The 72,089-nt window shown below is 36.2% G+C and overlaps 3 protein-coding genes and 1 non-coding gene across 8 annotated transcripts; 1 reads left to right on the forward strand and 3 right to left on the reverse strand.

Annotated features, from left to right (window-relative positions):
• Positions 1 to 13,989: 13,989 nt before the first annotated feature.
• LOC112803410 (protein TPX2) lies at positions 13,990 to 19,927 on the reverse strand. 2 transcript variants are annotated; one of them, XM_025846908.3, is made up of 17 exons: positions 19,161 to 19,927; positions 18,771 to 18,935; positions 18,565 to 18,630; positions 17,896 to 18,037; positions 17,466 to 17,571; positions 17,085 to 17,135; positions 16,676 to 16,773; positions 16,503 to 16,578; positions 16,354 to 16,416; positions 16,104 to 16,190; positions 15,830 to 15,888; positions 15,656 to 15,734; positions 15,431 to 15,499; positions 15,264 to 15,326; positions 15,008 to 15,085; positions 14,589 to 14,677; positions 13,990 to 14,394 (listed from the first exon to the last, which is right to left on the reverse strand). In XM_025846908.3, the coding sequence occupies exons 1-17, from the start codon at positions 19,417 to 19,419 to the stop codon at positions 14,376 to 14,378; spliced, it is 1,569 nt and encodes a 522-aa protein (XP_025702693.1). In that variant the 5' UTR covers positions 19,420 to 19,927; the 3' UTR covers positions 13,990 to 14,375. The 2 variants fall into 2 exon arrangements, with proteins under 2 accessions (XP_025702693.1, XP_025702699.1); XM_025846914.3 differs by lacking the exon at positions 15,008 to 15,085 and having other exon boundaries at positions 19,161 to 19,816.
• An 18,915-nt stretch (positions 19,928 to 38,842) lies between these two features.
• On the reverse strand, positions 38,843 to 38,950 carry LOC112711743 (small nucleolar RNA R71). The gene has a single exon (XR_003157591.1). It is a non-coding gene; the product is annotated as a small nucleolar RNA R71 (small nucleolar RNA).
• Positions 38,951 to 62,959: 24,009 nt separating this feature from the next.
• Positions 62,960 to 66,558, forward strand: LOC112803425 (uncharacterized). 4 transcript variants are annotated; one of them, XM_025846923.3, is made up of 11 exons: positions 62,960 to 63,271; positions 63,504 to 63,746; positions 63,878 to 63,961; positions 64,148 to 64,278; positions 64,369 to 64,466; positions 65,019 to 65,107; positions 65,192 to 65,300; positions 65,406 to 65,560; positions 65,647 to 65,717; positions 65,930 to 66,044; positions 66,177 to 66,558. In XM_025846923.3, exons 2-11 carry the CDS (start codon positions 63,510 to 63,512, stop codon positions 66,345 to 66,347), a joined length of 1,260 nt encoding a protein of 419 aa, XP_025702708.1. In that variant the 5' UTR covers positions 62,960 to 63,271; positions 63,504 to 63,509; the 3' UTR covers positions 66,348 to 66,558. The 4 variants fall into 4 exon arrangements, with proteins under 4 accessions (XP_025702708.1, XP_025702713.1, XP_072054294.1 ...); XM_025846928.3 differs by having other exon boundaries at positions 62,979 to 63,271; positions 63,483 to 63,746; XM_072198193.1 differs by having other exon boundaries at positions 62,979 to 63,271; positions 63,483 to 63,746; positions 64,231 to 64,278.
• Positions 66,559 to 66,687: 129 nt separating this feature from the next.
• Positions 66,688 to 68,159, reverse strand: LOC112803453 (uncharacterized). Its single transcript, XM_025846951.3, has 2 exons — positions 67,248 to 68,159; positions 66,688 to 67,150 (listed from the first exon to the last, which is right to left on the reverse strand). The coding sequence occupies exons 1-2, from the start codon at positions 67,716 to 67,718 to the stop codon at positions 66,983 to 66,985; spliced, it is 639 nt and encodes a 212-aa protein (XP_025702736.1). The 5' UTR covers positions 67,719 to 68,159; the 3' UTR covers positions 66,688 to 66,982.
• Positions 68,160 to 72,089: the final 3,930 nt, after the last annotated feature.

Below are 72,089 nucleotides of genomic sequence, written 5' to 3' on the forward strand. Positions count from 1 at the left end.
TTTTATAGTGAAGTTTATGAATGTTAAAATTGTTGGCTCTTGCAAGAATAGTGAAAAAGAGAAATGTTATTGATAATCTGAAAAATCATAAAATTGATTCTTAAAGCAAGAAAAAGTAGTGAAAAAGCAAAAGCTTGCGAAAAAAAAGAGAAAAAAATGGTGAAAAATATAAGGAAAAAAAAGAAAGAAAAAGAAAAAGCAAGTAGAAAAAGCCAATAGCCCTTTAAACTAAAAGACAAGGGTAAAAAGGACCCAAGGCTTTGAGCATTAATGGATAAGAGGGCCCAAAAGAATAAAATCCTGGCCTAAGCGGCTAAATCAAGTTGTCCCTAACCATGTGCTTGTGGCATGAAGGTCCAAGTTAAAAGCTTGAGACTGAGTGGTTAAAGTTGTGATCCAAAGCAAAAAGAGTGTGCTTAAGAACTCTGGACACCTCTAACTGGGAACTTTAGCAAAGCTGAGTCACAATCTAAAAAGGTTCACCCAGTTATGTGTCTGTGCATTTATGTATTCGGTAGTAATAATGGAAAACAAAATGCTTATGGCCACGGCCAAGACTCATAAAGTAGCTGTGTTCAAGAATCAACATACTAAACTAGGAGAATCAATAACACTATCTGAATTCTGAGTTCCTATAGATGCCAATTATTCTGAACTTCAAAGGATAAAGTGAGATGCCAAAACTGTTCAGAGGCCAAAAGCTACTAGTCCCGCTCATCTAATTGAAACTAAGCTTCACTGATGTTTTGGAATTTATTGTATATTCTCTTCTTTTTATCCTATTCTATTTTTAGTTGCTTGGGGACAAGCAACAATTTAAATTTGGTGTTGTGATGAGCAGATAATTTATACGCTTTTTGGCATTGTTTTCATATAATTTTTAGTATGTTTTAGTTACTTTTTAGTATGATTTTATTAGTTTTTATGCAAAAATCACATTTTTGGACTTTACTATGAGTTTGTGTGTTTTTCTGTGATTTTAGGTATTTTCTGGCTGAAATTGAGGGATCTGAGCAAAAATCTTATTCAAAGGCTGAAAAAGGATTGCAGATGCTATTGGATTCTGACCCTCCTGCACTCGAAATGAAATTTCTGGAGCTACAGAAGCCCAATTGGAGCGCTCTTAATTGCGTTAGAAAGTAGACATCTTGGGCTTTCCAGAAATGTATAATAGTCCATACTTTTCCCGAGATTTGATAGCACAAATTGGCATTCAAACGCCAGCTTTTTAACCTTTTTCTGGCGTTAAACGCCAGAACTGGCATAAAAGGTTGAGTTAAACACCCAAACTGGCACCAAAGCTGGCGTTTAACGCCAGGAATAGTTTATGCATGTGAAAGCTTCAATGCTCAGTCCAAACACACACCAAGTGGGCCCCAGAAGTGGATTTCTGCACTATCTATCTTAGTTTACCCATTTTCTGTAAACCTAGGTTACTAGTTTAGTATAAAAACTACTTTTAGAGATTCATTTTGTACCTCATGACATTTTACATCTGAATTTGTATCTTCTACGGAATGAGTCTCTAAACTCCATGGTTGGGGGTGAGGAGCTCTGCTGTGTCTTGATGGATTAATGCAATTATTTCTGTTTTCTATTCAATCACGCTTGTTTCTATTCTAAGATATTCATTCGCACTTCAACATGATGAATGTGATGACCCGTGACACTCATCACTATTCTCAACTCATGAACGTGTGCCTGACAACCACTTCTGTTCTACCTTAGATTGAGTGTGTATCTCTTGGGTTCCTGGTTCACGAGTTTGAGTGCCTCTCCTGATAACAGAGCGGTCAATTCCGTGAAACCAGAGTCTTCGTGGTATAAGCTAGAACCAATTGACAGCACTCTTGAGATCCGGAAAGTTTAAACCTTGTCTATGGTATTTCGTGTAGGATCTCAGAAGGGGTGACTGTGACGAGCTTCAAACTCACGAATGTTGGGTGCAATGACAGTGTGCAAAAGGATCAATGGATCCTATTCCAGCACGAGTGAGAACCGACAGATGATTAGCCCTACGTAACCCATAGTTGGACCATTTTCACTGAGATGACGGATGGTAGCCATTGACAACGGTGATCCACCAACACACAGCTTACCATGGAAGGAACATTGCGTGCATGAAGAAGACGACAGTAGGAAAGCAGAGATTAAGAAGACAAAGCATCTCCAAAACCTCAACCTGTTCCTCATCACTGAATCACAAGTACTTTTTATTTCATGTTATTCATTCTCCATAAATAAAAATCATTTTTATCATTAATCTCTTGATTAAAAGTTACAAGATAACCATAGCTTGCCTCAAGCCTGCAATCTCCGAGGGATCGACCCTTACTCACGTAAGGTATTACTCGGACGACCCAGTGCACTTGCTGGTTAGTGGCACCGGAGTTGTGAAACGTGTAAATCACAATTCTGTGCACCAGCAACAAAGCATCTCCAAACGCTTATCTAAAATTCCAACCAATGAATTACATAAGTATCTTTATTCTATTTTAAGTTTTATTTATCTTTTAATTATCAAAACCTCATAACCATTTGAATCCGCCTGACTGAGATTTACAGGATGACCATAGCTTGCTTCAAGCTGACAATCTCTGTGGGATCGACCCTTACTCGCGTAAGGTTTTATTACTTGGACGACCCAGTGCACTTGCTGGTTAGATGTGCGGAGTTGTGAAAAGTGTGATCACAATTCCGTGCACCATGGATACACAGGGTACTTTCAAATTCACATAGCTCCTGAGGATCAGGAGAAAACTACTTTTACTTGCCCCTTTTGAACGTTTGCATATAACAAAATGCCGTTTGGCTTATGCAACGCACTGGCAAGATTTCAAATATGCATGACAAGTGTTTTCTCGGATCTTTTGGAGGATTGCATGGAAGTCTTCATGCACGATTTCAGTGTGTATGGTAGCTCTTTTGATGCTTGTTTAGGGAACTTAGCTAGGGTACTAGAGCGATGTACCAATTCTAACCTTGTTTTGAATTTTGAAAAGTGCCACTTCATGGTGAAGCAAGGTATAGTATTGGGTCATATTGTTTCTAAAGACAGAATCTCCGTCAACCTGGCTAAGATCGATGTTATTTCGAGTTTAACTTACCCCTCCTCGGCGAGGGAGATCCGTTCCTTCCTTAGTCATGCAGGCTTTTATCGTCGGTTCATCAAAGATTTTAGCAAAGTTGCCTTACCTCTCTCCCGCCTACTGCAAAAGGATGTGGAATTTCATTTTGATGAAGATTACAAAAAAGCTTTTGACAAGTTAAAAGAAGCGCTAACCACAGCCCCTATTGTGCGAGGCCCAAATTGGAATCAACCTTTTGAGATCATGTGCGACGTCTCGAATCACGCCGTAGGTGCCACGCTAGCACAACGCGATGGTAACGCTCCTTACACTATAGCATATGCCTAAAAAACATTAGAATCGGCTCAGTCGAATTACACCACCACTAAGAAAGAGCTGTTAGCCATTGTTTTTGCACCAGACAAATTTCGACCTTATTTGCTAGGCTCTAAAGTGGTGGTGTATTCGGACCATGCCACTTGAAATATTTGCTAAAGAAGAAGGAGTTCAAGCCTAGGCTCATTAGGTGGATATTACTTTTGCAAGAATTTGACTTGGAGATCAAAGATAGAAGTGGGTCCCAAAATCTAGTGGCGGACCATTTGAGTCAGCTTGAACATTTAGCTCCAAATTCCACTCCTATCAATGACTCATTTCCCTTAGATACCTTGCAAGCAACATCCGAAAGCACCCCTTGGTTTGCCCCGATAGCTAATTACTTGGTCGCTCGCGTTTTTCTCCCACAATTTTCAAAGCATCAAAAAGATAAATTGAGAAGCGATGCTAAATAATATCTTTGTGATGATCCACATCTGTGGAGGCGTGGGGCGAATCAAGTAATTAGAAAGTGTGTGCCGGAATCTGAGTTCCAGTCTATCCTTCAATTTTGCCACTCATCTGAGAGTGGGGGTCATTTTGGCCCGCAACGAACAGCAAGGAAGGTTTTAGACTGTGGATTCTAGTTGCCTAATTTATTTAGGGATGCCAACCAATTTTGCAAATCCTGTCATCAATGCCAGAAATCTAGAAATAACTCACAAAGGGATGAGATGCCCTACAACCGATGTTTTTTTACGAAATTTTTTATGTTTGGGGCATGGATGGGGCCGTTTCCAAATTTCAATGGGTTTGTGTACATATTATTAGCAGTAGATTACGTCTCTAAATGGGTGGAAGCAATTCCTACCCGTTGCGATGACGCTAATACCGTTGCCTCATCTTTGAAAAATAACATTATTTGTAGATTTCTGTCACCACGAGCAATCGTGAGCGACCAAGAAATCCATTTTTGCAACAGAAAAATTGAGGCGTTGATGAAAAAGTATGGGGTCATGCACAAAGTTTCTACAGCCTATCACCCCCAAACCAATGGGCAAGCGGAAGTATCCAAACAGGGAGATCAAAAGAATCTTAGAGAAAGTGGTTAACCCACAGAGGAAGGACTGGAGTTCTAGATTAGGAGATGCATTATGGGCCTATAGGACCGCTTACAAGACCCCAATCAGAATGAACCCCTTCCGTATTGTTTTTGGGAGGCCTTGTCATCTTCCAATTGAAATCCAACATAGAGCCTATTGGGCGGTGAAGAATTACAATCCGGACTTAAAGGGGGCGGGAATGGAACGTAAGCTTTAATTGGAGGAATTAGAATGCCTTAGGTTGAAAGCATATGAGAATGCTCAGTTCTACAAGGAAAAAGCTAAGGCATTCCATCACCAGAATATTAGGAGGAAGAACTTCAAAATAGGTGATGAAGTGCTTGTGTACAACTCTACGTTGCGATTGATGCCCGGAAAATTAAGATCTAGATGGGACGGGCCGTTTAAAGTGGTAATTGTCAAGCCTTATGGGGTGGTGTAAGTGATTCACCCTATCAATGGAGTTAACTTCAAAGTTAATGGTCATAGGGTGAAGCTTTATCACACTCAACCCAAGAATGCCAAGGAGTTGGAGATTTTCCTCCTTCGAGAAGTTTCTAAGTGACCAATGAAGCCATGCAAGTCCAACTTAGGACTCTAAACTAAAGTGCCTGGTGGGAGACACCCCACCATGGTAACATTGTTCCAACTTTATCTCTTGTTTATAGTTTTTTGAATTATTTGCTTTCTTGTGATATAATGATTAGCTTAGGTTTGGTTTGATGATTTTGAGTTGAATAAGTTAAATTACTTGTGGACTATGAAATTGTGCTTGTTTGAATGATTTGGGGTTAGTATATTGATATGCTAAGGGTAGGAACTTTAGTTTTGAAGAGAAAAGAATTTTCTGCAACAGGGCATTTGTGCGTATGCACCAAGCTGTGTGTGCGCACAAAACTGTGTTTTTCGCCACCTGTGCGGACGCACAAGCTTGTGCATCCGCACACACCTTGATGTGCCCTCTGGTCGTAGCGCCAGCACAGCTTGTGTGTGCGCGCTGCCCTGTTTTCTCTGATCTATGTATGCGCACAGCCGCGTGCGTACGTACACGTTCCCTTTCATGCTTCATCTGTGCGGCCGCACAGACGTGTGCGCCCGCACACCAATTGCAAGCCCCACTAGTGGGAGCGAGGGAACAGCCTGTGCGCGTGAACAACCTCCCCCATTTTTGGCTTCTGTGCGTGCGCACGCACACATCATTCTGTCCTTAACCTTAAAAAAAAATCTTCCGTGCGCACAAACACTTTTGTGCGCCCGCACGCCTTAATACAACCTCTTTGGTCGCAGCAATCGCACGCTGTGTATGTTCACACCCTTCTAAGTTGTTCTTTCTGTGCGTCCGCACAAGATGCGTTCTGGGTGTTAACAGGGCAGCCTGCCCTGTTGAGAGGCAGCTCCTATTTCCCTCTTTTCCTCTTTTTTTCATTGCTGCCCTCTCTCTTTCTTCTCTGTCCAACTCCGCCAGCCACCGCGGACGACCTCTCTCTCTCTCTCTCTCTCTCTCTCTCTCTCTCTCTCTCTCTCTCTCTCTCTCTCTCTCTCTCTCTTACTTCTCTTCTCTTTTCTTTCTTTCTTTCTTTCTTTCCCTTCTCTTTTCTTTCTTCACCACCGGTGAATTTTCTCCTCCAGTGCTTTTTCTGGCAAACCCAACCGCCATGAGTTCACAGTGGCTATAAGAAGTGCCACTGTTCCTCCCTATTCTTATTCTCTTCAACCCCTATATCTCAAGTTCTTGTTCTCCTCTTCTTTTTATGTTAATATTTTTTGCAATTATTTTCATTGTCTTTCATGTTGCTTAGAGTAAATTTATTGCTTTCCTTGTTCCTTCTTTGAATTGCGAAGTGTTGTTGCTTGATTGTTGGGTTGGTTATGATCAAATTTGAGGTTAGTTGTGATGAACTTAATTGCATACCGCATGTTCGATGAAATGCCTCAATGAGCATTTTGTTTGATTCATATGACTTGGCCATCATATGCTTTCAATTTACCTTTTGTTAGGCGTATTGTATGAATTGTACAACTCTAATTGTAAATTTTGATGTTGATCAAGTTGTTTTACCAATGCATTTCCTTGCTTGTATGCTTTGAGCTCAACCACCTGCATTTTCCAAAACTTGTGTATCTTGTTAATGAGTGAATTTAGTTGCAAATGCATTGTGTTGGTAGAATCTAAGTTTCATTGTTCATCTTGAAATTTCAATTGGGTAACCACTTTACAAATGTTCAACTTTTGATGTCTTGATCAAACATCTTTTGGGTTTAAATTAAGAACATTGTACATGTGCTTACCTCTTCTTAAGGATGAACAATTGATAAAATTCCCTTTTGGGTGCTTGCTTGAAGTTGCTTGCATTTCTATGTTTTATACTTGCAACTTGAGCACTTAGTTGTGAAGCTTTGAACTTTGAGTTGCCTTAAGAGTGTGATTGCCATTGTGTCCGGCCGGTGTGTGTGTTCTAACCGCACGCACCATTGGAATATACACACTGCCCTGCTTGTGAATCACACTATTTTCAAGCTTCCAATTAAGAATTTAGATTCCTCATTGATCCTAATTTTTTGTTGTCCTAGGATCTTGAAATCTTTTTATTTTTTTAGGATGCGAAAGAAGGGTAAGAAACCGGTCACTTTACTGGTTGTGCAACCTACAAACCGGCATCCAGACCATGTTTCATGGATCGCCCGAGTGATAACCCGGATATCTTGGTCAACCAAAGAGCCAAGTTCCGATATGGCAAATTTAAGAAAAGATCAATCCATTGGGAACGGACGCTTAAGGTTCCGATCAAGTACAAAACGGTCATCCATGAAAGGATCACCTCACTTCATTGGGAGTTTCTTGAGCAAGACCCAATTGAAGTTAATGAAACCATGGCGCGAGAATTCTACGCCAATTACCGAAATTGGGAATTGGAGTCGGTATTCCTCCGGGGAAAGAGGTTGGATACTTTCAACCAAGCTCTCGAAGCTATTTTGAAGATCCCTCACATTCCGCCCGAAAAGGATGATTATTCACGGATCAAGGCGAGTGTGTCCAAGGGGAGGATGTCTTTGACCCCCATACTTGAGAGAATTAGCCGTCCCCGTGCTTCATGGGAGTATAGAAAAGGGAGAAAATATGTTCCCGCAACTATAGCTTACTCCAATTTGAATGCCGAAGCTCGTATATGGCATCAAATTGTGTGGACTACATCATTCCCAGCACCCATGCTACCCATGTGAGATTCAAGACTATTTTTCTACTTTGGGCTATCATGAAAGGAAAGAGTATATCCATTGTGCCTTTATTACGCACATCGATATGGAAACTGATTGAGAAGAAGAGCATCAACATTCCTTTTCCATCGATGGTGATGCGTTTAGCAACAGCAGCGGGGGTAGAGTGGCGTCCGATAGACATTATGTTCAAGGTTCCTAGAGGCAACAAGTTCATTCCAAGGGGAGATTTGGAGAGATCAACAAACATAACACCCTCCGAGAGGAAGACACCCACAGCACTACCATCAAGTCTACCAACTTCATCAACTGCTTTACCCTTTCTCCGTCCTCTTCCGGAATTATTACAAGATATCTTGCACGATATCCACAACATAGAACATTTGGAGCCAAAGCATTTCGAGTGGATATCGGCAAAGCTAGAAGGAAGAGACCCCGACCCAACTCCTAGAGCTTCATCTGAGCTAGCTGGGGAAGAGTATGATGCAGTTGACCAACCCACTTTTGAGTCCACCAGCTGAAGGTGGCCCCTCTTCATTCTCCCAAATCGTAAGCATGCACGGAGGACCATGCACAAACTAAGTGTAGGGGAGGATCGATGACTTCAAGGGGGTAAAAATTTCTCTTTTCAAGACACTTTGCAATGTTTCTTATAGTACTTTTCTTTATTTTTAGTAGTTTTATGTCTATTTCATCTTGTTTGGTTTGTTGTGAATATTTCTTTATCGTTTATGGATATTTGGTAGTTAATGTTTGGTTTGATATGATGCAGTTTACCATTGATTGAATTGAAGGAAAAATTGTGTTTGCCAACTTGCTTGGAGTAATTTGTTTGTAGAACATGGAAAAGAGCTAGAACAACATACCTTGTGAGATTTGAGGTTTAATAGATGGTTGCACTTTTCAACCATAATATTGCTCTTGTGTGTGATTATACTCCTTTTTATTGTGATCATTGATTTGCATGATTCTTTATGTCATGTATTTGTGTTTGGGTGCATTTAGCATGATTGAGGTTATCTTTGATGTTAAACTCACTAACCTATATGGCCAACCCTTGCATTCACCTTTGTGAACCCTTTTTGAGCCTATGAACCCCTTTTGTTCTGATGATAAGCACATTACTCCCCTTAAGTGAAAAACCATTGATGTCCCTGAATTACTATTTGATTAGCTTGGGTGGATTAGTGTGTGTATTCTAAGTGTGGGAAAATTTTGGGAAGCATTGGTGATAGAAGCATGAACTCATCGTGAAAATTTTTGGCAATTAGGTAATGCTCATGCATTTCATTAATTAAGACATATGCATTCATAGTTCAATTCTTAAAAAAAATGCTCAAAAAAACAACTTTTGCATAACAAAGTATAAAATAAAAGAGTAAATAAAGGATGCATATGCCATGTTTGAAAAGAAAATGTATGAAAGAGGTGAGATAGAAAAAGAAAATGGGTAGAAAGGTTGTATTGTTATGAGTACATAGGTGATGTAGGATTAGGTGGATACTCAAGCTAATCAAAGAACTAATTCTTTAAGTCCGCTTAACCATATTTCATCCTACCTAAACCTTAGCCCCAGTACATCCCTCTAAAGACCTCATGATATTTGTTATTCATGCATTAAATACTAGTTGATTGTTAGATGACTTGCAAATCTTTGAAAAGCATGATAAAAGGAGAATTGAGTGGTTAAACCCTAAACACTGAGCGAATTGAGTGGATACATATCCGGTGAAGGGTTCAATCGCTCAATTCTATGTTTTTACACCTCATATTGTATCTTCTTGCAAGTTGTTTACTTTGATAGTTTTGATAATTTCAAGTCAATTCTTTGGACATTGATCTTAGTGCATGAACTCTTTGCATTGGCCCTAAAGCTTTCTTGTGATGGATTAGAATTTCATGGTTTGTTTCTACCAACTCTCATCATAGTGCATATTGGCAATTAGCCTTAGGATAGTTGCATGCAATTAAGTAGTATATAGCATAAGTCATTTTCCCTTTCATATATTTCCTTTGAGTATGTTTAGCATGAGGACATGCTGGTGTTTAAGTGTGGGGAAATTGATGAATCCATATTTGATGATGATTTTTTGTTAGAATTGAATGGATTTCATCACATAAACTTGCACTTATTCCCTTGAATAGCATGCTTTTGAACTTTTCTCCCAATGTGTGCTTGATTATGAAAATATGCTCTTTTGTGCCCAATTTAATCTATTTTATTCCATTTGCCTTTTCATTCGATGCATTGATGTTGTTTGTGAGTGATTTCGGGTGTATAAGGTAGGAATGGGTTAGAGAAAATGGAAGAAGAGCATGCAAAGTGGAGGAAACATGAAGAATCAAAGGATATGAGTTTAGAGACGTGTGCGTGCGCACAACTACTTATGCGTACGCACAGCAGCCCAATCAGAGCGCGTGGATCGTTTCGAGCGCGTCGCGCGTCTATTCAAGCATCGCCTAGTGTGCGTGCGCACAGATACTTATGCGTACGCACAGGAAGGGATTTTCGCAAAGTGTGCGGACGCACACGTCTGTGCGTCCGCACAGGTGTCCGCGCATGACTTCATTAAAATAGCACGTGACTCACGATTTTGAGGATTTGGAGGCCCATTTCTGAAGTCTTTTAGCTCATATTGGAAGGGAAATGAAGACCATAACATAGCATATCATTAGTATAGTTTAGGAGTAGTGGTAAGCAGCTTTTAGTTTTAGTTTCTCTAAGTTTTCTTCATCATCTCTATTAGGGTTTATATTAGGGTTTTACATTCAAGTACCATTTCCTTTTTTTATCTTGGATTTTGCTAGTTTCCATTGTAAGTATCTCTTTGTTATTATTCTTTATAGTTACATTGTTCTTACTCTTTCTTCTAATTCAAGTTATAGTTTAATTTTACTTCTCTTTTGCAATTTCAATTTCTTGTTGATGAATTTAATGTTTGATGTTTGGTTCATGCTCTCTTGTGTTATTTTTGTTGGTTGAGATCAATTGTTGCTTTTAGTTTCAAGCATTTCCTCATTTTTCCCATGTTTAAGGTTTTTGCCCACCAAGTGTTTGACAAGATGTCAACTATGGTTTTAGGCTAAATTTTTTGTTCTTGCCTTGGAGGAAGTGAGCAATTGAGTTCCTAGAGTTGGCATGCCAACATTTAGTGTCAATTCTTGGGTTGTTAATTGTTTTTGTTCCCACTAACGCTAATTTGTTGCTAAGGCAATTAGCAAGCAATTTAGGATTTGTGGGTTAAAAATACTTATGTTCGTTTAACTTACTTTCCGATGTGAGGGTTGATCAAGTGAGACTAATCCATCATAATTGTGATAGTTGTGGTTCCAACAAGGAAAGGACCCTTAGCTCACTCCAAGCCAAGACTCTTTTTTTTATGTTTTCAATTCTTCATACATACATATGTTGATCTCTTTTGCACTTTACTTGTTTATATTACATAGTCGGTTCTTTAATTTCTTTATTAGTTCAACTCATTACAATTTTGCATGTTCTTTTATTGCTTTATATGTTCATTTCTTTATTAAAAACCCCTTGATCACTACAACCGAAATTGCACACTCATTGTTCTCAATTGTTCCTTGGGAGACGACCCGGGAGTCAAATACTCTCGGTTTTGAATTAGTTTTGAATTGTGATACATCTTTTGAATTTTCAATTTGATTGATGATCGATTGTTGGGTTTGAACTATACTTACAACGTCAATTCTATTTTAGTGTGAAAATCCAAACCTTTGCTCTTGGTCTCGTATCACAGGTTCATTTTGTTCCATAATGGGCTGCAGCTATATATTGATTTTTGACCTGCATCACTCAACCAAAATAATCAAGACTAATTGGATAATTAGCCCAATAATCTAATGTTTGTCATCATCAATTATATTAGTTAATTTTTAACTCAACGGAAACGAATATCCAAATAATAAAAAGCGGCGACCTGGGAATCGATCACCGCGAGACCAACAAAATAGATATCCAAAAATCAAAATGGATATCCTAATAAGTAAACGGTTACCCGAGGATCGATCACTCCAAGGCCAACGAAATGGAAATCCAAATAACAAAACGAATATCCAAATAACAAAAAGCGACGACCCAGAGATCGATCACCCCGAGGCCAACAAAACGGATATCCAAATAAGTAAACGGTTATCCGGGGATTGTTCACTCTGAGGCCAACGAAATGGATATCCAAAAATCAAAACGGATATCCAAATAAGTAAAGGGTTACACAGGGATGGATCACTCCGAGGCCAACGAAATGGATATCCAAATAACAAAAAGCGACGACCCGGGGATCGATCACCCCGAGGCTAATGAAATGGATATCCAAATAACAAAATGAATATCCAAATAAGTAAACGTCTGTCCGAGGAACGTTTATTCCGAGACCAACAAAACGGATATCCAAATAAGTAAACAGAAATCCAAAAGGCTACCCGGAAATCGATCACCCCAATGCCAACAAAATGGATATCCAAATAACAAAACGGATATCCAAATAAATAAAAGGCTACCCGGGGATTGATCACCCTGAGGCCAATGAAACGGATATCCGAATAATAAAACAAATATCCAAATAACAGAAAGCGATGACCCGAGGATCGATCATCTCGAGGCCAACAAAATGGATATCAAAATAACAAAACTGATATCCAAATAAGTTAAAAAGCTATCCGGGGATTAATTACCCCGAGGCCAACAAAATGAATATCCAAATAACAAACGGATATCCAAATAATAAAACCCAGCAGCCCGAGAATCGATCACCCCGAGAACAATAGAACGGATATCCAAATAAATGGCGGCCCAGAGATCGATCACCCCGAGGCCAACAGAATGGATATTCAAATAAACAGACATATCCAAATAACAAAAAATGGTAAATTGAGGATCGATCACTACCACCAACAACCAATCACCTCTGATGCTAATAAAACAGGTATCCAAATAAACTAAATAAGCAAAGTATTGAAATTGGCCCACCAAGATGCCTAAAATAAGTTCACAATAACGGCCCAAAAAGGCCACACATAATAAGCATGAGCTGACAGTCTTCAAACTTACAGAAAGCCGAACTAACCAACATTCTGCCCATCGGCGCTACGTCTTTTCCAGACCCCTCACAATCTCCCGATCTACAGAGAACCGGGCTCCCCAACAACTCAGTATTGAGACCAAGCAAGCATGCTCTCATGCTCTGGGGGCAACTGTTCCAGATCCGATCTCCAAGTCTTTCTTTAGAATGGTCACCGAACTCGGAAATCTCAAGATTGGGTCATCCTCAGGATCCAAAGACAGATCAATAACTTCTAACATCCTAACCCAACATTCGAATTCAAATACCTCCCTTATCTTAACCAGATAAGATAAGATGATGACGGCTCAAACCAGCCTTCCAATCTCTAACAAACATTTGAATTCGAATACCTCCCTTATTTTAGCCAGATAAGATAAGATGAGATAATTACCACTAGCTATATAAAGGGGAGCCAGAACCCCCTTAGGTACCTCATTCATTCTACACACCTTATACCTTTCAGATCCATTATGACTTGAGCGTCAGAATGTCTTTGCAGGTATTACCCCTCATTGCTCCAGCCAGATAATCCGGCAACCGCCTCGACTCGCAAGTCCCCAATCCATATCACAACCCGTACCAGAGACTTCTAGTACAATGACAATGCTAAAGAAGTTGATTCACAAATCAAAAACTCTTCAATTTTGGGTCGAGTGCATAACAACAGTCTAAAAAAGAGGACATGTGTTGCATAGTCATACTCAGATGTGTTGCATAGTCACTCAGATGTGATGATTTATGTTAGAGACAGCATTGCATATATAATGAGAATGTTAACATTTGAACATAAAAATTCTACTATATTAAACCAGAACAATTTTTTGGCTGAACTTTTGCTTAATCAATCTCCATATATTTATTGTTTCTGCTTGCATTTTGCAAAAGAATGTATGTGATCTCTAAAGCTAATTGAGTGAACTTTGTCATGGAAGCAGTGCAACATGAGCAAGATCAAGATTAGTGGTTTAATTTTGGTGTTAGCAATAGTAGTAGCAGCTACATATCAACAGTGGTTCTTCCAAGTATATTTTGTTTCCGTCTGATTAGTCCGCCACAAAAATCTTCAAAGAATTAATTGAGGTATTACTCAACATGGAAAAAAATTGGTATTTTTAAAATTTTTATTAGAATTTATGTTATTCGTACTTCTGTCTTGTAATACTTTTGATTTACGCTAATTTTATACTATAATAACCATGTAGGTTCTGGAATGTTTTACCATTATCGTAGTGAAGTATCAATATCTAACACATCTGCGCTCCATATAGTTAGTACAAGTGCTTCATAGACTACCACAAAAAGGAATATGCTTATTGATTAATGCCTATACAGCACTTCCTTAACCTTTTTATTTTTTTGAATATGATCCAGGGGGCAGTTGCAGAGGATACAACTTACAAGTTATATATATAAATATGCTAATTTCTGTTCTAAGTTCTAACATTAATCTCCTAAAATTTTGTTTATGGTAATGGATCTATCAACTAAGTTGTTAAGCCTGTATGTACCATTGAGCTTCATGTTAGGAGCAAAATTTCAAATATGCCCATAACAAAATCTGGTTGTGCATATTGCCTCGTCATTTAGTGTCACCGAATTCCCAAGCTCCTGAATCATTTCAGGTAGAAGAGTTACCACACTGAGGTTTTCTCCACTTAGAAAACTCCAACATATGAACAATAATTATCTTTACTTTGGGTTATTAAACAATGAAACAACTTTTCTTTTTCTTTTTTAGTTCTTTTGACGGGAAAAAATGAAAACTAGTATAGGACATGGATAGTGAAGTCAATAATGCATACCTCCTTCCACTCAATAGTGTACCAGCTTCACTGATGCAACCACCATTTCTATTATGGATTGGCTTCGTCCCAAACATATAACGTTTTTCCTACATCATTATGTTAGATACATGATGAGTAATTATCAATACAAATATTCATTAATAAAAAAAAAAAGAAAAGGAAAATGAAAAGGAAAAGAAATAGAAATAGAAAAAGAAGAAACAGATATGAAAAGCAAACGCTCAAAAAAAGAAGCCATGTGCTTTCAGACACTGCTACACTATCAGTATCACCATTATTACCTCTTGCTCAGGATTAAAATAATTCAATATATTTTCTTTTGAATTCTAGCTCAAAGAAATCAATTTATTCACTCGATGCTATGAAAAATAATCCAAGGTCAACATCACACACAATTCAAGTTATAGATGGGAAACCTTTCTGCACATCCCAGAGTGCTGAGGCAACTTCAATTGAGACCCATTATTTGGCTGGGCTTCAGATGTCAGGGACAGCTGACATTTAAATAAATGAGAATTATTGAGAATTGTGGGCATTGATTTCAATATAGAGTATTTGAGTAACCAAAATGATTGCAGTGAAAATTTTATAGGAGCAATAGGTAACTGAAAAATAATTAAATTGCAGCAAAGAAGAAACGAGGGCTGTCTGCACAAAAAACTATGAACTCACCTTGTTAAAGAGTTCAATTGGCGGACTACACTGAACCCCCTTGTCAGTGTAAACATTAAATTCCTGCATAGAATTGAATATAGATGGGATATTAAGAAAAAAAATTCTACTGGGCAAGGCAAGGGAAAAATTAGGGGACACAAAACCAATGAAACTGCATGACTCACCATTGGCATGGTAGTTTCCTTCTTGCTGTTCTGGAAATGACAAATATTATCTCCTTTATTCAAAGGTATCTGCATTCAGAGATATTTTAACTTGTTTTAGGAAAAAACTCAGAAGTTGGACACCAAAAGGATATAGATATAGATAACTCATGCCCAAGTTCATAGTTTCCTTCCCGGTATCAAAAGCTTTCCATGTATCTTGCCAAAAGTTTATCATGCTCATACCTTCTTGTTAGGAGGCCGAGCTTTCAAATTATGAGTAAAATCTAATCCATCATACTTTGGTGTACCCATGGCTGTAGGCCTATGTAAAGAGACAGTAATTTGTAGTTAGTACCATTGTCTCATGCATTGTCAAGTTACAATGGACATTTATCATTTGATCAAGGCATTCATTACCTTCTAAAGTGTCTGATTCTATTTTCTAGAGTAGTGACAGCAGCATGTCTGTCCAAACCCTGCAACCAGATAGGCAGATACGTTGGTTTCTCAAAGATCAAACAAATCTATCTACCTTGTAACAGCAAGAACATACAAGAAAATCCAAATTATTCATAACCAGCTTTTCTCCTATAGACTACATGAAATGTATAACATTGAACATCAATCACAATGTGACAAAAATAAGAAATACGAAAATGTTACAACTTAAAATTGTATGAACTATATTCACCTTATCAGAATCATTGCAGTGAGGTGAAAATGATGAAGTAGCATAACTGTGTTGCATGGCCCTCTCACAAGTTTTCAGGTGAAATTCCTGTAAAGTAAACATTAAACCCAAGTTTTGATATAAATAATGCAGAAAAAACTTGATTTCCAGATTAATTGTTAGTTAAAAATATATTCCTCCATGATGATGAAACAAATGGTGGAAAATTTGAATGCAAATTGAGAAAGAAAATATCAAAACTTGGACTTACTTGAAATTCTGGCAGTCGTGGAGTGCTCCGTTTGGGAAGTGGCAATATTGGAGCATCAAGAATCTAGATTACAAACATAATTAGAGGAGAAAGTGGAAACAGTGAACCAAAATTAACCGAAAGCAGTAATATCTATAGCAAGCACCAACTTTTTTATTTAATGGACGTGCTTTGAATCTGGGGGCAGCCACTATCACCTTCTCTGCCTCAACAGCATGTTTGGATCTGCAAAGCACAAGTATTTCTTTAAGTCTAATATCTCAGGAAGAAAATTTATCTTTATCAAATTCGAACACTACATGTCAAGTTGTCAACAACAGACCTTATCCTTTGTGCTCTATGTGCTGTTTTAAGATCAGGTTCTCTAGGAACAGTGAGCTTTAACTTGGAACAAGAAAGGTTGTGATCAACTGTTACAGCCTGCCACAACATACAAATGTAATGTAGACAGTTCCATCGTGTGAACTTCTTTCCATCCCTCAAACTAAAAAAGACTCCTTTGTTGAAGGATTAAAAATGATTTTGCTATTCCCTTTTTTCAGTTAAGTTAAACAGTGGATATACCCTTAACAATTACTTATTTAACAAATTTCCACTCGTCAATAGATTTATTGCAAGAAAAAATAGTCAATAATATATTTTATATAAATATTAAAATATGAGTATCATGCTGTCATATAAAAACAATTGAGAGAGTGAAGTTTTTGAGCCATCAGCTTTATAATTCATACCCTCTTAGGTGCCTTGTGGACAAAACTGGTATGCTGCTTCACATCATTAACCTACCATAGAGAAGATATAGTAAGCATTACAAAGTCGTCTAAAATAAATTATGTCAATAAATTGTTAAGCCCCATCTATGTTCCATGTTACATTACAATGGATTATATCATACCCATGAAAATATTGACTAAGCTCTCACATAAAGCCCAAAAGCATTTCCAAAGCATACAAAAGCAACACCATGCTAGGAAAAGTTTACATAAGATTACACCATATCTAACTCAAGAAAATGAACAAAATTTATCTAAGAGCTTCTAGCAAACAAAGAGAACAGCATCTTCTTCGCATATTAGAAAATCAGCGCATGAAGAATAAAACAATTTTCTGACCTTGCACAAGAGACCACCCTCTAATTTTTGCCTCTTGGCAGCTTGACTTTCTGCTCCAGAAGAGGTAGATAAATTTCTTCCATCCGCAGTTAGTAGCTTTTGAAATCTGACAACAGAAGAGTTGTAAACATAATGATACGTGGTTCATTTCAAATCCATGAATTACATATCGTATCATATAGATACGGCCATACAGCAACAAGCAAAAGCTAAGGAACAAATGTAATACTCCTATTGCCCTACTTATCTAAAAAGTGACTTCATAAACAATAACATATCCATCCAACTTAGGTAGCATTTTGACATAATGCACCCTGCTGAGAATAGAGAGATGCTGTGGGAGAATGCAGTGGCATGTTATCTTAGGATGGAACCCAATTTTTTTCTTTTCAATTTAACTATGAAAAAGTATAGGTAATCCAAATATTACCTCGAACCAACATTTTGTGGGGAACGGTTTTGCTTGGCCAACTGACAAGCTGTAGGTTTCATTAAAGTTGATTTTTTAGGCACAGCAGATTTAACCTTGGATTTCACAGCATCGCTCATTGTCTTACTGGAAAATGTATGTCCTATAAAGAGGCACAAATACATGTCAAGTAAAAGGGAATAAACGAGTTCAGATAATTCCAAATGCATAATATTATAAATAACAAAAGCAATGTAACAACATATGGTGCTGTGCTACTGCTAAAGATTAGAAGAAACTTATAAAGTGCTTAAGCCAAACAGCATAACTTTTTTCTTGGTAATTATATTTCTTAACTTGTTACCATAGCCTCTACGATTAAGTGCTTAAAAGTATGGTCCCAACCACCAATATTCTTCATGAAACTCTGGTTAAAATTATACTTTTAATCGGGAATCATTTGATCCATTTTTGCTATGTGAACTAAACATGGTGGAAAAGAAAAAAACCTCAATCCATTGCATAACGATATTATGTGAACTTCAGATTATAAATTGACTTTGAAGAACGAAATAGGTGATGCAAAAATCCTAGTCTTGAATCGTGAAACTAATCAGCATATTCTGGAAATTTGATAAGTCACTTACAAATATCAGAGAAATATCAAATCACCGATTATTAATTTATTACCTGTAGGTAATTCAAGTGGATGATTCGTAGCATCACTATGCAGAATGCCACCATGTGCTTTCGAACCTGATAAGAATTTTGAGCATATAGAAATATTTAGATTTTACTTAGCAACTTGAGTTCAACGTCGTTTCAATGCACCATAGCTATGATAATAACACTACGAAAGAGAAACGAAAACCAAACGAAACGACCTTGACGCATACCATTATCATTGTCGTCAACAACCGTAAGCGAAAATTCCATCGCCGAAGCAACACTAGATTTCTCATCATCTACATTGGTCGCAAATTCCAGAATCTTCGATTTTAGAGAGTCACTAGCATCTTCCAAGACGAACCCCTCTCTCACCACTAGCTTCGCCACGAAAGCTGAACCAGATTTTCAAAAATAAAAGCACAATTTTGTGAATAAAAAAAAAGGGCTTTGAAATAAAGCAAAGAAAAATGGGGGAAAATAAAAAGGTCGCGCCTTTGAAGCAAGTCGTTTTCGCACAATGCTGCTTGCGAATGAACATTCAGGAAACGAAATTATATACTTTGAAAAATAAAAATAAAATTGATTAAAATATGTATAAGAAGGGGAAGAAAACGCACGAGATTGAGGGTAGGTTGGAGCATTTTGGAACCAAAGCTCAGCTCGTTGAGCTTCGGCGGGAGTTTCTGGGCGCGTGAAATCGAAGAAGCGAGGCGCGTCGAACTCGTAATCCAGGTCTATTTCGTGAGCTATAAACACATGTTCTATTTCTTCTCCTCCTTCTTCTTCTTCTTCTTCTTCTTGCTCTTGCTCTTGTTCTTGTTCTTCTTCCACCTCCATCATAGTCACCACCGTGTTCATCTTCATAATCATACTCATAACATACACTCTCTCTATCTCTATTTATCAATCTCTATGCTGTGTGTCAGCGAGTTGTTGGAGCGAGTTAATAACGCGGGTTATGATCTCCGCACCAGTGTTTCATGTTACGCTGACTAAGCAGTAGCGACTAGATTTGACTAATCAGTAATCACTACTAATAAGGCTTCTAATTTTTAAATGCCTCGCTATTTATTTATTTATTTCTTAAAAAGGAAAATTTCAATGCGCGTCGTGAAGCGGAAGGAACCATTCATTGCTCTTGCGAGCTGGGAACAAAGGGGAGACATACTGCAGCTTTTTACTAATACTAATATTCTTTTTTTTTTTTGGTCTTTTCATTTTCCAAAATATATGCTTTTGTTTTATTGTGACATGGCCTGGAATTTTGTGATGCAACTTCAAGCACAATGTAGATGAAATTTTGGTGAAGAAGTGTAGGTGACAGCTTATAATATGGCTATAAATAAATTCGATCCGATTTGATTTGGTTTGTGTAGAGTGTAGTGGTCCTTGATGGGGGGACATTAGATTTAGGATATTTGAAATTATTGTATTAATATATTTAGATTAAGGATTTAATTAATGTGAATAATATGTTGGGGGCATGGGGCAGGTCGTAGCGAGAGCCTGCAAATTCGGCGGTTGGTCATTGTATTGTAATGCGGATTGTGGATTGTGGATTGTGGATTCTCGATGCGATTGCGTCAGCGGATACTAATATATGCTTCCATGAGAGATTCTCACTCATCACACTGAGTGACTGCCTAGTGTCTGCTGTCTAGTCACTTGTGGAAGGGGGGACCTCAGTCAGTAATTCATAATTTCTACCTCCTCCTTTCACATGAGAATCCAATGAAAAAAAAAAAAAAAAAACCCACACACCTACAGTAAAAAGAGGTAATCTATGTTAATAAATTGATTGGAAGTAAATATTATACAAATATTTTTAATAAAATCTTTTGGATAATTTACATAAATAAAATAAATGGAGAAAATGTTACGCAAATATAATAATTTAAAAAAAATAGACACAAATGTAACAAATTTATTTAGATGTAATCCGTAACATCCTAACGTGGTTTTTAATTATACGTAATCTGTTAAATTTTGTCGCAAATTACGTTCAAACGCTGAAACAAATAAATTGCTATACTTTACAGCGGTTTATTAAGAGATAGGCCCAAATTTTATTCCGCGAGACCATGTAGCGAATTATGAAGGACGTAGCACAATGGTACAAATTCATTAATACTAGTATAATAGTAAGAAACCATAATGCAAAATATATAATTGGGCGAACAGAATAAACTACGATAAGCGGACTCAAGTTTTGCCCGTCTTTTACGAAGGCGATGGAGCGCAACTTGAGAAACTCCAGGTGCTTCACTGTCACCCTATTCGATAGACACCTGTCTAGATATACCGTTGCCGAGACAATATCGATCGGGAGTTTCTCGCTTGGGACGTACCGAGTTTCTCTTCAGAATCGTACATGCGACTCTAGATACTTTCAGACTCTCTATTATCCATGTTACCATGCGTTTGCATGTTGTGCCCAGTTACGGCTTGACTGGTCTGCATGGACGGATTCAGAAATTTTAATATGGAGGGATCGAATTTTAAATAATTTTTTTCATTTCATAAAAAGAATTAACATATAGTTATTAGAGTTAGTTTTTTAAAAAATTTATCAATATATATATATATAATTATAATTTTTTTCACAATTTTATTTTAATATGATAATTACATAAAAAATAACAATATCAATAGTGCATTATAAAATTATAAAATACCAATAATTTATAGCTTGTTTAGTTAAAAATTATCACATATCTTATTAATTAAAATTAATTCTTTCAAAAATTTGAAAATAAATTATTAATTATTTAAAAGACACAGTACCCTTATAGGATACAAGATATAAGATATCTTTATAAAAAATTTTCTTTTAACAACGTAAATTTAAAAGAAAAATGAGTATTTTTTACAAGAAAATAATATCTAAAGTACGTAATGTGATTACCAAAATATAACTACGTAAATCATTATTAATATAATAATATAAATATTAAATATATTAATATAAAAAATAAATATAGAGATTATTATGTAAAAACTAATTTAAAAGGTACAAAGACTTGAGGGTGTGATATTAAATTAGTTAAGCAAAAAAATTAGTGAATTAAATAATTAAGACATAAATCCAAACATAGTAAAAAGTAATACTTATAAAACTATTAAATTACATAATATTTTTTATTTTTTAAACACATATCTCGTATATAAATATAGGTTCTTAAAATTTTTGGGGGCTGTGGCCACTACTCGCCCCCCCTCTAGGTCCGTACCTACTGGTCTGTCTATGTTGACGAAGTCTACAGCATGCAGAAGGTGTTCAGGGTGTATCAGATGGGTTTTGTGCCTCTAATTCCAGAGAGACTTTGGCCACCTTATGATGGTCCGACTAATATTCCGGATCCTACCTTGAGGCATTGTCGTGATGGAGAATCGAGGTCTACCATAATCCAGAACAACATGGATGAGGCCGACCCTAACCGACCAAAACGATGCGGCCTCTGCAGACAGGGCACATGCGTAGATCTTGCCCTAAAGAGGCTCCATCGTAGCTGGTGGTTCATAAGACTTGTAGTGTTTGTACTTTTAGTTTTTGAATTTTGTTTTGTCATGTAGCGATTTACGTTTTTGGGTGTTAGTGTTAATACTTTGGGGCTATTATATTTTTTATGACTTCGTATATTTGTATGACGGTTATGATTTGTTACTTATGATTTTATATTTGTATGACTTCATATATTTTGCATCATGATTTCTTACTATTATACTGATATTCATGAATTTGTACTATTGTGCCACGCTCTTCATAATTCGTTACAAGGTCTCACAGAATACACTTTGAGCTTATCTTTTTATAAGCTATTATAGGGTGTGGCAGTTTATGTATTTCAGCATTTGAACGTAATCTGCAACAGGGTCTAGCGGATTACGTGTAATTGAAAACCGCGTTAGAGTGTTGCGGATTACATATAAATAGGTTTGTTGTATTTGCGTCTGGTTTTTCAAATTGTTGTATTTGCGTAACACTTTCTCCCATTTATTTTATTTATGTAAATTGTCCGAATCTTAATATACTTAGTCTTAAATAAATTTATGTAAATTAAATTAGATAAATTCAATTTAAGTATAATTAAATTAATCCAATTTAATTTATACACAAAATAAGATATCTATGTAATATTAACTTAGGGCAGACGAAAAATTGAAGCATATACTTGCATCTACTATGAAAAGGTCTGTAATGTATAAAAGTTGTAATGTAATTATTGACACATTCAGTGTTTTTTTTTAAATTAGTAAAATGGCTAAAATTAAAGCTCTTTTTTTTTGGGTAATTGACCCCTATAAACTAAAACAAATTTAAAATTATCTGAATCTCCTAAATACAAAAATATTATATGGATGTCTCGTTTCATAATTTTATGTAAATTCAATTCAATGAATTTAAATTAGGTTTGTTAGTAGTAAATCAAATCTATAGAATTTGAATTACTTTATTTCGTGTTCGAACATTAGTAAATTGAATCAATGGATATCGATTTTCATGTACACTACTAAATCTAATAAAAAAGCATCGATTTAGCCCTCTTAGTAAATTGATTTATACCTAATACTGGCTAATGATAAATCAACTCCATTAACTTCGATTTAACATGAATTCTACTGTATATATAAATTGAAAGGAGTTAATTCGATTTAGTATATGTCTGATGTATATAAATAAAAGTTGAACGTGAAATTTTTATCATAGTGGGATTCACAATGGATAATGATGAGAGTTTTTTAGTTCTGGTACATTATAGAGGGTCGATTAAGAAAAAACGCGATCAGGAATTAAATTTACTGATTAAGACCCGTTGAGTGTCTTCTTCAAACCTTCGACAAGTTTCATTGAGTTTTAGAATACTATACTCAAAAGACTAGGGCTGCATGGCGTGAAACGGGTGAAAAAATTATCCTATAGAATCTCGATTTTAGTTGTATCTCTGTCCTTTGCAGCTAATCTAAACCGCAATAGTGAAGCTGAAATTGATGAGACTGGACCTTGAGGGAGGTTGCAATTGCGACGGCCGGGGCTCCTATTATGGTTCCGATTTTCGGAGAGGGTGGAGTACCGGATGGGGTTGAGGATGCACTCCATGATGATGATGATGATGATGATGATGTAGGGCCCACCATGATAGCTGATGATAGTGATGATGACATAGCAAGGAACACTCCAGTTGTGGGTGGCGGAGTATCTAGTTCAGGAACTCATCAGTACCTCCGCACTTTTCATATTTGGACTTGGATGCTATGGTACAGCAAGGGGATTCGGGAGTACCTGTAACACTCTAACTTTTAGCACCTCATGATCGTACTAAAAGTTGAGGCTTTACTTACCTCTAAACGTTTTTATTATATACTATCTTTATTTAATATTGATCTTTCGTGAATACGAACCGAAACTTTAATTAAGAAGACGATAGGAGACTTTATTTTCAATCACTTACTCACAAAAGTATATATATTCACATAGAATTAAATACACAGACTTATTTCAAGATTCTCAAAATAAATCATACCCCTCTAAAAAAACCAAAATAATAAACGACAAGGGAAAAATAAATTCTAACAACTCAACTCATGAATATAATCTTCTATACTCCTGTAGCTCCACACTAAACCTTCGCACCTGTAGCTGAAAGGGGTGAAAATAAGGGGTAAAAACTGGAAAGTTCTTAGTAGAATTGGGGTGTTTAGTTATACTCATTTTAATACCATAGTCAACAACAACGGGCAATAGAATACATTTAGACTTAACAAATAAAGGACACAGAAATCAAGCAATCATATAGCACACCAACAATCACAAGAAACACACTTACAAACAAATATGTGCAAACAAGTATGATGCATGTCTATCTCTAGTACAAGTAATGAGCTCATCTATTAGTTTTGACCCGCTCCTAACGTAACTGATGAGCGGATAATTTATACGCTTTTTGGCATTATTTTTAGATAGTTTTTTGTATGATTTAGTTAGTTTTTAGTATATAATTATTAGTTTTTATGTAAAAATCACATTTCTGGACTTTACTATGAGTTTGTGTATTTTTCTATGATTTCAGGTATTTTCTGGCTATAATTGAGGGACCTGAGCAAAAATCTGATTCAGAGGCTGAAAAAGGACTACAGATGTTGTTGGATTCTGACCTCTCTGTACTCAAAATAGATTTTTTGGAGCTACAAAACCCCAGTTGGCACGCTCTCAATTGTGTTGGAAAGTAGACATCTTGTGCTTTCCAGCAATATATAATAGTCTATACTTTGCCCAAATTTTGATAACGCAAATTGGCATTTTAACGCCAACTTTCTACCCTTTTTTGGCGTTAAACGCCAGAACTGGCATAAAAGCTGGAGTTAAATGCCCAAACTGGCACCAGAGGTGGCGTTTAACTCCAAGAAAAGCCTCTGCACGTGAAAGCTTCAATGCTCAGCCCAAGCACACACCAAGTGGTCCCCGGAAGTGGATTTCTGCATCATTTACTTATCTCTGTAAACCCTAGGTTACTAGTCATTATAAATAGGACATTTTGCTATTGTATTTTCATAAGGAGATCTTGAGATCATTTTGAGACTATCTTTGTATCACTGTTGATCTCTTGATCACGCTTAGGGGGCTGGCCATTCGGCCATGCCTGAACCTTCATCACTTATGTATTTTCAACGGTGGAGTTTCTACACCTCATAGATTAAGGTGTGGAGTTCTGCTGTTCCTCATGAATTAATGCAATTACTACTATTTTCTATTCAATTCAAGCTTATTCTTGTTCTAAGATATTCATTCGCACTTCAACATGATGAATGTGATGATCAAGTGACACTCGTCACCATTCTCACTTATGAACGTGTGCCTAACAACTACTTCCGTTCTACCTGAAAATAAGCTTGAATGTATATCTCTTGGCCTCCTGGTCCACGATGCATGGTTGCCTCTCCTGACAATAGAGCCTTCTATTCCGTGAGATTAGAGTCTTCGTGGTATAAGCTAGAATCAATTGGCAGCATTCTTGAGATCCATAAAGTCTAAACCTTGTCTGTGGCATTCCGAGTAGGATCTGGGATGGGATGACCGTGACGAGCTTCAAACTCGCGAGTGCTGGGCGCAGTGACAGTGCCCAAAAGGATCATTGGATCTTATTCCAACATAAGTGAGAACCGACAGATGATTAGCCCTACGTAACCCGTAGTCGGACCATTTTCACTAAGAGGACGGACGGTAGCCATTGACAACGGTGATCCCCCAATATACAGCTTGCCATAGAAAAGAGTACGCATGATTGGATGAAAGCAGTAGGAAAGTAGGGATTCAAAAGGAACAAAGCATCTCCATATGCTTATTTGAAATTCCTACCAATGAATTACATAAGTATCTCTATCCTATTTTATGTTTTATCTGTCTTTTAATTATCAACACCCCATAACCATTTGAATCTGCCTGACTGAGATTTACAGGATGACCATAGCTTGCTTCAAGCTGACAATCTCCGTGGGATCGACCCTTACTCACGCAAGGTATTACTTGGACGACCCAGTGCACTTGCTGGTTAGTTGTGCAGAGTTATGAAAAGTGTGATCACAATTTCATGCACCAAGTTTTTGGCGCCGTTGCCGGGGATTGTTCGAGTTTGGACAACTGACGGTTCATCTTGTTGCTCAGATTAGGTAATTTTCTTCTTGTTTCAACCTTTATTTTATTTTCAAAAAGTTTTCAAAAATCTTTCAAAATTTTTTTTCTCTTCTTTTTCGTTTTTCCAAAAAAAATTTTCGAAAAATTACAAAAAAATTTAATAAAATCATAAAAACCAAAAAAAAATTTGTGTTTCTTGTTTGAGTCTAGAGTCAAATTTTAAGTTTGGTGTCAATTGCATATTTTTAATAATCATTGCATTTTTCGAAAACTCATACATTGTGTTCTTCATGATCTTCAAAGTGTTCTTGACTTCTTGGTGTTCATCTTGACATTCAAGATGTTCTTGCATGCATTATTTGTTCTGATATTCATTTTTCATGTTCTATCTTCTTTTGTTGTTTTTCTCTCACCTCATTAAAAATTCAAAAATATATCTTTTTCAAGTCAATAAAATAGAAAAATGAAGATTCAGAACATACAACAGAGGAATCATAGAGAAAAAGCTGGGCGTTCAAAAGAGGTAGCATTCTGGGCGTTAAACGCCAGAATGACTAGCATCCTGGGTGTTTAACGCCAGGATGACACAAGGGAGGTGTGTTAGTTTTCAATTCAAATCTTTTTCAGTTTTCATGTTTTAATTCTTATTTTTGAAATCATATCTTTCAAAATCAAATCTTTTCAGTCATATCTTTTTCAAAAATTAAATCTTTTTCATTTTTCTTTCACTATTTTCAAAAATCTTACTAACAATTAATGTTTTGATTAAAAAATCTCAAGTTTGTTACTTTCTTATTAAGAAAGGTTCAATATTCGAATTTTAGAATAATATCTTTTAAATTTCTTGTTAGTCAAGTCATCAACTTTAATTTCAAAAATCAAATCTTTTTAATTTCTTTTTCAGTCATATCTTCTCAATCACATCTTTTTCAAAATAATTTTCAATCATATCTTTTTGATTGCTAATTTTAAAATCTTTTTCAAAACCACCTAACCACTTTCTCGCTTTTAATTTTTGAAAAACCATCAACCACTTTTTCAAAATTCTTTTTAATTATTTTAAAATTTTTTTAGTTTTATTTAAAAATTTGTTTTCGAAAATTTCTCCACCCCCTCTCACCTCCTTCTATTTAAGGACTAACATTTCTCCTCAATCAGCAATTCGGACTCTATCCTTCTTTATATGTTCAAAATCTTCTCTATCTACCTCATCCCTCTATTCCTATTTTCCTCTGACACCTCAAGGAATCTCTATACTGTGACATAGAGGATTCCATACTTTCTTGTTCTCTTCTCTTTCATATGAGTAGGAACAAGGACAAAGGCATTCTTGTTGAAGCTGATCCTGAACCTGAAAGGACCTTAAAGAGGAAGCTAAGAGCAGCTAAAGTACAACTCTCTAAAGAGGACCTGACAGAAAATTTCAAAAAGGAAGCAGACAAAACAGCCATGGCCGAACCCAACAACAATAATGCAAGGAAGGTGCTTGGTGACTTTACTGCACCAACTCCCAACTTCTATGGGAGTGATGAGCAGATAATTTATATGCTTTTTGGCATTGTTTTTAGTTAGTTTTTAGTAGGATCTAGCTACTTTTAGGGATGTTTTCATTACTTTTTATGTAAAATTCACATTTCTGGACTTTACTATGAGTTTGTGTGTTTTTCTGTGATTTCAGGTATTTTTTGGCTGAAATTGAGGGACCTGAGCAAAACTCTGATAAGAAGGCTGACAAAGGACTGCTGATGTTGTTGGATTTTGACCTCCCTGCACTCGAAATGGATTTTCTGGAGCTATAGAACTCCAAATGGCGCACTCTCAACGGCGTTGGAAAGTAGACATCCAGCGCTTTCCAGCAATATATAATAGTTCATAATTTATTTGAGATTAGATGACATAAACTGGCGCTCAACACCAGTTCCATGCTACATTCTAGAGTCAAACGCCAGAAACACGTCACGAACCAGAGTTGAATGCCAAAAACACGTTACAACTTGGCGTTCAACTCCAAGATAAGCCTCAGCTCATGTAAAGATTAAGCTCAGCCCAAGCACAAACCAAGTGGGCCCCAAAAGTGGATTTCTGCATCAATTACTTACTTCTGTAAACTCTAGTAGCTAGTTTAGTATAAATAGGACATTTTACTATTGTATTCAGTGTCTTTTGACCACGTTACATCTTTATCTCAGTTTTATTTTATTATTCATCATAGGAGACTATTGATCACGTTTTGGGGGCTGGCCATTCGGCCATGCCTGAACCTTCATCACTTATGTATTTTCAATGCTGGAGTTTCTACATACCATAGATTAAGGGTGTGGAGCTCTACTGTACCTCAAGTTTTAATGCAATTACTACTATTTTCTATTCAATTCCGCTTGTTCTTATTCTAAGATATTCGTTGCACTTCAACATGATGAATGGGATGATCCGTGACGTTCATCATCATTCTCACCTATGAACGCGTGACTGACAACCACTTCCGTTCTACCTTAGACCGGGCACATATCTCTTGGATTCCTTAATCAGAATCTTCGTGGTATAAGCTAGAATTGATGGCGGCATTCATGGGAATCCGGAAAGTCTAACCTTGTCTGTGGTATTCCGAGTAGGATTCCGGGATTGAATGACTGTGACGAGCTTCAAACTCGCGATTGTTGAGCGTGATGACAAACGCAAAAGAATCAAGGGATTCTATTCCAACATGATCGAGAACCGACAAATGATTAGCCTTGCTGTGACAGAGCATTTGGACCATTTTCACTGAGAGGATGGGATGTAGCCATTGACAACGGTGATGCCCTACATACAGCTTGCCATGGAAAGGAGTAAGAAGGATTTGATGAAAGTAGTAGGAAAGCAGAGATTCAGAAGGAATACAGCACCTCCATACACTTATCTGAAATTCCCACCATTGAATTACATGAGTAACTCTATCTTTATTTTCGGTTTTATTTATTTACTATTCGAAAACTCCATAACATTTATTATCCGCCTAACTGAGATTTACAAGATGACCATAGCTTGCTTCATACCAACAATCTCCGTGGGATCGACCCTTACTCACGTAAGGTATTACTTGGACGACCCAGTGCACTTGTTGGTTAGTTGTGCGGAGTTGTGACTAAGTGTGATTCACGTTTGAGAGCACTACCAAGTCTTTGGAGCCATTGTTGATGATCACAATTTCGTGCACCAAGTTTTTGGCGCCGTTGCCGGGGATTGTTTGAGTATGGACAACTGACGGTTCATCTTGTTGCTCAGATTAGGTAATTTTCTTTTTATTTTCTTTTCAAAAAGTTTTCAAAAATATTCTTCAAAATTTTTCCCTTTGTTTTCGAAAATTATTCCAAAATGTTTAAGAATGAATTCTAGAGTTTCATAGTAACATGTTGAAGCCTGACTGGCTGTAAAGCCATATCCAAATCCTTTTGAATTGAGGCTTCCACTTGTCAACATAACGGGTATGTATATGGAGTTGGATGAAATATCAACTGTTGCATGCCTGATTTATATCTTCTAAAGTTGGCTGGCTATTAAGCCATGCCCAACCCTTGGATTGGAGCTTTAAACTAACATTTAAAGATTCCTGTAATTTTTATTAAAAATTTTTGAATCTCTTAATTTCTTTTTCTATATGTTTTTCGAAAAAATAAAAGAAAAATACAAAAAAATCATAAAATCATAAAAAAATCCAAAAATATTTTGTGATTCTTGTTTGAGTCTTGGGTCAAGTTATAAGTTTAGTGTCTATTGCATGTTCATCTTATTCTTGCACTTTTATTTTCGAAAAGTCATGCATTCATAGTGTTCTTCATGATCTTCAAGTTGTTCTTGGTAAGTCTTCTTGTTTGATCTTGATGTTTTCTTGTTTTGTGTCTTTTATTTTTTTTCATGTGCATTTTTGCATTCATAGTGTCCAAGCATTAAAGATTTCTAAGTTTGGTGTCTTACATGTTTTCTTTGCATAAAAAATTTTTCAAAAATATGTTCTTGATGTTCATCATGATCTTCAAAGTGTTCTTGGTGTTCATCTTGACATTCATAATGTTCTTGCATGCATTATTGTGTTCGATCCAAAATTTTCATGTTTTGGGTCATATTTGTGTTTTTCTCTCTCATAATTAAAAATTCAAAAAAATCAAAAAATATCTTTTCCTTTTTTCTCTCAAAATTTCGAAAATTTGGGTTGACTTAGTCAAAAGTTTTTAAAAATTAGTTGTTTCTTACAAGTCAAGTCAAATTTTCAAATTTAAAAATTTTATCTTTTCAAAATCTTTTTCAAAAATCAAATCTTTTTCATTTTTCTTTCATGATTTTCGAAAATTTCAAAAATTATTTTCAAAATCTTTTCTTAATTTTATTTCAAAATTTTCGAAAATTATGCTTACAAGTAATGTGATTGGTTCAAAAATTTGAAGTTTGTTACTTTCTTGTTAAGAAAGGTTCAATCTTTAAATTCTAGAATCATATCTTTTAGTTTCTTGTTAGTCAAGTAATTAATTTTATTTTAAAAATTAAATCTTTTCTAACCATATCTTTTTAATCATATTTTTTTATCTTATCTTTTATATCATATCTTTGTCAAAATTTTATCTTTTTTTAAAAAAATTTGATTCAAAAATATCTTTTCTAACTTCTTATCTTCTTATCTTTTCAAATTTGATTTTCAAATCTTTTTCAACTAACTATTTGACTTTTTGTTTGTTTTTTATCTTTTTCAAAACCACCTAACAACTTTTCTCTCTCTAATTTTCGAAAATACCTCCCTCTTTTTCAAAAATTCTTTTTAATTAATTAATTCTTTTAAATTTTAAAATTTCTTATCTTAATTTTCGAAAATCATTAACTCCTTTTCAAAAAAAAAATTATTTTCGAAATTCTTTCCCTCTCCTCTTCTTCTTCTATTTATTTATTTATTTATTTACTAACACTTCTCTTCACCTCTCTTCATCTCAAATCACTACCCATATCCTCACCCTTCTGTTTGGATTCTCCTTTCTTTATTCCCTTTCTTCTTCTACTAACAATAAGGAACCTCTTTACTATGACATAGAGGATTCCTCTTCTCTTCTTTTCTTGTTATCTTCTCTTTCATATGAGCAGGAACAAGAAAAAAGGCATTCTTGTTGAAGCTGATCCAGAACCTGAAAGGACTCTGAAGAGGAAACTAAGAGAAGCTAAATTACAACAATCCAGAGACAACCTTGCTGAAATTTTCGAACAAGAAAAGGAGATGGCAGCCAAACCCAACAACAATAATGCAAGAAGGATACTTGGTGATTATACTACACCTACTTCCAAGTTTGATGGAAGAAGCATCTCAATTCCTGCCATTGGAGCAAACAATTTTGAGCTGAAACCTCAACTAGTTGCTCTAATGCAACAGAACTACAAGTTTCATGGACTTCCATCAGAAGATCCCTACCAGTTTTTAACTGGGTTCTTGCAGATCTGTGAGACTGTTAAGACTAATGGAGTAGATTCTAAAGTCTACAGGCTCATGCTTTTCCCTTTTGCTGTAAGAGACAGAGCTAGAGCATAGTTGGACTCTCAACCTAAAGATAGCCTGGACTCCTGGGATAAGTTGGTCACGACCTTCTTGGCTAAGTTCTTTCCTCCTTAAAAGCTGAGCAAGCTTAGAGTGGATGTTCAAACCTTCAAACAAAAATATGGTGAATCCCTCTATGAAGCTTGGGAAAGATACAAGCAGATGATCAAAAGATGTCCTTCTGACATGTTTTTAGAATGGACCATGATAGATATATTCTATTATGGTCTATCTGAGTTCTCTAAGATGTCATTGGACCATTCTGCAGGTGGATCCATTCACCTAAAGAAAACGCCTACAAAAGCTCAAGAACTTATTGACATGGTTGCAAATAACCAGTTCATGTACACTTCTGAGAGGAATTCCGTGAATAATAGGACGCCTCAAAGGAAGGGAGTTCTTGAAATTGATGCTCTGAATGCCATATTGGCTCAGAACAAAATGTTGACTCATCAAGTCAACATGATTTCTCAAAGTCTGAATGGATGGCAAAATGCATCCAACAGTACTAAAGAGGCATCTTCTGAAAAAGAAGCTTATGATCCTGAGAACCCTGCAATAGCAGAGGTAAATTATATGGGTGAACCTTATGGAAACATCTATAATTCTTCATGGAGAAATCATCGAAATTTCTCATGGAAGGATCAACAAAAGTCTCAACAAGGCTTTAATAATGGTGGAAGAAATAGGCTCAGCAATATTAAGCCTTATCCATCATCTTCTCAGCAACAGACAGAGAATTATGAATAGAGTACCTCTAACTTAGCAAATTTAGTCTCTGATCTGTCTAAGGCCACTTTAAGTTTCATGAGTGAAACAAGGTCCTCCATCAAAAATCTAGAGGCACAAGTGGGCCAGCTGAGTAAGAAAGTTACTGAAACCCCTCCTAGTACTCTCCCAAGCAATACAGAAGAGAATCCAAAAAGAGAGTGCAAGGCCATTGATATAATCAACATGGCCAAACCTAGAGAGGAAGGAGAGGACGTGAATCCCAATGAGGAATACCTCATGGGACGTCTCTCAAGCAAGAAGGAGTTCCCTATTGAGGACCCAAGGGAATCTGAGGCTCATATAGAGACCATAGAGATTCCATTAAACCTCCTTCTGCCATTCATGAGCTCTGAAGACTATTTTTCCTCTGAAGAGGATGAAGATGTAACTGGAGAGCAAGTTGCTCAATATTTAGGAGCTATCATGAAGCTGAATGCCAAGTTATTTGGTAATGAGACTTGGGAAGGTGAACCTCCCTTGCTCATCAGTGAACTAGATACATGGGTTCAGTAAACTTTACCTCAAAAGAGACAAGATCCTGGCAAATTCATAATACCCTGCACCATAGGCTCCATGATCTTTGAAAAAGCTTTGTGTGACCTGGGGTCAGGCATAAATCTTATGCCACTCTCTGTAATGGAGAAGCTGGGGATCATTGAGGTACAGCCTGCCATATTTTCATTGCAAATGGCAGACAAGTCAGTAAGACAAGCTTATGGATTGGTAGAGGATGTGTTGGTAAAGGTTGAAGGCCTTTACATTCCTGCTGATTTCATAATCTTAGACACTACGAAGGAGGAGGATGAATGCATCATCCTTGGAAGACCTTTCCAAGCCACAGCAGAAGCTGTGATAGATGTTAACAAAGGAGAATTAGTCCTTCAATTGAATGGGGACTACCTTGTGTTTAAGGCACACGGCTATCCTTCTGTAACAAGGGAGAGTAAGCATGCAGAGCTTCTCTCAGTACAGAGTCAAACAGAGCCCCCACCGTCAAACTCAAAGTTTGGTGTTGGGAGGCCACAACCAAACTCTAAGTTTGGTGTTGAATCCCCACAACCAAACTCTAAGTTTGGTGTTGGGACTATACAACATTGACCTGATCACCTGTGTGGCTCCATGAGAGCCAATTGTCAAGCTATTGACATTAAAGAATCGCTTGTTGGGAGGCAACCCAATTTTTATTTATCTAATTTTATTTTATTTTCATTGTCCTTTTATGTTTTATTAGGTTCATGATCATGTGGAGTCACGAAAAAAAATATTAAAATTAAAAACAGAATCAAAAATAGCAGAAGAAAAATCACACCCTGGAGGAAGGACTTACTGGCGTTTAAACGCCAGTAAGGAGCATCTGGCTGGCGTTCAACGCCAGAACAGAGCATGGATCTGGCATTGAATGCCAGAAACAAGCAACATCTTGGCGTTCAAACGCCAAGAATGCACCCTGAGGAGAGCTAGCGCTGAACGCCAGAAACAAGCATGGAACTGGCGTTCAACGCCAGAAACATGCTGCATATGGGTGTTGAACGCCCAGAACATGCATCACTCTGGTGTTTAAATGCTAGAATTGCATGCAAAGGCATTTTACATGCCTAATTGGTGCAGGGATGTAAATCCTTGACAACTCAGGATCTGTGGACCCCACAAGATCATCTCAGGATCTGTGGACCCCACAGGATCCCCACCTACCATATTCTCTCCTCTTCTCAACATTCATCATCTCTTTCCAATAAACACTCTTCCCCAAAACTGTTCACCAATCCCCTCAATCTCTCTTCCTAATTACCCTCTTCACCACTCACATCCATCCACTCTTTCCCATAAACCCCACCTACCTTCAAAATTCAAAATTTCTTTCCCACCCAAACCCACCCTAAATGGCCGAACCTACTCCCTTTCCCCTCACTATATAAACCCCTCCATTCTCCTTAATTTTTCACATAACAAAACTCCCTCTCCTACACCTTGGCCGAATACACCTCCCACACTCTCCTCCATATTTTCTCTTCTTCTTCTTCTTTTCTTTCTTTTCTTGCTCGAGGGCGAGCAATATTTTAAGTTTGGTGTGGTAAAAGCATAAGCTTTTTATTTTTCCATTACCATTGATGGCACCTAAGGCCGGAGAAATCTCTAGAAAAGGTAAAGGGAAGACAAAAGCTTCCACCTCCGAGTCATGGGAGATGGAAAGATTCATCTCCAAAGCCCATCAAGACCACTTCTATGATGTTGTGGCCAAGAAGAAGGTGATCCCTGAGGTCCCTTTCAAGCTCAAGAAAAATGAGTTTCCGGAGATCCGACATGAGATTCAAAGAAGAAGTTGGGAAGTTCTGACCAACCCCATTCAACAAGTCAGAATCTTGATGGTTCAAGAGTTCTATGCCAATGCATGGATCACTAGAAACCATGATCAAAGTATGAACCCGAATCCAAAGAACTATCTTACAATGGTTCGGGGGAAATACTTAGATTTTAGTCCAGAAAATGTGAGGTTGGCATTCAACTTGCCCATGATGCAAGGAGATGCACACCCCTACACAAGAAGGGTCAACTTTGATCAAAGGTTGGACCAAGTCCTTAGGGACATATGTGTTGAAGGATCTCAATAGAAAAGAGACTCCAAAGGCAAGCCGGTTCAATTAAGAAGACTGGACCTCAAGCCTGTGGCTAGAGGATGGTTGGAGTTAATCCAACACTCCATCATCCCCACTAGCAACTGATCTAAAGTTACTATGGATTGCGCCATCATGATTCATAGCATCATGAATGGAGAGGAAGTAGAAGTTCATGAAATTATCTCCCTTGAATTCTACAAAATAGCCGATAAGCCCTCTACTTTGGCAAGGCTAGCTTTTCCTCATCTTATTTGCCATCTATGTTACTCAGCTGGACTCATCATAGAAGGAGACATCCCCATTGAAGAGGACATGCCCATCACTAAGAAAAGGATGGAGCAAACAAGAGAGCCCACTCATTGAACCCAAGAGACGCATGAGGAAGCCCATCACCAAGAAATCTCGGAGATGCGTCAAGGAATGCACTTTCCTCCCAACAACTACTGGGAACAACTCAACACTTCTCTTGAAGATTTGAGTTACAATATGGGTCAATTAAGGGTGGAACATCAAGAGCACTTCATCATTCTCCATGACATTAGAGAAGATCAAAGAACAATGAGGGAGGAGCAACAAAGGCAAGGAAGAGACATAGAAGAACTCAAGGACATCATTGGTTCTTCAAGAAGAAAGTGCCACCATCACTAAGGTGGACTCATTCCTTGTTCTTAATTTTTTCTGCTTTTCGGTTTCTTTATGTTAAATGTCTATCTATGTTTGCGTCTTCATTACATGATCATTAGTATTTAGTAACTATGTCTTAAGGCTATGAATAATTGCATGAATTCTTCACCTCTCTTAAATGAAAAATGTTTCTAATTCAAAAGAACAAGAAGTACATGAATTTCGAATTTATCCTTGAATTTAGTTTAATTATATTGATGTGGTGACAATACTTTTTGTTTTTTGAATGAATGATTGAACAGTGCATATTTTTTATCTTGTTGTTTATGAATGTTAAAATTGTTGGCTCTTGAAAGAATGATGAACAAAGAGAATGTTATTGACAATCTGAAAAATCATGAAATTGATTCTTGAAGCAAGAAAAAGCAGTGAAAAAGCAAAAGCTTGCGAAAAAATAGAAAGAAAAAGAAAAAGCAAGCAGAAAAAGCCAATAGCCATTAAAACCAAAATTCAAGGGTAAAAAGGATCCAAGGCTTTGAGTATCAATGGATAGGAGGGCCCAAGGAAATAAAATCCAGGCTTAAGCGGCTAAATCAAGTTGTCCCTAACCATGTGCTTGTGGCATGCAGGTCCAAGTGAAAAGCTTGAGACTGAGTGGTTAAAGTCGTGATCCAAAGCAAAAAGAGTGTGCTTAAGAGCTCTGGACACCTCTAAGTGGGGACTTTAGCAAAGCTGAGTCACAATCTGAAAAGGTTCACCCAGTTATGTGTCTGTGGCATTTATGTATCCGATGGTAATACTGGAAAACAAAGTGCTTAGGGCCACGGCCAAGACTCATAAAAGTAGCTGTGTTCAAGAATCAACAAACTTAACTAGGAGAATCAATAACACTATCTGAAATTCTAAGTTCCTATAGATACTAATCATTCTAAACTTCAAAGGAAAAAGTGAGATGCCAAAACTGTTCAGAGGCAAAAAGCTACAAGTCCCGCTCATCTAATTAGAATTAATATTCATTGATATTTTGGGATTTATAGTATATTCTCTTCTTTTTTTATCCTAATTTATTTTCAGTTGCTTGGGGACAATCAACAATTTAGGTTTGGTGTTGTGATGAGCGAATAATTTATACGCTTTTTGGCATTGTTATTAGGTAGTTTTTAGAAGGATCTAGCTACTTTTAGCGATGTTTTCATTAGTTTTTATGTAAAATTCACATTTCTGGACTTTACTATGAGTTTGTGTGTTTTTCTGTGATTTCAGGTATTTTCTGGCTGAAATTGAAGGACCTGAGCAAAACTCTGATAAGAAGGCTAACAAAGGACTGCTGATGTTGTTGGATTCTAACCTCTCTGCACTCGAAATAGATTTTATGGAGCTACAGAACTTCAAATGGTGCGCTATCAACAGCGTTGGAAAGTAGACATCCAGAGCTTTCCAGCAATATATAATAGTCTATACTTTATTCGAGATTAGATGACGTAAACTGGCGTTCAACGCCAGTTCCATGCTGCATTCTGAAGTCAAACACCAGAAACATGTCACGAACCAGAGTTGAATGCCAAAAACACGTTACAACTTGGCGTTCAACTCCAAGATAAGCCTCAGCTCGTGTAAAGATCAAGCTCAGCCCAAGCACACACCAAGTGGGCCCCAAAAGTGGATTTCTGCATCAATTACTTACTTCTGTAAACCTTAGTAGCTAGTTTAGTATAAATAGGACATTTTACCATTGTATTCAGTGTCTTTTGACCACGTTACATCTTTGGTCTCAGATTTATTTTATCATTCATCTTAGGAGACTATTGCTCATATTTTGGGGGCTGGCTATTCGGCCATGCCTGAACCTTCATCACTTATGTATTTTCAACGCTGGAGTTTCTACACACCATAGATTAAGGGTGTGGAGCTCTGCTGTACCTCAAGTTTCAATGCAAATACTACTATTTTCTATTCAATTCCGCTTGTTCTTATTCTAAGATATTCGTTGCACTTAAAAATGATGAATGGGATGATCCGTGACACTCATCATCATTCTCACCTATGAACACGTGACTGACAACCACTTCCGTTCTACCTTAGACCGGGTGCATATCTCTTGGATTCCTTAATTAGAATCTTCGTGGTATAAGCTAGAATTGATGACGGCATCCATGGGAATCCAGAAAGTCTAACCTTGTCTGTGGTATTCCGAGTAGGATTCCGGGATTGAATGACTGTGACGAGCTTCAAACTCGCGATTGTTGGGCGTGATGACAAACACAAAAGAATCAAGGGATTCTATTCCAACATGATCGAGAACCGACATATGATTAGCCGTGCTGTGACAGAGCATTTGGACCATTTTCACTGAGAGGATGGGATGTAGCCATTGACAACGGTGATGCCCTACATACAACTTGCCATGGAAAGGAGTAAGAAGGATTGGATGAAAGCAGTAGGAAAGCAGAAATTCAGAAGGAATACAACACCTCCATGCACTTATCTGAAATTCCTACCATTGAATTACATAAGTAACTCTATCTTTATTTTTGGTTTTATTTATTTACTATTCGAAAACTCCATAACATTTATTATTCGCCTAACTGAGATTTACAAGATGACCATAGCTTGCTTCATACCAACAATCTCCGTGGGATCGACCCTTACTCACGTAAGGTATTACTTGGACGATCCAGTGCACTTGCTGGTTAGTTGTGCGGAGTTGTGACTAAGTGTGATTCACGTTTGAGAGCGTTACCACTTCTTTAGAGCCATTGTTGATGATCACAATTTCGTGCACCAGGGAGAAGCATCTATATTCCTGCCATTGGAGCAAACAACTTTGAGCTTAAGCCTCAATTAATTTCTCTGATGCAACAAAATTGTAAGTTTCATGGACTTTCATTGGAAGATCCTCATCAGTTCTTGGCTGAATTTTTGCAAATCTGTGACACTGTTAAGACCAATGGAGTTGATCCCAAGGTCTACAGACTTATGCTTTTTGCTTTTACTGTAAGAGACAGAGCTAGTATATGGTTGAACTCACAACCTAGAGACAGCCTGAACTCTTGGAAAAAGCTGGTCAATGCCTTCTTAGCTAAATTCTTTCCACCTTAAATGATGAGTAAGCTTAGAGTGGAAGTTCAAATCTTCAAACAGAAAGAAGGTGAATCCCTCTATGAAGCTTGGAAAAGATACAAGCAATTGATCAGAAGGTGTCCTTCTGACATGCTTTCAGAATGGAGCATCATAGGTATCTTCTATGATGGTCTGTCTGAGTTATCCAAGATGTCATTGAACCATTCTACAGGCGGATCTATTCATCTGAAGAAAATTCCTGCAGAAACCCAGGAACTCATTGAAATGGTTGCAAATAACCAGTTCATGTACACTTTTGAAAGAAATCCTGTGAACAATGGGACAACTCAGAAGAAAGGAGTTCTTGAGATTGATACTTTGAATGCCATATTGGCTCAGAACAAATTATTGACTCAGAAAGTCAATATAATTTCTCAGAATCTGACTGGATTGCAAGCTGCATCCAGCAGTAATAAAGAAGCATCTTCTGAAGAAGAAGCTTATGATCTTGAGAACCCTGCAATGGAAAAGGTGAATTATATGGGAGAACCTTATAGAAACACCTATAATCCTTCATGGAAAAATCATCCAAATCTCTCATAGAAGGATCAATAGAAGCCTCAACAAGGCTTCAACAACAATAATGGAGAAAGAAATAGGTTTAACAATAGCAAGACTTTTCCATCATCTTCTCAGCAACTGACAGAGAACTCTGAGCAGAGTCGTTCTGGCTTAGCAACCATAGTCTCTGATCTATCTAAGACCACACTAAGTTTCATAAATGAAACAAGATCCTCCATTAGAAATTTGGAGGCACAAGTGGATCAGCTGAGTAAAAAGGTTACTGAAACTCCTCCTAGTACTCTTCCAAGCAATACAGAAGAAAATCCCAAGAGAGAGTGCAAGGCCATAACCATGACCAACATGGCCAAACCTGGAGAGAGTGAGGAGGACGTGATTCCCAGTAAGAAAAACCTCATGGGATGTCCTCTGAACGAAAAGGAGTTTCCCTTTGAGGAACCAAGGGAATCTGAGGCTCATACAGAGACCATAGAGATTCTATTGAACCTACTTCTGCCATTCACGAGCTCTGATGAGTATTCTTCCTCTGAAGAGGATGAAGATATTACTGAAGAGCAAGCTGCTAAGTACCTCGGAGCAATCATGAAGCTGAATGCCGAGTTATTTGGTAATGATACTTGGGAGGATGAAACCCTCTTGCCCACAAATGAACTGAACAACTTGATTAGGCAAACATTACCTCAGAAGAAACCGGATCTCGAAAAATTCTTAATACCATGTACCATAGGCACCATGACCTTTGAGAAGGCTCTGTGTGACCTGGGGTTAGGCATAAACCTCATGCCACTCTCTGTAATAGAGAAACTGGGAATCTTTGAGGTACAAGCTATAAGAATCTCACTAGAGATGGCAGACAAATCCATGAAACAGGCTTATGGACTTGTAGATGATGTTTTAGTGAAGGTTGAGGGCCTTTACATCCCTGCTGACTTCATAATCCTGGACACTAGGAAGAATAAGGATGAATCCATCATCCTTGGCCGACCCTTCCTAGCCATAGCAAAAGCTGTGATTGATGTTGATAGAGGAGAGTTGGTCCTTCAAGTGAATAAGGACTACCTTATGTTTAAGGCTCAAGGATCTCCTTCTGTACACATGGAGAAGAAGTATGAAAAGCTTCTCTCAATACAGAGTCAAACAGAGCCCCTACATTCAAACTCTAAGTTTGGTGTTGAGAGGCCATCATCATGCTCTGAGCACCTGTGGAGCTCTGTAAGAGCTTCCTGTCAAGCTATTAATATTAAAGAAGTGCTTATTGGGAGGCAACCCAATTTTATTTTATTTATCTATGTTATTTTATGTTTTCTTTAGGATGATGATCATGTGGAGTCACAAAAACAAAAGCAAAAATCAAAAACAGCATTAAAAATAGCACACCCTGGAGGATGAGCTTACTGGCATTTAAACGCAGTAAGGGTAGTAGAATGGGCATTTAATGCCAGAAAAGGGCACCAGACTGGCGTTTAACGCCAGAAAAGGGCACCAAGCTAGCGTTAAATGCCAGAAAGGGAAGAAAAGCTGGCGTTAAACGCCAGAAATGGGCAGCAACCTGGCGTTTAACGCCAGGATTGGCACTCAAAGGGGCGTTTACACGCCAAAACGGTGCAGGAATGAGAAATTCTTGACACCTCAAGATCTGTGGACCCACAGGATCCCCACCTATCTTAACTCACTCTCTCTCTTCTTCACACCTTCCCATAACACCCTTCCCCATATACCCCTCACCAATCACCTCCATCCACTCTTCCCCAACAACCCCACCCACCTCACCATTCAAATTCAAATCTTTTCCCTCCCAAACCCAACCCCTAATACACGAATCCTACCCTCTCTTTCCAATCCTATATAAACCCCTCATCCATCCTTCAAATTCACACATCACAAACACTTCTTCTCCCTCTTGGCCGAACCACTCACAACTCTCCATCTCCTCCATTTCTTCTTCTTCTTCATCCTTCTTTCTTCTTTTACTAGTAGACGAGCAAACCTTTTAAGTTTGGTGTGGAAAAAGCATTGCTTTTTGTGTTTCCATAACCATTTATGGCACCTAAGGTTGGAAAAACCTTTAGAAAGAGGAAAAGGAAGGCAAAAGCTTCCACCTCCGAGTCATGGAAGATGGAGAGATTCATCTCAAAGGTCCATCAAGACCACTTCTATGAAGTTGTGGCCAAGAAGAAGGTGATCCCTGAGGTCCCTTTCATGCTCAAAAGGAATGAGTATCCAGAGATCCGACATGAGATTCGAAAAAGAGGTTGGAAAGTTCTCACCAACCCCATTTAACAATGCGGAATCTTAATAGTTCAAGAGTTCTATGCTAATGCATGGATCACCAAAAACCATGATCAAAGTGTGAACCTGAACCCAAAGAATTGGCTTAAAATGGTTCGGGGAAAATACTTAAATTTCAGTCCGGAAAATGTAAGGTTGGTATTCAACTTGCCAATGATGTAAGGAGATGCACGCCCCTACACTAGAAGGGTCAACTGTGATCAAAGGTTGGACCAAGTCCTTATGGATATATGTGTGGAAGGAGCTCAGTGGAAAAGAGACTCCAAAGGCAAGCCGGTTCAATTGAGAAGCCATGACCTTAAACCCGTGGCTTGAGGATGGTTGGAATTCATCCAACGCTCCATCATTCCTACTAGCAACCGATCCGAAGTGACAGTAGATTGGGCTATCATGATCCATAGCATCATGATTGGAGAGAAAGTAGAAGTTCATGAGGTCATATCTCTATAACTCTACAAAGTGGCTAACAAAACATCCACCTTGGCAAGGTTAGCCTTTGCTCATCTCATCTGTCACCTATGAAATTTAGCTGGAGTTGTCATAGGAGAAGATATCCTCATTGAAGAGGACAAGCCCATCACTAAAAAGAAGATTGAGCAAATAAGAAAGCCCTCATCAAGAAATCCCTGAAATGCTTCAAGGGATGCATTTTCCTCCACACAACTATTGAGAGCAACTCAACACCTCTTTGGGAGATTTGAGTTCCAATATGGAGCAACTAAGGATGGAGAACCAAGAGCACTCCATTATTCTCCATGAAATTAGAGAGGATTAAATAGCCATGAGGAAAGAGCAACAAAGGCAAGGAAGAGACATAGAGGAGCTCAAGCGTTCCATTGGATCTTCAAGAGGAAGAACTAGCCGCCATCACTAAGGTGGACCCGTTCTTTGATTTCTTTATTCTTATCTTTCTATTTTTTGATTTTTATGCTTTATGTGTTATCTATGTTTGTGTCTTTATTACATGATCATTAGTGTCTAGTATCTATGTCTTAAGGCTATGAATGTCCTATGAACCCTTCACCTTTCTTAAATAAAAAATGTGCCTAATTACAAAAGAACAAGAAGTACTTGAATTTCAAAATTTATCTTGAAATTAGTTTGATTATCATTGATGTGGTGGCAATACCTTTTGTTTTCTGAATGAATGCTTGAACAGTGCATAATTTTGATAGTGAAGTTTATGAATGTTAAAATTGTTGGCTCTTGAAAGAATGATGAAAAAAGAGAAATGTTATTGATAATCTGAAAAATCATAAAATTGATTCTTGAAGCAAGAAAAAATAGTGAATAACAAAGCTTGAAAAAAAATCATAAAAAATGGCGAAAAAGAAAAAGAAAGAAAAAGAAAAAGCAAGCAGAAAAAGGCAATAGCCCTTTAAACCAAAAGGCAAGGGTAAAAAGGATCCAAGGCTTTGAGCATTAATGGATAAGAGGGCCCAAAGGAATAAAATCCTGGCCTAAGTGACTAAATCAAGTTGTCCCTAACCATATACTTGTGTCATGAAGGTCCAAGTCAAAAGCTTGAGACTGAGTGGTTAAAGTCATGATCCAAAGTAGAAAGAGTGTGCTTAAGAACTCTGGACACCTCTAACTGGGGACTTTAGCAAAGTTGAGTCACAATCTGAAAAGGTTCACCCAGTTATGTGTCTGTGGCATTTATGTATCCGGTGGTAATATTGGAAAACAAAGTGCTTAGGGTCACAGCCAAGACTCATAAAGTAGCTGTGTTCAAGATTCAACATACTGAACTAGGAGAATCAATAACACTTTCTTAATTCTGAATTTCTAGAGATGCCAATCATTCTGAACTTCAAAGGATAAAGTGAGATGCCAAAACTGTTCAGAAGCAAAAAGCTACTAGTCCCGCTCATCTAATTGGAGCTAAGCTTCATTGATATTTTGGAATTCCTTGTATATTCTCTTCTTTTTATTCTATTTTGTCTTCAGTTACTTGGGGACAAGCAACAATTTAATTTTGGTGTTGTGATGAGCGGATAATTTATACGCTTTTTGGCATTGTTTTTAGATAGTTTTTAGTATGATTTAGTTAGTTTTTAGTATATAATTATTAGTTTTTATGAAAAAATCACATTTCTGGACTTTACTATGAGTTTGTGTGTTTTTCTATGCTTTCAGGTATTTTCTGGCTGAAATTGAGGGACTTGAGCAAAAATCTGATTCAGAGGCTGAAAAAGGATTGCAGATGTTGTTGGATTCTGACCTCCCTGCACTTGAAATGAATTTCCTGGAGCTATAGAAGCCCAATTGGCGCGCTCTCAATTGCGTTAGAAAGTAGACATCTTGGACGTTCCAGAAATATATAATAGTCTATACTTTTCTCGAGTTTTGATAATACAAACTGGCATTTTAACGCCAACTTTCTACTCTTTTCTGGCGTTAAATGCCAGAACTGGCATAAAAGCTGGAGTTAAATGCCCAAACTGGCACCAGAGCTGGCGTTTAACTCCAAGAAAAGCCTATGCACGTGAAAGCTTCAATGCTCAGCCCAAGCACACACCAAGTGGGCCTCTGAAGTGGATTTCTGCATCATCTACTTATCTCTGTAAACCCTAGGTTACTAGTTATTATAAATAGGACTTTTTACTATTATATTTTCATAGGGAGATCTTGAGATCATTTTTGAGACTATCTTTGTATCAATGTTGATCTCTTGATCACGCTTAGGGGGCTGCCCATTCGGCCATGCCTGGACCTTTATCACTTATGTATTTTCAACGGTGGAGTTTCTACACCTCATAAATTAAGGTGTGGAGCTTTGCTGTTCCTCATGAATTAATGAAATTCCTACTGTTTTCTATTCAATTCAAGCTTATTCTTGTTCTAAATATTCATTCGCACTTCAACATGATGAATGTGATGATCAAGTGACACTCATCACCATTCTCACTTATGAACGCGTGCCTGACAACTACTTCCGTTCTACCTGAAAACAAGCTTGAATATATATCTCTTGGCCTCCTAGTCCACGACGCATGGTTGCCTCTCCTAACAACAGAGCCTTCCATTCCGTAAGATCAGAGTCTTCATGGTATAAGCTAGAATCAATTGGCAGTATTCTTGAGATCCGAAAAGTCTAAACCTTGTCTGTGGTATTTGGAGTAGGATCTGGGATGGGATGACTGTGACAAGCTTCAAACTCGTGAGTTCTGGGCACAGTGACAGTGCGCAAAAGGATCATTGGATCTTATTCCAACACAAGTGAGAACCAACAGATGATTAGCCCTACGTAACCCATAGTCGGACCATTTTTACTGAAAGGACGGATGGTAGTCATTGACAACGGTGATCCCAACATACATCTTGCCATGGAAAGGAGTACGCATGACTGGATGAAAGTAGTAGGAAAGTAGGGATTCAAAAGGAACAAAGCATCTCCATATGCTTATCTGAAATTCCTACCAATGAATTACATAAGTATCTCTATCCTATTTTATGTTTTATCTGTATTTTAATTATCAACACCCCATAACCATTTGAATCTGCCTGACTGAGATTTACAAGATGACCATAGCTTGCTTCAAGCCGACAATCTCCATGGGATCGACCCTTACTCATGTAAGGTATTACTTGGACGACCCAGTGCACTTGCTGGTTAGTTGTGCGGAGTTGTGAAAAGTGTGATCACAATTTCGTGTAACTTAGCAACCTATGTCTGAGTTTGGTTTCCAGTGCCATAACCTCTGTAAGCAACCTCAGTCTTACAGGTGCGACTCGCTTGAGTCGATATATGCAACCATAACCTCTGTAAGCAACCTCAGTCTTACAGGTGAGGCTCTTTCTAGCTAATATATCTATCGATAACCTCTGTAAGCAACTTCTGTCTTACAGGTGCGACCATCCTTTAGATTGGTCGATGTATCTCTGGAAGCAAATCTCAGTGGACTCACCACCATATCTCTGCTCATTTTCAGCAGGTACACAATCATCTCATCTTGTTCTCAATGTCAAATAATATCTATGCTTATCTCTTTTTCTTTTCGCTCTTTCTTTCTTCCTTTTTTTTTCTGTGCTCTGCCCTCCTATGATGGATTTTTTAGATTCTTTTAATTTTTGCTCTCTGCTCTCCTGTGGCAGAGGTTTCTTTAATATTTTTCTTTCCTTTTTCTTTTCTTTATTCTTCTTTCCTTTCCTATTATTCCATAATGTAAATTATTTTTGCATTATTCCCTCGCCTTTTCCTAAGTGTCTTATGAAAAAGAATCAAAGACTTTTAATTTAGATTTATCTTTCTAAAGCTTTTAGGATAGTTTTCTATTTACCCTTTTAATATATCATAAATAAATTAATATCTTTTAAATAAAATACTAATATATAATATATTTCAAAAATACATTGATAATAATCTTAATTAATTAATAATAATAATAGTGTTTTTTTTATTATCCAAATCTTATTAACTTGAACTTTAAATATTCTCATTACTCAAAACTTATTAATTTAAGCTTTATTATTAAGCTCTTATAAATTATTCGGCATCTTTGACCTTTCTAAAATATTTATATTTTTACCCCAATATATTTTATAGTTTATTAAAATGTTCTTACATATAATATAATTACTAAAATAACTTTGAATCTTTTATAAAATATCCATTTTATCCCTAAACTTCTTAATTATTACGCAAAATACACAAAAAAATGTTTATAATTACAAAACTAACTTCAATTTTTACTAAATTACTATTTCAATATCAAATATAAATCTTAATTCCCTTATTATAACTTTATCAAAGGACTGAATCTCATTTCCAAAATTTTTCAATTTTTCAGCTTGAGTTTTAAGTCCATCTTTTAAGTTTTACTATTTACCGATTTTTCACCGCTTTTCATTTAATCCCTCGGTCATCAAACATCATCAATTTTAATCAATAATTTTCATTCACAATAGTCTTAAAATCATCAAATTAACTCCAGCTGGGCTGTTCTTCATAGTCGAACCCCAATTTACAAGCAACAACAATAATTCAACAAAATTTTAACATAAAACTCAATCAAACTCAACAATAATCAATCAAACCAACATTCACTTATAAAATTTACATTTAATTATTATAAAATTATCAAACTCTACCTATGTACGAAATCAAAACAACAAAAATTTTAGAGAAGTTTTTTGACCGAGCGATTGAGGAAGAAAACGTCAAGAAATCAAACTCAAAAGCTTTCAGGTTCCGTGGAAACTCATGTTCTCTCTCCATTCTTTTCTTTCTTTTGGTGATGAAAAAGGGAAATTAAGGGTTGGTGGTGATGATTATATAGTGAAATAGTGGACTATGTGTCATTAAGGTGGTTGGGTGTCGCATTTTTAAGCTGTGGAGTTAGCGATTGAAGTTATAAATATTTTAAACGGATAATTATAAAAGTTGGATATATTAAAACACAAGTAATAATATGTATGAGTTACTAATATAAATGACACTAAAAACATAATAATAAAAGATATACGGTGAAGCATTAGCAAAGCTATGTTCACCGAGAAGTACCGATATTTACTCATATCGGTGAATATTGAACTCGATAATAATATTATTAACTAAACTTTATTTTTAAATTAAAAATATAAATTACTTAAATTAAAAATATATATAATTTTTATTATTTATAAATTAATAAAATTTTAATTTTAATTATGTAAAATATTTTATCATAAAAAATATAAGAATTTGAATTTAATTAAACTCAAATAGTTATAAAATTAATTTAATTACTTATAATAAAATAATTTATAAAATAAAAAACACTAATTTATGAAATAAATTATAACATATTTATATATATTTTTAAAATTGTGGATTGATACTGTACCTGTTGGTTTTAGGGCCAGAGATACACAGAATACAGGACCTGTATCTGAATTTTAAGTTGGCCAGCAGTTTCAGGATAAAGAGAAGGTCATGTTAACTTGATGACATTCCTGTTGGTCACACGACACATGCATGATGGGTGAGCATCTTTGTTATCTTTTTATAGTGAATTTGCATTCAAATTTATTAAATTTAATCAAGATTTAAGTAATGTTAAGCCACTATTTATGCTACTTTGAGTTGTGTACAAGTTAATTTATTTCAGGTAGCATTCAAGCGGATTTGACAGAGTTTAGAAGAAAAAAAAAGGAGCCACTGCAACCCCAGGAGGTGGTGCTAAACTTGGCAATCTCCGAGTTTGACACCATGATCATCACAAGCTCCCCACTCACGCTGGCATGGTGGCACCAAATTTGGGATATCCAAGTTTCGTGCCAAGATCAAGAAAAAGCTCCCATTTATGCTGCCTTGGTGGCATCAAACTTGGCGCAACCCAAGTTTGGCGCCAGGAAGGAAAAAGCAAGGAACACACGCGGGCATAGTGGCAACCAAGTTAGGCACCAGCTTCAGCAATGAAGGTGGTCCCCACGTCTCCACGAGCTAGCAACTAGGGGTGACAAACGGGCCTAAAGCTGCCAGGCCGGCTCGCGTAACCCGCTAAAAAAGGCAGGCCGGGCTGGAAATCTGGGACCACCACATAGGAAAAGTCTGCCTAACCCGCACCGCTTAAACTGCGGGCTTTGGCGGGGCGGGACGGGCTTCCCCGCCAGGCTTAGTATTTTTTTTTTGAGGATGAAGATAACAATTGAGTGGTTTGGATTATATTTATGTTACTTTGGAGATAATTGACAAACCCCAATTTGACGGTTTATCTTGTATTGAATTTAGGGGATTTTATCACCTTTTTCCCACATTTACCCAATGAATTAGCAGGGTTTTGTATATTCTCCTTTAATTGTGCTTAAGAGTGAAAACATGCTTTTTAGGTCTTAAAATAGCTAAATTTAATTCACCTTGATTCTATTAGATGCCTTGATATGTTTGTTAAGTGATTTCAGATTTAGGAGGCAAAGATTGGATCAAGGGAATGAAGAAAAAGCATGTAAAGTTGGAGAACTCATGAAGAAATGAAAGAACCGGAAAGCTGTCAATAATATTTATAATTATGTTTTAAATTATGTTTATTTTACTTTGGAGAGAATATTTATACTTATGTTTTTGATGAAAACTTAGTTTATAATTATGTTTATTAGATATTTATAATTATAAAGATTTTAATGTTTATGAATATAAAAAATATCATTTTTTATGTCTTTAGAAATTATAAATTTATTAATATGATTGTGAAATTATATATATTATTTAGTAGTTAATAGTAAAAAAAATAAGAGCTTTGGCGGGCTTAGCCTGCCAGCCCGCCAACCCGTAGTTAGGTGGGGCGCGGTGGGATTCTGGGACCGCCTCACTAGGTGGGGCGGGACGGGGCGGGCTAGCCCGCCAAAGAGCGGGCTTCTGGTGGCGCAGGGTTCCCCGCTTGCCACCCCTACCAGCAATGAAGATCTTTAAAGACTTTTTTATTAAAGCTTTATATTATTTACTATAGGAAAAGATATTATTTAGTTTTAGAAAATATATTTTACACTTATTAGGATTTGATATAAAAGGGAAAAGATTCAACCCTCCGGGCTCTCTTCTCTCTTACGCACCTCATTCTATCGTTTACTCTTTGAAACCCTAGTTTTCTCTTTGAACCATGAGCAATTAAACCTCCACGGTTAAGATTAGGAGCTCTGTTTATTCTATGAATTAATATTATTACTCTTCTATTTTAATTAATGTATTGATTTCAATTTCAAAGATTTGTTTTCGTTCTTCATCTTAAGAATTTGGGTAGATCGAAAGAATAACCCTTATTCTATTTGTGTTCTTGCTAAATCTTGGAAAAGTAATTTACTTGAACAACTACTTGAAAACAATTTCTCCTAAATCACTAATTATCTGAACTTAACGGGATACGTAACATATAATCCTATTATATTTCGGTGATTAAGGTTTTTGTGGTACATAAACTAAAATTGGACTTAACAATCTAATTGAAATTAAGTGACCAAAGAATTGGCAGTTAAGTAAGTTAGAGGAGACATACCATAGGATAATCAAACATTAAAGGCCTCTGACCATTACCATTCAAATTCATCATTCATGATAAGATTTTACACTAAACCATTATCAACAATAATTCAACAAATATTCTTAAGTTATCTAGCCTAAAGTTTCGCATAACATTATATAATGGTTGTTTGAAAACTAAATTTCTACCTCAAACGGCAATGATCCCTAAAAAAGTAATTTATGTTTAGATGTTTTATATAAAAAGATCTTTTAATTTATCAATTATATATGGGTACAACTATATAAAAATATTTGTTTATTTATTTATTATATAAAAATAATTTTTTAAGTAAATAATTTTTTAAAAAAGATATAGATTGTAAATTTTTAAAAAATACATTTTTAGTATTTTTATTTTAACTATTAAAAATTACCAAATATTTTAAAAAATAAAAAGATATTTTTTATTAAAAAATATTTTTAACAATTTAATAATACCCAAATAAACTCTAAAATTAATTAATTTAATTTATTGTTCTCTATGTTCTTTTTTTTTCTCGAGCAACTGAGAAAGATAAATAGATAATAGAGCAGAAGACATTTTCATTAACACTAAAAAATTTTCTCCAAACTTGATAATCAAATGATGAGGATTCAATAAAAGGGGTCTTTCTTGTGGTGTTGTTTAGCACTTTTTTAATCTTTTCATTGGATTAATAATTTTGCAATAGTTTATGTGCTTGGATGAATAATCTGGATATAGGTCGGTTCCTGAGAGTCGGTGTCGAGTTGTTGTCCTCAACGCCAAGTTATAAGTTTTGAAATTTCGAGCTCCTTGCCCAGAGATATATCGTGTCGGGGAGAGTGTGAACAAAAAAGGGGAGTATACCTGCAAAAGGCACTCCGATGCTTAAGTTAGTATTGTGTATTCAAAAAAGGCATCTTCCATCCTAAATAAAAATTCCATACATTTATAGGTGATTTAGAGTAGATCGGTTACGTTAGAGTAGATCAGTTACGTTCTTCAGTAGCCGTTTGCATTAAATAGTAGATCGGAGATTATCGTATTTGACCACATGTTAGGATTTCGAGCTATATCATTTGAGATGTACTATAGCCCTTTAATCCGATTTGTAACATATGATGCCAAGTTATGATCCATGATCTGTAACAGCCATATCATAGCCCCCAAGTTTGGCCTGTGGGTAATTTTAATAAAGCATGTTGAACTTATGATGAGTTATAACTCGAAAAACAGGATAATTATGGAGCTCCCAGATCAAGATGCTTTATTAAAGGGATAACTAATAATTTAGTTTTAAAAGAAATAATGGTAATAATTAAGTTAAGAGAGAGAGAGAGAGAATAATTAAATGATGATGTGAACATGTGTGTGTTCTCGAGACCTTCTGCATTGTGGATGTAACTGACGGGATGGTTTGGTGGAATCCAAGCGGTTTTGCCATGGTTAATTAAGTACTTTGGAATTCAAAAGGGATACATTTTCTTGCTTATTAGCAAAAGCGTCTGTGGAAAAGAGATGAGTAAGAGAGGTACATTTTCTATTCTATCTCTGTTTGCTTTTTTAGTTTCTTCTTCTTCTCCTATTATTTTCCTGGGTCATTGGTGATGGGTTTTGAGAAAGAGATAAAGGGGAAAATTAACTTGACAGATGAGTGGGTGAATGAGAATGTTCGAAAATGGATTTCTTTGTTTGTTGATGAAGATGCGATCAAAGAAATTGATGTGAATAAGATAGTTAGAAAAGGCTCTGGTGTGCATGTAAAGTTACTACCATGTTCTATTCATGATCGAGTCTTTCATAAGGGGTAGGGTTTCGAGTTTTTCTACATGTACAGTTGTGTGTTGGAAGAGTTGAGGGTGAAGCTTTCATTTACAGATTTCCAATGTTAGGTGTTGAGGTAGTTGAACTGCGCTCCCTCTCAACTTCATCCCAATGGTTGGGCTTTTCTGCAAAGTTTTGAGGTGTTGATAGATTTTCTGAAGGAAAATCCAATGCTGGAGTTGTTTTTCTCAATGTTTCAGGCCAAGGGTATTTGGAAAGGTGGTTATATGAACATGAATAGTTTTCCAGGGTTTGAAATTTTTAAGTTGTATAAATCCTCTTTCAAGGATTTTAAAGAGATGTTTGTGAATGTTAGGTCTGCTGAGAATGAGTTTCCCTTTTTTTGGATTAGGAGCTTGGGGAAAGGTGGTTATATGAACATGAATAGTTTTCCAGGGTTTGAAATTTTTAAGTTGTATAAATCCTCTTTCAAGGATTTTAAAGAGATGTTTGTGAAGGTTAGGTCTGCTGAGAATGAGTTTCCCTTTTTTTTTTGGATTAGGAGCTTGGGGAAAGGTTTCCTTTGTGGTGGTGCTCGAAACCTCAAAATATATTGGGTTTTGAGACTATTAGTCCGAGGAGTGAATGTATTATTGAGTTTTTGGTAGAGTTTATTAACCAAAAAGAGTTAATATCGGTTTTTGTTATACTTCAGTGGGATGATAATAGACAAGCCGTTGTAGATTATCTAGGTGAGGTGCTCAAATATAGCTTTGTAGGTATTGATTTGGGCTATTAATAATTGTTTGATTTGTATTTATTCCAAGTGGAAAATATCCTGTGGTGTCTGCTGCTACGTTGAGAGCTCAGGTGAAAAGCAAAAATCTTGAAAAGAAAGGGTCGACTTGAAAACCAGATAAGGGAGCTGGTGTAGGTGAGGTTAATTAACCTCGCCTAAAAAGGAAGAAGGTGATACTTAAGAGGGTTTTGAGCATTTTGTGGAGGGTTTTGAGCGTGCCTCGCTTCAGGCGAAGTTTTTGGTTCCTGATTTTGACTTTTCCCAAATAGAACCGGGGAAGATTGTTCGCGATGGAGTATTGGTTGATGATGATGGAGCAGCCAATGATGAGGATGAAAATACTTAAAAGGCTGTGTAATAAACTTTAATTTGTGCATATTTGTTTTATGCTAGGTTTAATTTGTTTGCTCGTATAAGGAGCTTATATTTGATTATGGATACTTGTTGGTTATTTTGTGCTTCGTATGGAGCATTTGGATTTTTCTGTTTGTTATATGAACCCAATGTGGTTGTGAATTGAAATTGTTGCATGATATGCATTAAGAATTTGTATTATTTGATTGACAGGAATACACTTAAGGTATTAGTATTGTATGACGTTTAATCATTAGTTTGATTGATCGTTATATATGAGGGTGTTTGAATTTTGGTTTGGTGAGCATTGATCGGAATTGCTGTTGTTTGAGAAATAGTTCGGAGGTCCGATTTGACACGTATGTGAATCATAGTTAGGCAGTGGTAGAATGATAGGTATATAAAAGACAAAATAAAACGATAATATGCAATTATATGTTGATATGACCTTTGATTACAAAGGCGCAGGTAGGTATGCCTCGTTAAAACCTCTCCAAGCGAAATCCTTTTGGAAAAAAATCTTGGTAGTAGAAAAAAGAGTACAAGCCTGTTCATGGCTTTAACTAAAGTATTTTTTTTAAAGAAGAGACATTCCAGGTATTAGGTATGGTTGTACCATTCAAAGATTGGAGTCGATATGCTCCATTTCCCAGGATTTTAGCAATTTTGAATGGACCTTCCCAATTTGCGGTGAGCTTTCCATGTGATGGTGGTCAGTGGGCCTGCTCTGTTTTCCGAAGAACCAAATCGTTTACCTTAAATTATCAGGGATGGAGTTTGGCGTTGTGGCGTCGAGCTATGATATGTTGCGCTGCTCGGTGCCAGAGAGTTGCAATGTCCCTGAGTTCTTCGAGTGTTTCGAGGTCAAGCTGTCGAGCTTAATGTTGGTCCTACATTCGAGTTCTGATTGATGACTGAGATACCTTTAAGGATATCATAGCTTCAGATTTGTATACCAAACGAAAAGGTGTTTCTTTTGTTGTGGAGTGGATTATAGTGTTGTATCCCTAGATCACTTCTGGTATTAATTCAGCCCATAGGCCTTGTGCATCATCAAGCTTCTTGCGTAAAGCGTGTAAGATGACCTTGTTGGCGGCTTCTGCTAACCCGTTTGTTTGAGGATACTCTACCGATGAGAAGTGTTGTTTGACTGTGAGATTCTGCAAAAAAGAGGTAAACTTGTGATTGGCAAACTGGCGACCATTATCAGTGATAATGTTCTGAGGTATGCCGAATCTGCAGATAATATTCTTCCATACAAAAGAGATCATTTGTTCTGATGTTATTTTGGCTAGGGGTTGAGCCTCTATCCATTTTGAAAAGTAATCGATTGTGACGATAAAAAATTTTACCTACCCCTTTGCTAGGAGAAAGGGCCGAGGATATCGAGCCCCCAGTGATTGAAAAGCCAACTTATCTCGGAGTTGTAGAGTTCCTCGGTTGGAAGGTGTGTGATTGGACTGTGTTTTTGGCAATTGTCACAATGTTTGACTTTATTGTTACAATCTTGTTGCAAAGTTATCCAAAAGAAGCCAGTGCGTAGTATTTTAGATGACAAGTTTCTAGCTCTAATATGAGTGCCACATATGCCCTCATGTGCTTGCAAGCGCAAGTTGGGCCTCCGACCTGGAAAGACACTTAAGAAGTGGGCGAGAAAAGCCTTGCCTATATAGAGAATTGTTATATATGGTAAAGAAAGATGCCTACCGACGAAATCACCGAGCATTAGTAATTTTGTCTGGCATTACTCCAGTCTTGAGATATTCTATGTAAGGTGTACGCCAATCTTCTTCTTATGTAGCAACTAGAATTTCGGTTATTTTTATGCTCAGTTTGTGTAGCACAGACTGATATAAAGAAGAAGCTCGTGTTTGTATGCTGGCGGCTTAGATAAGATATCAGCTCAACTGTTGTGCTTACGAGGTATGTGAAGGACCTCAATTTTTGAGAAGTTAGAAATAATATTTTTGAAAATATCCAAATTTTTTTCTAATAGAGAGTCCTTCACTTGAAAGAAATCATTTACCTATTGGACGACTAGCAAAGAGTCATAGTATACCTTTAAGTCTGAACTTTTAAGTTCAGCTGCGAGCCTTAGACCTGCAATTAGAGCTTCATACTCTGTTTAATTGTTGCTTGCCTTGTAAGAGAGATGTAGGGAATGTTCCAAGACTATACCATTTCCATCTTCAAGTAAGACCCCAGCCCTACAGCCTTGGGGGTTGGACGTTTCATCCACATATAAAGTCCACTGTGTTGGATTGTTCTCCGAGCTTGGTGCGGTGAATTCAGCAATAAAATCAGCAATATACTGAGGCTTTATTGGACCTCAGCTTTGGTATCTGATGTCGAACTCGGGAGGTTCTTCAAACTATTTTACAAGTCGGCCAGCCAGCTCTGGTTTTTGTAATACTTGTCTTAATGGTTGATTAGTTCGGATGTGGACGTGGCTATGAAAATAAGGCCGGAGACACCAAGTTGAGAAAACTAAGGTCAAAGCTAATTTCTCGATCTTTGAATAGCGAAGCTCTGCATTTTGTAAGGATTTACTGATGAAGTAAATCGGCTGTTATTATTTGTTCATTTCTGTGACAAGAACAAAACTTATTGCCCAGTCAGTGACAGATAAATATAAATAAAGTTCTTCTCCCCGAAGGGGTTTTTGTAAAATTGGTGGTTTTGAGAGAATATTTTTTATGTTAGTAAAAGCCTCTTTACATTCATTAGTCCATTTAAAGTTGTTTTTCATTTTTAGGGTTTGGAAAAAACAAAAAGATTTAGGTGCTAGACAAGGCAAGAATCTAGATAATGCAGCGAGTCTCCTTGTTAGTCGTTGGACTTCTTTGATTGTTTGTGGGCTTGCCATGTCAAATATAGCTCGACATTTCTCTGGATTGGCTTCGATTACTCAGTTAGTGAGCATGAAGTCGAGGAATTTACCTCCCTGTACTCCGACGGCAAATTTCTCTGAGTTGAGTCTCATATTGTAATGCCATATTGGGTTGAAGATTTCTAAGAGGTCGTCAAGGTGGTTGTGACCGGGCTTTGTTTTGGCCACCATATCATCGACGTAAACTTTGGGTTCTTGCCGATTTAATTAGCAAATACCTTGTCCATAAGATGTTGGTATGTTACCCCTGCATTCTTAAGTCCAAATGGCATAACTTTATAATAGTAATTTCCATATTTAGTAATAATGCTGTTTTATTTTGATTATATGGGTGCATTAGATTCTAGTTATAACCAGAATATGTATCCATGAAGCTTAATGTTTGATTACCTGAAGCATTATCTACTAAACATTCAATAGAGGGTAAGGGATATGAATCTTTTGGGAATGCTTTGTTGAGATCGGTGAAATCAATACACATGCGCCATTTACCGTTATGTTTTTTTTACCATGATGTCGTTTGCCAGCCATGTTGTGAAACAGATTTCTCGGATGAACCCAACATTGATAAGTTTTTTGGTTTCCTCTAAGGATGCTTGCTTTTCTTTTTTAGACCGAGGTTCCATTTTTTTGGGATATTGGTCGGAATAACAGATCTAGTGCCAACTTGTGTGAAATGATTGATGGTATATTGCCCCTGCATTCTTAGAGTCCAAATGGCATAACTTTATAATAGTAATTTCCATATTTAGTAATAATGCTGTTTTATTTTGATTAGATGGGTGCATTAGAATCTGGTTATAACCACAATATGTATCCATGAAGCTTAATGTTTGATAACCTGAAGTATTATCTACTAAACAGTCAATAAAGGGTAAGGGATATGAATCTTTTGGGAGTGCTTTGTTGAGATCGGTAAAATCAATACACATGCGTCATTTACCGTTATGTTTTTTGACCATGATGATATTTGCCAGCCATGTTGTGAAACGGATTTCTCGGATGAACCCAACATTGATCAATTTTTTGGTTTCCTCTAAGGATGCCTGCTTTTTTTTAGACCAAGGTTCTATTTTTTCTGGGATATTGGTCAGAATAACAGATCTAGGGCCAGCTTGTGTGAAATGATTGATGGACTGATGCCTAGTATGTCAATTGGAGTGCTGGCAAAGAGATCGGCATGTTGTTGTAAAAGCTTTTGAAATGAAGCTTTCTCTGCCGAGCTAAGCGTGGTTCCTACATAAGTAAATTTGTTAGAATGATTGTTAAGATAAAATTTCTCTAAGTCCCTGCTAGGGTTCGTCTTTTAAGTGCCTCAGCCCTTGGGTCAAGATCGGCAAGGGCTGGGAGTTCGACCGATTTGCAAATATTATTTACATGCAGATCCATAGGTTGGTTGGCCTTTCTCAAATTGATGTTATAACACTGGCGAGCTTTACGATTGTCACTGTGAATAGTCGCAATGAGATCGTCATGTACAAGGAACTTAACGCAAAGATGAATTGTAGGTACTATAGTGCCGAAACGATTTAAAAAAGGTCGGCCAAGGATTAAATTATATGGACTAAAATAGTCGATATTTAAATATTGAACATCTGAAGTTTTTTATAATGGATGCTCACCCAGTGTGGTTTGTAACCACACAGATCCCATCACCCGTACTCGTTCCCCTGAAAAACCCACAAGATCTCCAGTGAAAGGTTGAAGGATGTTGTTGCTTAGCTTCATTTTCTGAAAAGTAGAGTAGAAAAGGACGTCGGCACTGCTTCCTGGATCCAATAGTACTTTTCGTACGAAAAGGTCCCATAGCTGAATGGTGATGATGACCGGGTCATCTAAATTTGTGGTATTGGTGTTAAAATTAGAGTCTTGGAAAATCACTTGAGGATAATGTGAAGCTGTTTGGTTGTTGCCGAAGTTTCCATCTATCGATTACATAGCTCGGTAGGAATGCTTCCTTGCCGAGTTTGTAGCTCCTCCACCTACAAAACCCCCAGAAATACAGTTAATAACTCCTCTTGGTTGATTGAGGTGGCTTGAGGTTGTCCGTTCTTTGTCACGGAAGTGTTGTCCTGTCGAGGAATTGTCTATAGAAAATGGTGAATGCCTTTGTATGTGGCCATTGATATATTTGTCCAAGTGACCCTGCCGAGCTAATCGCTCTAGGAGGTCCTTGGCGATAACGCATTCGTCAGTGGTGTGTCCGTGCTTCTGATGGAAAGTGCAATATTTGGATTTGTCAACATTTTTTGCCTCTTGATAGGTGCCGGCTTTTTGCGGAGGCTTGATAAGCTTGGAGTTAAGAATTTCTTTGATGATGTTGTCCCGCTTTGTATTAAACTGGGCATATGACTCATAACAAGGGGTTAGCTTGAAATTTTTCTTATTGTCCCGAGGTTTATCTTCGTCTTTATACTGAGGTTTGTCCGCCTTTCAAGCTTGTCGAAGCTCCTCGATATCCATTTGTCCTTTTGCTTTTTCTCAGAACTCAACCAGGGTCTTCGGCTTGGCTACTGCAATTGTTTTTTGAAATTTTTCTGGTCGGAGTCCACTCTTGATGGCGTGAAAATGCACCTCAGGGTGGAGATCTGGTATGCTCATAGCGATTTTTGTGAAGCGAGTCATGTAGTCCTTCAAGCTTTTATTTTGGCCTTGTTTGATTGTGTTCAGGTAGTCCGAGTCATGTAAGTAGATTGCGGATCCAGCAAAGTAATCCTCAAAAAGCTTCGCTTGCTGCTGAAAACAAGAGATAGAATCTGTAGGTAAAGAACAAAACCAATCAAGTGCAGGGCCATCTAAATAAGATGGAAAACAACGACAAAAGACGGAAACGGAAGCACCGTTTACGATCATTATGGATCTGAATTTTTTGAGGTATTTCTTCGGGTCTTCTAACTCATCGTAAGGGGTTAAGGTTGGCGGTAGAGTGAACTTTTTTGGTAGCTCAAAATTCATAACTTCTGCCGTGAATGGCCCTACAGAGTTATCAAAAGCTCGGTATGCTCATTTTCTGGTTGACCGTCCTCGTTTTGCAGAGGCTGAATTTCTTCATTCCGTAGAGGCTGAGCATCTTCAACTTGAATTGTTTCAGAAATGTGTGTCAGATCAGATTGGTGCTCTTTGTCCTCTGGTTGTTCACGGCGATCATTATTGTTTTCAACCCGAGCATTCGCTAATTTGGCAATTTAATTTACCATTCTTTAATTTTTCATCTGTCATTCGTTGGTTCGCCTCCGCCATACGTTGGTTGGCTTGTTGTAGCTCAGTTACCATTCGAAGAAGTTCAGATGGTGTAGGTGGAGGCGGGTCAGCCATGGGTGCACGTGATAGTATTGAGGCCGATGAGAAGGAAAAGATTTATATCTTCGGCCCCACGGTGGGCGCCAATTGTTCTTGGGAGAATAACTTGGATATAGGTCGGTCCCTGAGTGTTGGTACCGAGTTGTTGTCCTCAACACCGAGTTATAAGTTTTGAAGGTCCGAGCTCCTGTCCAGAGATATATCGTGTCGGGGAGAGTGTGAACAAAAAGGGGGAGTGTAACTGCAAAAGGCACTCCGATACTTAAGTTAGTATTGTCTATTCAAAAAAGGTATCTTCCTAAATAAAAATGGCATACCTTTATTGGTGATGTAGAGTAGATCGGTTACGTTCTTCGGTAGCCGTTTGCACTGAATAGCAGATTGGAGGTTATCGTGTTTGACTGCACATTAGGATTCCGAGCTATATCATTTGAGACGTGTTATAACCCGTTAAGTCGATTTGTAACATATGATATCGAGTTATGACCCATGATCTGTATCAGTCATATCAGTTTTATTTGGAGGTCAGTGATAGTCAAAGTCTTGAAAAATCGAATCGATTATTGAACCACTCATAATTAAAAATTTAATTATAATAAAATAATATATAAAATTACAAATAAAAATATACAAATTAAAAGTACAAAATCAACCAAAAGCTCATAATTACATGTAAAGGTAAACACATAAGTTAAATACATAAAGAAATAGCTAATATAAAAAATCAAGTTTATCTATATATATATAATTCACCATATCATATATTATATATTATATGTTATATAATGTTAAAGAATAATTACACTAAAATATTTATCAATTTAGTTATATCTTAATTTTTTAAATTTTTATTTGAATAAAAGTGTATTTTATGTTCTTTAACTTTTAATATATATATATATATATATATATATAGTTTAATTTAATATATTATATTAAAATCTTAGAAATAAGTACGATTTATGACAAACAAATGAAAAAAAAAACAACAAAAAAATCTTCTTGCAATCAGTTTATAATACTTTGGTTGAATTTTTCTTTTGGATTACAATAAAAAAGCTTTATGAGATAGAAGCATAAAAAATTTACTTCATGGGCCAAATACAATGGTCAAACACCAAAATACTACTAATCCAGTAATCCTAAATTCCTAGATGCATTCACTGATACTTTGTTTGAATGTAGGAGAAAAAATGAAAAAAAAATAAAAAAATAAAATTATTTGTGTGTTGTTTGGATGAATAGAAAATAAATAAAAAGAAAATAGAATTTTTTTATTTGAATAGAAAGAAAAATAAAAAAAATTATAATAATATAAAATTATATTAATATCTTTATTATAAAATAAAATATAAATATTTTTATCTATTCATGTTTTATTACATTTTATAAATATTATAAAATATTATAATCTTATATATTTGATTTAAATTATTTATATAATACATATAATGTTTAAATATGAATCTCTATTATAATAATATATTAAAAATAAATTAATATTAATAATTATTAATAATAATATAACTAAGTGTAGTATTAGAAATATAAAAAATATAACATTTTTTTGTTTTTTTGTTTGTGATTAAAAGAAAAAATTTTTAATGGGATTCACACATATTTTTTTCCATTCTATTTGCTTTAATAACCAAACAAAAAAATCATCATTTTTCATTTATTTTCTCTCCTGCAGCTGCAACACTTCTTTAACTTAGTAATGACATAGTGGGAATGGTAAGCTCTTTCTTCCCTTCCATAACTCCCTCTTTATTATTCTTCCTCCTTTATGCTCTCCGCCTCTCCTTTGTTTGTCGGCTGTCGCACTACTTAAAAGGTACTTTTTTAATATTTGGTACATTTATTAAGGTTTAAATTCGAGTGCAACGTATTAAAAGACACATGAATTACTGTCTGAACTAAGTTTCACCCGCAAATTTTAATCTTTGGACAATTAATTATTTAAGTGAAATAAGTTAAACTAATAATTTAGTGATTTAAAGATTCTAAAAATTGGATCGGACCGGTTAATTCCACTAGGTTAACCAAGAATCTGTCATTTGGCCGGTTTAGTTGATGTCCAAAACTGACCTGCAAAAAATCGATAACAAATCGGTCGAATTGGTGATTAATCACTGAATCGATTTGGTTTTCTAGAGAGTCGGTTTTCTACTCAGGCTTCAAAACGACATTGTTTTTATCCTTAGAAAGAAAAAAGCCCAAATGGGCAGAAGCAAAACTCACCCCTCTCCCTTCTCTCTTACTATTCAACATCCACCAAAATCTCAAACTGAACCCTATCAGAGCAAATATCCACCAGAAGTCTTAGCCGCCACCTTCTCCTCTCCTTGGCCACCGGCGGGACAGACCGTGGGTGTCGTCCTCTCTCTCTCTCTCTCTCTCTCTCTCTCTCTCTCTCTCTCTCTCTGCGTGCGTGCGTGCGTGCGTGCGTGTGTGTGTCTTTGTTCAAGCTCAAGCTCCCTCTTTGAGCTCTCTCGCCGGCGATGCTTCTTCGCCCCTCACCGTGGGTCGTCGCTGCTCTGCTCCTCACCATTTTTGCTGTCGTCCCTTTCTCTTCTCTTCTGAATTTAGCTAACTCTGTCTTACACACTTTGAGCTTATTCTGTCTTCACCGTTCATCCTTTTTTCGAACTAATTTTGAAGATTTTGAGCTGAGTCTATTTTCTGAGTTTGAAATTGGATTATTTATTTAATTTGTTGAATGTTAAACCAAAGCTACTGAAATTGTTTGAGATAAGATATTTGCGCTTTATCACAGTAAACTCTACTTATAATTCAAAATCTTTCTTTCCTTATTGTAATGCTACCAAAAAAAATTCTAAATGATTTTTACTAATATTTTATTTAAATTTTTGATGAACAAATTGCAATAGGGGCATATGACTTATGGTATGTCAGCAATTTGTTAGAATAAATGGAATTTGTTTCCAAAATTGACACTACGCAGGATTTTTTTGATTATGGTTCTCATTCTTACCTTAAACTGATAACAATTATTTTGCAAATGTTATTTCTTCAATTACTTATTCGAGTGGAACATATATATATATATATATATATATATATATATATATATATATATATATATATATATATATATATATATATATATATATATATATATATATATATATATAAGAGCATAATAATAAGCCAAGGTTCATGAAGCAACACCATATTATATAATAAGATGATTCTGAGTATGGATTCTGAATTCAATTTTCTTAAATTAGATTATTTAATTTGTTAAATGTTGATGTGATTCTGAGTATGGATTCTGAATTCAAATTGTTGAATATTGAATTGATTCTGAATTTAATTTTAGATAACTCTGTCTCACACTATTTGAACTCATTCAATTACTTTTGTTGTTGATGTGTTTTTAGATTAGTTTGGATTTTTGAGATGAGAACATGTTGATTAGAATTCCAAAAACAAAATATGATTATATACTTTGGCTGTCTTATATCCGGCAAATTTAGAAATTTGTAATTGAATTGAATTTTGTTTTATGTTACGATTATATTTAAAATTTTGTCTTATATTTTTTTAATTGAATTTTGTAATTGAATTGAATTGAATTTTGTCTTATATTTGAATTTTGTAATTGAATTAAAATTAGTTTAAAAATATTGAATTTAAATATTTGAAATTGTATATTGAATTTTTAATAATTTGATCGTATATTCCATCAAATCGGTTCGACCCTATTTTAACCCTGGTTAGATTACTGAATTATTGAACCAATTACTTAACCGGTTCAATAATCGGTTCGATTCTCGCAACCATTTAATCAATTTAAATTAGTTGAGGAATGAATTTATTCGTTTTTTGCTATGTTTGTTTGAAGGAAAAATGGAAAAAAAGAAAAGAGAGAAAAACAAATAGAAAGAAAAATGATTATTTTTCATTGTTTGGTTGAGGAGAAAAGTTAGAAAAAAATAGATGGAAAAAAAAACTGATGAAACCCACTAATATTTTTTCTCTCTAACATTGGAAAGAAAATGAAGAAAAAACTAAATTTTTTGCTCTCTACTTCTAATACTACCCTTTTACTTTTTTAATATATTTTATAATATAAAAATAAAATTATCTTTTTATAACATTTTTTTTTCTTATTTTTTTTATCCAAATACATCTACAAAAATAAAAATTCACTCATTTTTTTTCTTTTCTTTCTATTTCCTTCCTCTTTATTTGTTTCCTTCAACCAAACATAGGCTTAAACAAGGCGGAGTTTAAATCTGGTATGAGATGTACAGGATCCTAATTTTTTTGGAACCTAATTATGATTTGAGTGGGCTTTAGCCCTCGGCTTCACGAGACCTGGGTTTTCAGCAACATACCATATAATATAAGATGTTTACTGTTAATACCCAAAAAACAAAGTTTACTGCATAGCCCCCTCGAACTTGGCAACTACCACCTTCTTCGCCTCGCCTCGCCTCCGCCGCTTCCTCCTCCCTCGTGCGTGAGCTTGTGCTTGTGCTTGTGCTTCTGCTCTACCTCTGTCTCCTCTCGTATGGACATCTTCTAATATGCTTCCTTACTTTTTTACTCTGGACCTTGTTACTTTTTTATTATCAAAGTAGTAATTACCTTAGTTTTATAAATTTTGGTATGATTGATTGTTAAACTCAGATTTAAGGCTCAAAGTTGATTATTTAGAATTTTTATTATCCGGTGAATTCCTGTTCAATCATTCGATAGCATGATTGGTTTGATATTCAGATTACCATCGTTCTCAAGCAGATTACCATGGATGTTGACGCCATTGGAGAGCATGCTGAGAAGCTCAAGGCCGTTCGAATTGACAATGACAATGATGATGATAATGCTGTTGATGAAGACATTGTTCTAGACGAATTCGAAGATGACGACGACGACGAGGACGAAGAAGAAGAAGAAGCTGTCACTCTTGGTTTCGTTGAGAAGCCCAAAAATGAATGGTCTCTTGGGCGCCAATTTTTCCCGAGCAAAGCTGGTGGAGTACCGGTACTCCCACTATGCTTCTGTGTTTGTGCCTCTTATTGAATGAAAGTAAAACCTGGCTGTTATATAAAAACAAGGAAAGTTTCAATTTTTTATGTTGGTGTGTTCTTTGTGAACTGTGAATATTGTTGTAGGCTTGGCTTGATCCCGTGGATATACCATCAGGGAGGTCATCAATTTGTGACATTTGTGGCGAACCTTTACAATTCCTGGTTCAGGTATCATTGTATCCATCACTGTTGCTATACCCTCCTAATAATGGCATGGTTTGTAATTTACACGATATTCATTCAAAGATGTGAGCGAAATTTCAAGTTAGGAGAATTTTTAGCTACACCAATTAGGAGGATATATCATTTTTCTTCTACCCAGTTAAGGGATTAGTGGAATCCTTGAAATGATAGGTTTATGCACCTACTAAGAAGGAAAGTGCATTTCACCGGATGCTGTTTGTTTTCATGTGCCGTTCGATGAAATGTCTTCTCAGGGATCAGCATGAACAGTGGCAACGCGATCCAGAGAAGCCATCTAGAAGGTTGGTAATGTCTGACAAGAAAGAAAGTTTTGTTTTCATTTTTGTTTGATTCCTTTGGCCGAATTCTGATTCTGTAATGATTTATTGAAGTGTGAAGGTTTTCCGTTGTCAGTTACCTCGCTTTAATCCTTTTTACTCGAGTGAACCCCCTAAGAATGATGGGAATTACAAACCTTCTGGCGGTGGAGGTCAGTTTATCATCATTTTATTTTGGGTTATTTGTTGGGTATCATACACATATATAAATGTATATGCTATTGCAATTTAATTCATTTTTACAAGTTTGTGTGATTTTGCATCTTGGGAAAATGGTATTCATGATTATCAGATGGTCTCTGCTTCTGTGTGAGTGTGGTTTCTGTTCTGTTATTCAATTGCTAGTTTTCTTAGTTGTATCCATTGATTTATGAATTTTTTTTTAACTGGTGACTATTTCCTTATGAGGAGTAGCATTCTAGAGTTATTGCACGAGTTATAGAGTTCATGAGTACATGCAATCCATCTTTTTGGTTTTGTGGCACTATGCTTTTGCTACATTTCTATCTCAAACTTAATTTGATACCCTGAACAAGCTGCTCGTACATTGTATTTTTATTGTTGCTACACTGCATTATTTCTACTATTATTTTTGCTTTTTATATGACTAATATATGACCTGCTTTCACATTAAGATCAGTGTATTAGTACTTCTATTGATTAGGCACATCTTATTAAAAGATGGGAATCTTTTTTTCTTTTAGCTGCTTTTTGCAATTGGTGTGGAACCTGGAAAGGAGATAAACTCTGCAGTAGTTGCAGACAAGTGCGGTACTGCTCTGAGAAACACCAGGTAGCCGAATTGTTTAAATGTTTCATTTAGTCTTCTTTCCACAAATTTTATCCTATAAAATTCCTTTCCACTTTCAATTTGCAGGTAATGAGTTGGCGCTCAGGTCATAAAATTGCTTGCCAGCAGATGAAAGTTTCTTCAGCTATTGGTGAATCCAATAAAAGTGGAGCCACTTCATTGGATTCTCATAAAGGTCACAGTTGTTTAAGACTTGTATATGTCAAGAGTCACGTAGGTTAATCTAAAATTTAATGCTTCCTAGCATAATGTTCATTACATCCGATATCTTACCATACAGTTGGAAGCAAGAATGTGTGGCCTGAATTTGAAATCATCATTGAACATGAAAGTGAATATAACACAGACATTCCTGAGGATAATGCCTTATCTAATTCCTTGATCTCGAAGAACAAGATTGATGACACAATGAATTCACTTATGGATAGTTTTCAGGTATTATCGGTAGTTGTTTTCATCACTGAAGTGATGTTGCTTATTGTTTAAGCATATTATTTGCTAATGATATTATTTACAAACAGGGTGATGATGACAAAAAGAGTTGGGTTTACTTCCAAGAACGCATTGCCAAGGCCCCTGAACAAGTGTTGAGGTGATTATTATTATTAAGCTATTTAGAGTGCTTTAACTAAATTGAAGAACTTCTTTTAGCGTCCTTATGATGGTAGTTTATTTGCTAACAATGTTCCATAGTCAGATTTTCTTGCCTAATGGAAAAACAAATTCAAAATAACCAAATTGATTGAACTGATTTCAAGATATATTTCCATTCAATTGACCGATACAAACTTATGGTAAATGCAGGTACTATAGGGATACAAATGCGAAGCCAATATGGCCTGTTTCGAGTGGTCGGCCATCCAATGCTGATATCCCTAAATGCAGTTACTGTGGTGGACCAAGGTGTCATGAATTTCAGGTAGGTAGTTATGTGAGATTTTTTGCTCAAGAGGTTCTTCATCGTTCTACTACATTATACTATTTCTTTTTTGAGGTATTGATGTTACTTTTAGAGTTTTAGTTAATAAGCTGTTATTGTTGGTGGTGCCAGATTTTACCACAGCTGCTATATTACTTCGGGGTAGACAACGAAGCGGACTCTTTGGACTGGGCTTCAATTGTGGTGTATGCATGTGAAGCTTCTTGCGAGGCAGGTTTGACTTACAAAGATGAGTATGCTTTTGTTCAACTTTTTTCACCTTCCCATAATACGATACACTGAAATTTTGACCTTGCCCTTGTATTCAAAATTTAAGAACTTTTTTTGTTAAGACGTTTTAGATTTGGGAGAATAGGAACATATGTATTTTTTGTTGTAATTTATAGGCTTTTGTTGACAATTTTTTCTTTCATTAGAAATAGGCTATTTTTTGTACATTTGTATTATTTTTGGAGTTCCTACTATATATAATATATTATTTTTTTCGGGGGAATATTTGCTCGTCATACATTAATGGTTTAGTTGCTAACGCATTAAAAGTGTCCAAAACTCAATCAAAAGTTCAAAACTAAATCAAAAGAAGGGAAGATGATTATTACATTGTTGAATAGAAGCAGCTTCATTAAGTTATAATAGAACTTCATTAAGTTGATGTAGACGGAATATGATAACATTTTTTGGGTACAAGATAACACGAAATGAATAATATTATATTTCTCTCAAACAAGCTTTGTACCAATTAACAGTAGACTTGTTTTCTAAGAGGAAAACCTACAGGAAGCGAAGTTAGAAGATTGAATTTAACACAGCTCCAATTAAATTAAATCATCCCAAAAGCACCAAAATGTTAAGTAACTATATAGTGGATTAACTAATCAAAGCTAAAAAAAGTTATCAAAGGTCTAGATGCTTAGTAGCTATAGCTCAGGATTTCGATCAGAAAGAGGAAAGAATTGCAAGAGCGAATCCTTGAGAAGCTGAATCAAAGAACTAAAATCCTTGCTACCCAATTCAAGACAATCTCTTATTAATCCACCTTCCACCACCTCTTTTTGCACCGTCTCCACCACTTCTCTCAACACACCCTGCAACAATGATAACCTTTATGTCACTCAAATACAGCTTAATACAAAATTAACGGAATAAAATTAGATAAATCAAAGAAATGACGACGTTTCATACCGATTGGCTAAACGCTTTAAGCAGCTTGGCGGAGAGAGATTTAGAGACGGTGAATACATTTTGGTAATTTCGGGCAACCCAGGCAGACCTTTCGGCGGACGATTCCAAGCGAGTCAACTCACTGAGTCCCGTCATCAACTCGTTCAAGTCCGAAACGGCGCCATATAATTCCGCGGGCGCGAGGGGCAGGTTCCTCCAATTCCACGCGTAGTCCCATGCGGCACCCAACGCCATCCTCCAGAACCCAAGGCCCAGCCCTCCGTCAAGCTTCTGAGCTAGTGCCCGGGCTCGTTGGGCTCCGGAGACGTCGCCGCGAGTGGCGCGGAGGTCGGCGACACTGTGGAGTAGGGACCTGGAGAGGGAGAGAAGGCGGTGGAAGCGGAAGAAGGGAGCGAAGGAGAGGGATTGGGAGGGAGAGGGCGTTGCTGCGATCAGAAGGAAAGCGGTGAGGAAGAGAACGGCGGTTCTCATCGGTGCAGTTTTGTTTGGGAGAAAGAAAGCGCGCTGCTTCGTTGCGTTTATTGTTGGAGCTGAAGGATCTTCACGGGTCGGGTCGTCGTTGTTGTTCGACAAAAATAATATCTAAAAATAACAGGTTTTTGTGGGCCTCCGCCCTAGTTTCCTATGACAAAAAGGGTGAAAGCTTGAAAGGATGGACTTTAGCATAATCCAGAGAGTATAAAAATCAATATTAAAAATCAAGTTGGGTTGGTCTCATAATTAGCTCACTAGTCAATTTAAATAAGTATTGAGGGTTCAAATTCCGCTTTATACATATAGCAACACATTAGCCAGTGACAAATCCCTTAAATGGACTCCGATCCGCAACAAATTAGTCATTGTCCTGCTGGATATGGAAATACTGATAAATCCATATTTTACGATTATTTTTGGTTTGAAAAGAGTGGATTTTATCAACTTACCTTGCATTTATTCTTTGAAATTGCATGTTTTGTGAATATCTCTTTAATTGTGTCTAATTATGAAAAGCATGTTTTTTATGCTTAAATTTGCCAAATTAATTCACTTTCTTTCTTATTCGATGCCTTGAGGTGTTTGTTTGAGTGATTTAAGGTTTAGGAGGCAAGGATAACTTGAAAAATGGAGAAAAACATGTAAAAATGAAGAATTTATGAAGAAATGAATATCGGAGAATTTTTGGGTTGTGCGTACGCATCTTTTCCTATTTGTGCGTTCGCATGGGTCATGTGTACATATCATTCACAATTCGCATGTACGTATGGTAGATGCGTATGTATGAACCCAATCTCATGATTTCAGACCAATTTTGGGCCCAATCGAACTCATTTTTTAAGCATTTGAAGCATGGATCATGAAGGAATCAACCAAGTAGTAGAGTTTTAGTCTTAGATTATGTTTTATGGTTTTAGTAGTTTCTTAGGTTAAATTCTTAAATTTAGGTTTTATTATTATTCTAATTTAGTTTTTTTTTTTTTTACATTTTCTTGTTCTAGTATCTTAATTCCTTTAGTTTTACTTGTTAGCTTCTCAATTTTGGTTAATTTTAGTTATTGAACACTTATTGAATTTTTGTTTCCTTTAATGCAATTTTGATGTTTTCATGTTTATCGATAATTAATTGAGTTGTTATTATTGTTTTTTTGAATTTGGTAGTCATAGATTTTATTAATTCATACAATTTATAATGCTTTGTTTATATGCCTTCTAAGTGTTTGATGAAACATCTCACCTAGTTATAGAGTAGATTTTTTGCATTATTGACTTGGGATTGAGGAATTAGGTGACCTTGAGTCATTGATATCCAATATTGATTGGTGATTACGGTTGTTAGTTGATTTGGTTTTTACTAACACTATCCTTTCACTAAACCTAATTAGTGAATTGGTTAGAATTTGTGGATTGAGATCAATTATGCATACTTGACTTATTTCCGATGTTAGAGGTTGACTAAGTGAGATTAATTCTTCATAATTACTATATTTGTGGTCAATGATTATGATAGTGATCCTTACCTCTTAACCCTTGCCAAGGTCCTTCTTAGTTAATTCACTTAATTACTTTTAGTTTAATTCCCTTTGTCTTTTGCTCATTACTTGTCATTTACTTTCTTGTCATTTAATTGCTTTGACAACCCATGATTTTTCATAACAAATGATATGCACACCCGACTACAATTTCGTGGGAGAATAACCCTGGATTTAAAACTTCTAATTATTTAATTTGAGTTGTGACAATTTTCTAAACTTTGATAGGATTATGTACTGATTTAGAATTATACTTCCAACGAAATTCGAGTTTTATAACTTATGAATTTTTAAACTGACATTCAGCCTGCATTTAATACCATGTGAAACCAAACAAAAAAATAAAATAAAATCTTCACTCGAGATAGATTGTTAGGGATTTATTAAATAAATAAAATAAATCTTTTATTTATAAAATATGTAATTTCTAATGTTTTTACCAATTTGCATGCTAGCACTTATCTCGTTCACACTGTAAACGGAATAGGTAAGAAGTGCGTCTATATATAGAACTCGTTTAAAGTATTGTTTGATTTCAATTTTCATCCATTTCTTCTACTTTTCTCCCACTTCTAGTCTTTTCTAATCATATTATCGATGTACTTAAATATCATGGCATACGTAGATGTACGGGATGAAGACATCAACTAACTCGATGTGGTATATCGTTGGGACAATTGACTTCCAAGTTAGTATTGTTATTTTCATGTTTAAGTTAAATTAGCATATATTTATAGTCATTGTTAGGATACTTTTATAGATGTAGTGTATGTTAGGTGGTAGAATGTGTTGTTAGTAAGTGTTAATTGATAGGTATGATTTATTGTTTAATTAAATTATTTTATTAAATAAATATTTTTTGCATTTTGTTATTTATTTAATTTGATTTCTATATTTTATATTTTAATTTTGATAACTTGGTAGATATCTTGTTTTAGTCAGTGTTAATAGATAGGTGTGATTTTAGTTATTAGTTAAATTAATGTATTAGGTAAATTGTTATTTCATTTTGATTTTATTTAATTTGATTTATATGTTCTTAATTTTAATGTTGATAGCTTTATATATAACCTTTTTTACCTGTTATTCAATGTTTTAATTAGACTTATTTATAATGGATATGTTTTTTCGTACGACTGACCTTTAAAAATTAATTATTCTATTTTCAACTGAGCCATAAAATGTGGAATACTTGTTTAGTATATTTTTTTATCTTTTTATTTCGACATTTATGTTTACTTGTGAAATAGATTTCTTATTCCAGTTTTTTATTTTTTAATAAAGGCCTCGCCTACTTCTCCCTAAGCGAGTGAGTCACACGCTTGCACCACTGGGCGCCAATATCCCTTACTTGAGGGAGGATGGATTTGATGACGCAGTGTCGCTCAAGGACTTTGTGTTTGACAACTCCTTGATCACGGCATTCGTGGAGCGTTGGCATCCGGAGACCCACACTTTTCACCTGCTATGGGGTGAGTGCACGATCACCCTGTAGGATGTTGCGTACCACCTCGGGCTATGCACGCATGGGGAGCTAGTGGGTGGGTGCTTTGGTGCGGATTTTTCAAGCCACAACTTACCGGCAAGTGCATCAGGTCATACCCAGTAATAAACTCAGGTGAGTGAGTGTCAATCCCACGAGGATTAGTGGACTAAGCAAGCAATGGTTGGTTAATTGTTCTAGTTAGACAAGTTGAAATGAGAGTTTGAGTATCAAATAGCATAAAAGATAGTAAATTAAGAAAAGCAAGCAGTAAATAGTTGTCAAAATAGTATGGGGAAAGAGTTAAAGCTTTGGAAATATTTGAATTTTCGGATTAATATTCAATGTCAACTACCTTGATCATGCAAAGATTGAGTTTATGGCAAACCCTAGGTGATTGAATTCCTATTCCTAGACAATTCAATCTCCTCTAACACAACTAACCGTCAATTCCTTGATCAATCAATTGTATTAGAGGGTTAAGTTCAAATTCCGATTTATAAGCCACATAAACCCTAAGAACCTAAAAATGATGCAATTACATGTCATGTATCACATTAAATCCAGATAATTAAGGAGTTGTGAGAAGATGGTTTCAAGCTGTAATTCTAGTGATATAACTTTTCTAAGATTCAAAATAATTCAATTTAGATTAGATTCTTCCAATACACACTAATCCATAGGATGAAGAACAAAACCAATTCTTAAACATAAATCAATGCATTAGTCAAGAGTAGAAAAATAAATAATTATTAATCCATCAAAGTAAACAGAGCTCCTAACCTTAACAATAGAGGTTTAGTGGCTCATGGTATAGAGAAAACCCTAGGAGAGAAAAACTGTAAATTGCAGAATGAGAAATTGGAAAAGAGAGCTCCCCGCGATGGCAAATCTCTATCCAATTTATAGTCCTAATTGTAATTGATTTAAAACTTAAATTAAAACCTAAAGAATATTTTCTATTTGATTAGTTGATTTCAAATCAAATAAAATAGCCTTTTGTTGATTCTTGTTGCACACATGGGAACCACCTTGATTCACGTTCTCAGCGCTAAACACCGGTGATTGGGTGTTTAGCACCACCAATCCAGTGTGTCTTGCACGCAATTCAACGTTCTCAACGCTAAACACTGGTGAGGTGGCACTACCTGAATGCAATAGTAAACTTTATGGTGCTGGCGCTAAACGTCGATGAGGTGGCGTTTAGCGCCAAAGTGGTAGCAGCAAACTCTCTTGTTTTTCTTATTTCTAAATTCTGCCAAATTTCAGTCGAATGCCACCTGTAATCAATAAAATGTAACAACAACTCAAAGTAGCATCTAAGAGGGCGAAAATCATCTAAATCTCTTAAGA

Source organism: Arachis hypogaea, chromosome 1 (assembly GCF_003086295.3).
Source record: "Arachis hypogaea cultivar Tifrunner chromosome 1, arahy.Tifrunner.gnm2.J5K5, whole genome shotgun sequence".
Lineage (NCBI taxonomy): Eukaryota > Viridiplantae > Streptophyta > Magnoliopsida > Fabales > Fabaceae > Arachis > Arachis hypogaea.

Excerpts from the sequence above, each read along its gene's own strand:
- LOC112803410 (XM_025846908.3), bottom strand. The coding sequence starts at position 19,419 with ATGAGTATGATTATGAAGATGAACACGGTGGTGACTATGATGGAGGTG. Across the intron at positions 18,631-18,770 it reads TGTTGACGACAATGATAATG|GTTCGAAAGCACATGGTGGC; the intron begins GTATGCGTCAAG and ends AATTCTTATCAG. Across the intron at positions 15,889-16,103 it reads ACTGCAATGATTCTGATAAG|GGTTTGGACAGACATGCTGC; the intron begins GTGAATATAGTT and ends ATCTGGTTGCAG.
- LOC112803425 (XM_025846923.3), top strand. The coding sequence starts at position 63,510 with ATGGATGTTGACGCCATTGGAGAGCATGCTGAGAAGCTCAAGGCCGTT. Across the intron at positions 65,108-65,191 it reads ACTGCTCTGAGAAACACCAG|GTAATGAGTTGGCGCTCAGG; the intron begins GTAGCCGAATTG and ends TTCAATTTGCAG. Across the intron at positions 66,045-66,176 it reads CAAGGTGTCATGAATTTCAG|ATTTTACCACAGCTGCTATA; the intron begins GTAGGTAGTTAT and ends TGGTGGTGCCAG.
- LOC112803453 (XM_025846951.3), bottom strand. The coding sequence starts at position 67,718 with ATGAGAACCGCCGTTCTCTTCCTCACCGCTTTCCTTCTGATCGCAGCA. Across the intron at positions 67,151-67,247 it reads TTAAAGCGTTTAGCCAATCG|GGTGTGTTGAGAGAAGTGGT; the intron begins GTATGAAACGTC and ends TCATTGTTGCAG.